Here is a 71788-nt window from a genome sequence, read left to right on the forward strand (position 1 = left end):
ATTTGTTTTAATATTCTTTTCCATTATGGGTTATCACAGGATATTGAGTATAGTTCCCTGTGCTATACAATAGGACAGTGTTTTTTTTCCATTCTATATAAACAAGTTTGCATCTGCTAATTCCAAACTCCCTATCCAACCCTCTCCCACCCCCTCCCCCTTGGCAATCACCAGTCTATTCTCTATGTCCCTGATTCTGTTTGTTTCATAGATAGTTTCATTTGTGTCATATTTTAGATTCCACATATACATGATTATCATATGGTATTTGTCTTTCTCTTCCTGACTTACTTCGCTTAGTATGATAACCTCTAGTTGCATCCGTGTTGCTTCAAAGAGCATCATTTCATTGTTTTTTATGGCTGAGAAATGTTCCGGTGTGTGTGTGTGTGTGTGTGTGTGTGTGTGTGTGTGTGTGTGTGTGTATATATATATATATATATATAACGTCTTCTTCATCCATGCATCTGTCGATGGACATTTAGGTTGTTTTCATGTCTTGGCTATTGTGAATAGTGCTGCTATGAACATTGGAGTACATGTATCTTTTCAAATTATAGTTTTGTCTGGATATATACCCAGGAGTGGGATTGCTGGATCATAGGGTAATTCTATTTTTAGTTTTCTGAGGAACCGCCGTACTGTTTTCCACAGTGACTGCACCAACTGACATTCCCACCAACAGTGTAGGAGGGTTCTGATGGTGTATTTTAATTCTGCCAACTTTTGTTCTATATATATATATTTTTATTGGAGTATAGTTGCTTTGCACTGCTGTGTCAGTTTCTGCTGTACAGCAAAGTGAATCAGCCATATGTATACATATATCCCCTCTTTTTTGGATTTCCTTCCCATTTAGGTCACCACAGAGCACCGAGTAGAGTTCCCTGTGCTATACAGTACGTTGTCATTAGTTATCTATTTTATACATACTAGTGTATATATGTCAATCACAATCTCCCAATTCATCCCACCCCTGCCCTTTCCCCCTTGGTATCCATATGTTTGTTCTCTATGTCTGTGTCTCTATTTCTGCTTTGCAAATAAGATAATCTATACCATTTTTCTAGATTCCACATATATGCGTTAATATATGATATTTGTTTTTCTCTTTCTGACTTACTTCATTCTGTATGACAGTCTCTAGGTCCATCTACGTCTCTGCAAATGACAAAAATTCGTTCCTTTTTATGGCTGAGTAATATTCCATTGTGTATATGTACCACATCTTCTTTATCCATTCCTCTGTTGATGGGCATTTAGGTTGCTTCCATGTCCTGGCTATTGTAAATAGAGCTACAATGAACATTGGGGTGCATATATCTTTTTAAATTATGGTTTTCTCTGGGTAAATGCCCAGTAGTGGAATTGCTGGGTCATATGTTAGTACTATTTCTAGTTTTCTAAGGAACCTCCATATTGTTCTCCATAGTGGCTGTATCAATTTACATTCCCACCAACAGTGCAAGAGGGTTCCCTTTTCTCCACACCCTCTCCAGCATTTATTGTTTGTAGATTTTTTGATGATGGCCATTCTGACTGGTGTGAGGTGATACCTCATTGTAGTTTTGATTTGCATTTCTCTAATAATTAGTGATGTTGAGCATCTTTTCATGTGCCTCTTGGCCATCTGTATGTCTTCTTTGGAGAAGTGTCTATTTATGTCTTCTGCCCATTTTTGGATTGGGTTGTTTTTTTTTTTTGACATTGAGCTGCATGAGCTGTTTGTGTATTTTGGAGATTAATCCCTTGTCAGTTGCTTCATTTGCAAATATTTTCTCCCATTCTGAGGGTTGTCTTTTCATCTTGTTTATGGTTTCCTTTGCTGTGCAAAAACTTTTAAGTTTCATTAGGTCCCATTTGTTTATTTTTGTTTTTATTTTCATTACTCTAGGAGGTGGGTCAAAAAAGATCTTGCTGCGATTTATGTCAAAGAGTGTTCTGCCTATGTTTTCCTCTAAGAGTTTTATAGTATCTGGCCTTATATTTAGGTCTTTAATCCATTTTGAGTTTATTTTTGTGTATGGTGTTAGGGAGTGTTCTAATTTCATTCTTTTACATGTAGCTGTCCAGTTTTCCCGTCACTATTTATTGAAGAGGCTGTCTTTTCTCCATTGTATATCCTTGCCTCCTTTGTCATAGATTAGTTGACCATAGGTGCGTGGGTTTATCTCTGGGCCTTCTATGCTGTTCCATTGATCTATATTTCTGTTTTTGTGCCAGTACCATACTGTCTTGATTACTGTAGCTTTGTAGTATAGTCTGAAGTCAGGGAGCCTGATTGCTCCAGCTCCGTTTTTCTTTCTCAAGATTGCTTTGGCTATTTACGGTGCGTGGGCTTCTCACTGTTGTGGCCTCTCCCGTTGTGGAGCACAGGCTCCGGATGCGCAGGCCTGGCGGCCATGGCGCACGGGCCAAGCCGCTCTGCGGCATGTGGGATCTTCCCAGACCGGGGCACGAACCCTTGTCTCCTGCATCGGCAGGCGGACTCTCAACCACTGCGCCACCAGGGAAGCCCCTATTCGGTGTCTTTTGTGTTTCCATACAAATTGTAAAATTTTTTATTCTTATTCTTTGAAAAATGCCATTGATAATTTGATAGGGATTGCATTGAATCTGTGGATTGCTTTGGGTAGTATAGTCATTTTCACAGTATTGATTCCTCCAATCCAAGAACATGGTGTATCTCTCCAATTCTGTGTGTCATCTTTGATTTCTGTCATCTTTGATTTCTTTTGTCAGTATCTTATAGTTTTCTGGATACAGAAAACTTTCTTTTGCCTCCGTAGGTGGGTTTATTCCTAGGTATTTTACTCTTTTTGTTGAAATGGTAAATGGGGTTGTTTCCTTAATTTCCCTTTCTGATCTTTCATTGCTAGTATATAGGAATGCAAAAGATTTCTGTGTATTAATTTTGTATACTGCAACTTTACTAAATTCATTGATTAGCTCTAGTAGTTTTCTGGTGACATCTTTAGGATTTACTATGTATAGTATCATGTCATCTGCAAACAGTGACAGTTTTACTTCCTCTTTTCCAATTTGGATTCCTTGCTCTGTATATTTTAAAGCTAAGTTGTTAGGTGCAGACAAGTTTAGAATGTTATTATGTTCTTGGTGAACTGAAAGTGTTATTATTATAAAGTGACCCACATTATCTCTAGTGAGGTTTAGTTTGTTTGTTTTGGGCCATAAAAGATTTTGTCTGATATTATCACAGCTACAGAGGGTTTATTTTATTAACCTGATTTTTTTTTTTTTGTCTCTCACTGTGGCTTATGGGATCTTAGTTCCCCAACCAGGGATTGAACCTGGGGCCACAGCAGTGAAAGCGTGGAGTCCTAACCACTGGACCACCAGGGAACTCCCTAACCTGATTTATTTTTATGTCAAAACTTAATACTTTAAAATAAGTGTAGATTCACTTTTAAGAAATACAGAATTCCCTGGTTGGAGAACTAAGATCCCACAGGGCATGAGGCACAGCCAAAAAAAAAAAAAAAAAAAGACAAAGAAATAAGAGAGATCCTATGTACCCTTTACTCAATTTCCCCCAATAGTAACATCTTATAAAACAATAGTATAGTAACACAACTAGGATAGCAACGTTCATATACTCAAGATACACAACATGCCAATCACCACAAGGATCTCTCCTGTTTCCTTATTTATTTATTTATTTTTGCGGTACGCGGGCCTCTCACTGCTGTGGCCTCTCCCATTGCAGAGCACAGGCTCCGGACACGCAGGCCCAGTGGCCATGGCTCACAGGCCCAGCCGCTCCGCGGCATGTGGGATCCTCCCAGACCGGGGCACAAATCCGTGTCCCCTGCATCGGCAGGCAGACTCTCAACCACTGTGCCACCAGGGAAGCCCTCCTGTTTCCTTTCATATTCACACCCACTTCACTCCCAACTGCACCCTCTCCTTAACCCTTGGCAATCTCTGAGCTGTTGTTCTCCATTACTGTATTTTTTTCATTTCAATAATGTTATATAAATGCAATCGTACAGCATGTTACCTATTGGAATTGGCTTTTTTCACTCAGCATAATTCTCTGGAGGTTATTCCAAGTTGTTGTGTGTATTGGTAGTTTATTCCTTTTTATTGCTAAGTATTATTCCATGATACAGGTGTACCAAAGTTTAACTATTTACCCATTGAAAGACATCTGTTTTTTTTCCAGAAGTTTCGCTATTACGAATAAGCTGCTATAAATATTCATACACAGGTTTTAGTGTGAACATAATCTTTATTTCTCTGGGATAAATGCCCAGGAGTGCAATTGCTGAGTCACATTGTTGTTATATGTTTAGCTTTATAAGAAACCGCCAACTGTTTTCTAGAGTGGCAGTACTATTTTACATTCCTGTCAGCATTTTATGAATGATCCAGTTTCTTTGACTCCTTGCCAACATTTGGTGTTGTCGCTGTTTTTTTTTTTTTTATTATAGCCGTTGTGATAGGTATGCAGTGATATTTCATTGTGGTTTTAATTTGCATTTCCCTAATGGCTAATGATGTTGAACATCTTTTCATGTGTTTATTTGTCACCTATGTATCTATCCTCTTTGGTGCAATATCTCTTTTGTCCATTTTCTAGTTGGATTGTTTTCTTACTGTTGAGTTTGAGAGTTGTATATGTACTACATATGAATCTTTTGTCAAATATGTGATTTGAAAATATTTTCTTCTGGTTTGTGGCTTGTCTTTTCTTCCTTTTAACAGGATCTTTCCTAGACAAATGTTTTTAACTTTAACAAAGTCCTATTTAGGAATTTTTTTCTCTCTTATGCATTGTGCTTTGATGTCAAGTCTAAGAACTTTTTGCTTGCCTAGTCCTACATCCCAAAGATTTTCTCTAAAAGTTCTGTTGTTTTACATTTTATGTTTAAGTCCATTATCCATTTAAAGTTAATTTTTGCATAAAGTATGAGATTTAGGTTGAGGGTTTTTTTTTGTTTTTTGACTGTGGATGTCCAGTTGCTCCAGCACCATTTGTTGAAAAGGGTATCTTTCCTCTGTTGGATTGCTTTTTTTTTTTTTTGCAGTACGCGGGCCTCTCACTGTTGTGGTTTCTCCCGTTGCGGAGCACAGGCTCCGGATGCGCAGGCTCAGCGGCCATGGCTTACGGACCCAGCTGCTCTGCGGCATGTGGGATCTTCTTGGACCGGGGCACGAACCCGTGTCCCCTGCATCGGCAGATGGACTCTCAACCACTGCACCACCAAGGAAGCCCCGATATTTCTATATATTACAAAATGATGACCATGATAAGACTAGTTACCATCTGTCACCATACAGAGTTATAATATTATTGACGCTATTATCTTTTTTCTGTTTTCTTGAGGTGGAAGCTTAGGTCATTGATTTGAGATTTTTCCTTTTTTCTAATGTATGCCTTTAGTGATATAAATTTCCCTCTTAGCAGTTCTTTTGCTATTTCCCACAAGTTTTGACATGTTGTATTTTCATTTTCATTCACTTCCATTGGTAATTTTTTTTTCCCTGAGACTTTCTCTTTTACCCATGGACTATTTAGAAATGTGCTGTGCAGTTTCCAAGTATTTGGAGATCTTCTTGTTATCTCTCTCAGAGAACTTTGGAGAGCTAAGTCTGTATGATATCAATTCTCTTAAATTTATTGAGGTTTGTTTTTATGGCCCAGGAGATGGTCTATTCTGGCACATCTTCCATAGGCATTTGAATAGCAGGTGTATTCTGCTGTTATTGGGTGGAGTGTTCTACAAATGTTGACTACATCCTCTTGTATGATGGTATCACTGAGTTGTTCTATATCTTTGCCAATTTTCTGTCTACTTGTTCTATCAATTATTGAGAGAGGGTTGTTGAAGTCTCCAGTTATAATTGTGAATTTGTTTCTTTCTCATTTCAGTTCTATCAGTTTTGCTTCACATATTTTGTAGCTCGGTTGTTTGGTGCATACACATTTAGGATTGCTAAGTGTTGTTGGTGGGTTTACCCTTTTGTCATTAGGTAAAGTCCTTCTCTGTTCCTAGGAATTTTCTTTGTTCTGAAGCCTACTTTACCTGATATTAATATAGCCCTCCTGTTTTGTTTGATTAATGTTTTTATGATATATATTTTTGATCCTTTTACTTTCAACTTGCCTATATTAGAAGTAAGTTTCTGATAGATAGCTATGTTAACTTCCTATAGCTGCTAAAACAAATTACCACAGACTTGGTGACCTAAAACACCACATATTTATTCTCTCACAGTTCTGGAGGTCAGAAGTCCAAAATCAGTTTCACTGGGCTAAAATCAAGGTGTTGGCAAGGCTAGCACCTTCTTGAGGCTCCAGGAGAGAATCTTTTCTTTGTCTCTTCCAACTTCTAGAGGTTGCTAGTATTCCTTGGCTCATGGCCATGTCATTCCGATCTCATGCTCTCGTTGTCACATCTCCTATTTCTGTGTTAAATCTCCCTCTCCCCCTCTCTTATAAGGACATTGGTGATTACATTTAGGACCTACCTGGACAATCCAGGATAATCTCCCCATTTCAAGATCCTTAACTTAATCACATTAAAGACCCTTTTGCCATAAGGTAATATTTGCAGGTTCCAGGGATTAGGACCTGGGTGTCTTTGTGGACCGTCATTCATTTTACCACAACAGCATGTAATTGGGTCCGTGCTCCCCACTTGGCCATTGTTGGTGTGGGTGTGGGTGGGTCACAGTTTTTCTGTGGTGTTTGACTGGAGTAGTTTTCTGTCTTGCTGGGCTGCCCTTTTCCTGCTTGTTTGGCTGAGGAGAGCAGGCTTTTGGGAGGCATTTTTGTCTGTGCCCTTTGGTGTTTTCAGGTTGCCAGTTTCTTCAGCTTCAAGTCTGGGATATAAGGCAAAAAGAAAATGCGTTAAAAAAAAAAGAAACAAAAAAAAAAAGAAACGAAAAAAAACAAACAAAAAAGAAATAGAAAATGCATTTTATTCACCCTTATCCTGAGTATGTATACCTTTGGAAATCCCAACTTTTGTATAGTCTCCTTGTACATTCTTAACCTAAAATAGGCCCTAGATTTTTTTTTTCTTTGGCTGCGTTGGGTCTTCGTTGCTGCGCATGGGCTTTCTCTAGTTGCAGCAAGCGGGGCTACTTTTCGTTGCGGTGTGCGGGCTTCTCATTGCGGTGGCTTCTCTTGCTGCAGAGCATGGGCTCTAGGCGCGCAGGCTCAGTAGTTGTGGCTCGTGGGCTCAGTAGTTGTGGTGCACGGGCTTAGTTCCTCTGCAGCATGTGGGATCTTCCCGGACCAGGGCTCAAACCGGAGTCCCCTGCATTGACAGGCAGATTCTTAACCACTGCACTACCAGGGAAGCCCCAGCAATGCATTTTAAAAGATATTTCATCCAGATATTTTAGTTGTTTCCATTGGAAAGTTCTTTAAGGATGTTTGGTTCTCGTTGCTGATGGAAACAGATGTTCCAGTGTTTTTTCCACCAAGATGTCTGTACCCACATCTCAAAGTGTCAATGTTACCCAGGACCTTGATCTTGATACAGTTTGTGGGCCTTTTATAGGGTCAGGGAAATCATTACTCTCACTATAATGGAAAAGATCGGAGGAACGGATTTTTATTTTATTTCATTTTCCCCCCAGCTTCATTGAGATATAATTAACATATAATTGGAGGAACAGATTTTAGAGTCCCCTTGACAAGTCCTGTCGACTTATCCTGGCAAAAGCAAGACACAAATCCCTTTATTATGCTGGTACAGCATCCCTTTCTTTTGATAACATCTTCCTGATTTTGCTTTGTGGAAATCCCCACCCTCCTTCAATGGGTGTGGTCATGATTGGACTATCTGTTGGTCAATGTACCCTGTCCCCTGCTAGCCAAGAGGGGTGTGTGATACCAGAGGGATCAGTCAGGCAGTCTCCCTGGAGTTTGAATGTGAGTTCAAATTACTGACAACCTGATTCATCCTGACAGTGACACTCAGAAAAGCTCATCTATTAGCTGCTGCCCTGAATTCTGTCCTTTTTTTAATATATATATAAATTCATTTATTTATTTATTTATTTTGGGCTGTGTTGGGTCTTCGTTTCTGTGCGAGGGTTTTCTCTAGTTGCGGCGAGCGGGGGCCACTCTTCATCGCCGTGCACGGGCCTCTCACTGTCGCGGCCTCTCTTGTTGCGGAGCACAGGCTCCAGACACGCAGGCTCAGTAGTTGTGGCTCACGGGCCCAGTTGCTCCGCGGCATGTGGGATCCTCCCAGACCAGGGCTTGAACCCGTGTCCCCTGCATCGGCAGGCAGATTCTCTACCACTGCGCCACCAGGGAAGCCCCAATTCTGTCCTTTTTAAGACCTGATTCCTCAGCTTTCCCTTCTGTTCTGTGAACCTCTCCATCTGTTTTTTCAACTGTGTTTGGACATCCCTCCAGAATGGGGAGTTTTTTATTGCCTGAGCCAGCCAGTATCACCCTTGTCTACCTCTGACTCTTTGAAGCTTCTTGCTTTTATTGACTGAAGTCTGTTGCTACACGGCATTGATGCTATCAGTGTGCCCCTCTTGCAGCATCTCTGTCCTGGAAACTACTCAGGGACTTGAAGAAAGGACATTGTGCTGCAGTCTGACTTTCTTCAGGCTACACAAGCCTAATTCTTCCAAGTGGTCCTCCCAGGACACAGGCTGCAACCCCTTCCCCATCCTGATTGTCTTCTCATGATACATTCCAGTTGATCAATGTCCCTCAAAAAATGTGAAGCTCAGGGCCAATCCAGACACCCTGAACAGGGCAAAGTCAGGCGGGGCCATCACCTCCTTGCTCTGAGCGCTCTACTTCTTTTCATACAGTCTCCAAGTTCATTATTTTGGCAGCTTCATGACACTCCTGACTCATAGTGAGCATAGTATTGGCTAAGCTGTCTTCACACATGCTGCTACCCATCCTGGATTTCCTGGCTGACCCATGTGCTGTTGGTTTGTTTTTAACTCACAGCCCTGCTTAAAAACATGGCCGATCTTGCCTAAGTTTTCCATGGCACAGTTCGAAAGATCTTGCCATGGCGTCATGTAGTTTCTGGATTCCCCTTGGAATCTAAATAATCCAGAAGAAGGGAGTGTTAGGAAACACTGCCTTTCTCTCAAACAGCACCCAGACCCAGCGTGGAACAGAAGTCATGGATGTAATTCTGAGAAAAGCCCAGCCCAGACTGGGGTTGGCTGAGGTCTCCAAAGGTAAGCCTCTCGCTTAAGGTTGTAACATGTGTTACTCATTTCCTTTTGGGAGCAATTAATTCTAATCTTAATGTCAGACTTAAAGGTCAAAAGAAAGTAGGTTGAATCTGCATTTATTGACACTGTACATATTCATTGTTCCAAAGGCTGCAGGGTGGACTCGGATATTGTGAAACTTGGCTGGGCAAGCAGGGGTCCTAAGGATAGGCCTAGGCTCCTTGGGGGCAGCTCTCCTGGTCCTCCTTCCCTTTGTCATCTCAAGGGGGCTCCCTGGTCTCTTTGCTTCCTCTGAATGTCAGGAGTGCACAAGAAAAAAAAACGGACTTCCCTGGCAGTCCAGTGGTTAAGACTCTGTGCTCCCAATGCAAGGGGGCATGAGTTTAATCCCTGGTTGGGGAACTAAAATCCCACATGCCGCATGTTGAAGCCAAAAAACAAAAAAGGAGTGCACAAGGCTGGGGGGATCCCCAGGCTTCAGAGTCCCCTCAACAAGTCTAGGCTGACCTAGCAGAAGTATTCAAATCTTCCACCCCAAGGGGAAGAGGCATTCGTATATGTGTGTGTATGTGTGTCTTCTGGTTGGGGTGGGGCAGCCTGGCTGGAGACTATAGTGGAAGTGAGAGTGCTTCCCATGTACCAGTTATCTGCTGCATAACAAATTATCCCAAAGCTTAGGGGCTTAAAATCATAACATTTCTGATCTCAGTTTCTCTGCTCCTCTGCTTCAGGGTATCTCACAAGCCTGCAGTCATCTCAAAATGTGATTGGGAAGGATTCGCTTCCTAGCTCATTCATGTAGTTTCTGGCAGGTTTAGTTCTTATAGGCTGTTGGACTAAGATCTCAGTTCCTCATGAGTCCCTTGGTTCCTTACCATCTTGGTCTCTCCGTACTGCATCTTACAACATGGCAGCCTGCTTCATTAGAGCACATAAGAGAGTGAGTGCCAGCAAGACGGAAGTCACAGTGTCTTGTAACCTAATCATGGAAGGGACATCTTATAACTTTTCCCATATCCTGTTTATTAGAAGCAAGTCACTAGACTCAGTGGGAGGGGCTTACACAGGCTGTGAATACCAGGAGGGATGATCACTGGAAGCCGTAGTGTGAGACCCTGTGGGGCAGGTGGGAGGGACAGGTGGGGTGTGAGGCACATCAGGCCTGGGATAACCGTCAGCTATCTAGAAGGTGAACCTAATAGGTTGTGGACGGAGGGCAGGGACTTGGGGACCCAGGCTATGTCTGAGAACTCTGGGTCTGAGCAGCCTGTAAGATTGGGCCCAGATCTGGGTGTGTACTAATCCTAACCCCCCTGGACCCAGGCTGAGTAACCAAGGTGGGGGTTGGCTCTCATACTTCGTACTACCAAGCCACTTTCCTAGGTCTGCATGCTGTGAGCACCCACTACTGCAGGCAAGGCACCATGCCAGGCACAGCATTAAAATGCTGCGGGAATCCATTCATTTGTAATAATTCACACAGTGTAACTGCAAGAGCACTGGGTCAGAGCCTGGTGTCCCAAGTCTAGTGTGGGCTCCATCGAAATTGCTGGTGACCCCTCTTTGGGCTTTAGCTCCCCATGCTATAAACACTATTGCAGTAAAACTTCCCCCATTTCACTTCACCCCCAATCACTTTGAGGTTGTTTTGAGAACTTCATGAGATAAAGACACGGAAGGGCTTGGAAATAAACTATCACACTACAGTTTACAGAAACTTTCATATTATGCTATTCCATTCTCATGTTTGTGTTCAGGGGAGGGGGACTCAGATTCACCAAAGGTTATGCTAAAGGGACACCAGAGTCCATCTGAAAACCCCCAGGCACACACATGTACCCAGTGTATAGATGGGACTGCCAAAGGCAAGGGACTCATTCAAGGTCACACACAAAGTTGGTGGCTGTGGAGGGGTGAGGCCCCGAATCTTCTTCTTTTTTTTAATTTTAAATATTTTATTATATAAAGTTATACCCAAAATTGTGCTTCATTTTTTCCTATACTACACTATACACTTTAACTCGAGGACATTTTAAAAAGCAATACATTTCAGAAATCCTGGAAAAAATTCTACCAGCTATAAGTTATTTAAATATTGCTTATAGAAAGTATTAGAACCATGTAAACAGCATACACCTAAAGAGATGAACGCTTAACATGAGTACAGTGTTTTTCATTCACTGATAATCTAAGGGTCAATTTCTAGATGTTTCTTTGTCTTGTATGCTTCATTTGTTTTATCAGCAAGCAAAGGCCTATAAGGGATGGCTTCACCGCCCCTCAGACTCAGATCCACCTTCATCTTGACTAATCTGGAAGTAACGAAGTTCGTAAGTCTCCTCATCAGATGCAACCCCCGAAGCTGATCACCAAGATTATTCTTTTTAAGGTATTTCTTGGTAAGATATTTCAAATACCTTTTAGAGAATCGTTCCTCAGAAACAACCATGATTTTATTCTTGAAGGCTTTAATGTGAACAACATTCCCAAGATTTCCAGTTTTTCCTGGAAAAACTTTAACTTTCTCAACGTAGAAACTGTTCAGAATTTCCAGAATCAAAAATTCCATCTTCTCCTGGATGAGTAAGATCCAAACTAAACTTCCAGGCTGACTTCTTAGGCCTCTTATCTTTCTCCGGCACCATCTTGAAGGCCGGCCGTGCAATCAGAGAGCAGCCCTGAGTCTTTTGACTTCTAGCCTAGTGCTTCTGTGAACCAGGAGCCGCATGATGCAAAGTGTTATCACCTAGAAGCTCTGGTGCCCAACTGCCTGGTTTCAAACTGCTCCTACCATTTCTTATAGTTCATGGTCACTATCTCCCAGGGGATTTTGTGGAGACTGAAAAGCACTAGGTAGTGCCTGCCCTGCCAGCTCACTGAATGTTAGCCATTGTGACTGGTATCACAGAGGGAAGGCACTGTTGCACCCATGTTATTGCTGGGGAAGTTTAGGCTGAGACTTGCCCTGGTACCAGAGCCAGGACTTGAACCAGTGCTTTTCTCACGAAGGCAGGCAGCCTCTCAGAAAATAGGAAAGTACCAAACAATGTTCAGATTTGACCATTACTGACAGTATATCAGACTCCAGGTTCATTTTGTGCATTTGTGTGTAGCCTACAGGGAGTAGTGGGGGCACAGCCCAGGTTTCCTGAGGATGGATTCAGGAGGGAATCTTCAAAATGAGACCTGAAAGCCCCTTGCTGAGAAGTGAGGTGTCTACCAGGGCACATAACTCTCCGGCCAGCCAACCTTGCAGTAGTGTTTCGGGAAAGTCGTTTATGTTCATTACAGTTTGGGATTTGGGTGGAAAGCCTGTTTCAGTTCTGGGGTTTCGCTCTCCTATCAGGCCGCTGCAGGCCCGGACGGGCCCCTGCTGGAAGGAAGTCAGCCCTCCTCCCGCCAAGGAGGAAGGGCCCTCCCGCCTGTGGTCGGTGCATTGTACTCGCTAGATTCCAGGCTGTCAGTCTCATGGAGAGCTCTGGGGATGCTTAGCCTGCAGATTGTTTTGTTAGGTTTCTCCTACAACTAATTTGGAAATTACCCAGCTACCCACAGCCTCTCCCAGGTGTTCTGCAAACTACGGGCCTGCTCCTGCAGCTTTCGCCTTGGTGGGACCAATGCTGGCTGAAGCTGGGAGGGTCAGGGTGGGGTGATAGGAGGGTGAAAAGAGGCCCACAATGGTAGAGCTCGTTTTAAGCAACAGCCAGTCCCCTTCAGCTTTGGCACTAACCATCCTGCTTGGTAGGATCTGACGCAAGCAGATCCACACACTTTGCAGACATTATCTTTAAGCCTCATACGCCCTGTGGAGGTAAGTCAGGGGCGTGTGGAGGACCCACCCTACTTAGAGGCCCAAAGAGACAGGATTTCCCCAGAGCTGCAGTCAAAACCAACACGCAAGTCTCCTGATCCCCATATCCAGGAAGGAAAAATCCTCACGTTTGATTCATTTTGCTGTGAACTTTGTTACACCTGGGTTGAATCCCTCTCAGGCAAAGGTCTGTGACCTTGAGCTTGTCCTCTTTTCTTGGACCTCATTTTCTCATCTGAAAAAAAAAATACACCTGAAACCTGCTACTTCCCAGGGCAGTTGTGAAGATCCAAAGGACAGCATATGTGGAAGCGCTTGGTACACCCTGAACACAGCCTCTCTTGGGTAATGTCAGGGTTACCTTAGTCAGCTGTGCCACGGCTGAGCCACTTGAAGCTGGGGAAGAGCAATGGTGTGGTGAGAGCCCTGGACAAGGGCCTAAGGTGTTAGCTCACTGTACAACCGTTACCTTCTCTGGTCCTTGGTTTTTCCTTCTATAAAACAAGGGTGGGACTAGATAACCTTTCAGCTGTATTCTTTTTTTTTTAATAAGAATGGCAAAGGAAATCTCAAAGGGAAAACCAAGAATCAATTTTTTCCTGCCCCATAAGGGTCACCTTTATTAGTTAGGATGCATTTGGCTGCAAGTAACACAGAGCCCAAAGAAAAGAGGCTTAAACTTAGAGGACATTTGTTATCACCCACAGGTATAAAGAAGGGTTCCAGGTTTGGTTCTTTCAGCAGCTCATTGATATCATCAGGCCCCCAGGTTATTCCCACCTTTTGGCTCTGCCATCCTCAGCAGGTTGGCTTGTTCTCTTAGGCTGGTACCCTCCGAGCCCAACATGTCTGTCACACTTCCAGGAGTCACACTCTAACAACATTAAGAGGAAGAAAATGGCTATTTCTCTCCCACTGTCTCTTTAAGAACAAAGAACTATTTCCCAGAAGCCCTGAGCAGGCTTTTCTGGACATCTCATTGGCCTGGAAAGTATCCTGTGCCTGTTTCTCAATAATCACTGGCAAGAGTGATGGAATCATCACCACGTTTACCTTAGACAAGTCCAGATTGAGCCGGTGGATACTCCAAGGGGTAAGACTTCCCCTAAAACACATGACCAACTGCAACCTGAACAAAATCAGGGTCTTGTGAGCAGAGAAGAAGGGGGGGGAAATGGCTGGGTAGACAACTAGCAGTCTGGCACAACTAGCAGTCTGGCACTTCTTCTTGAATATGCCAGAGAGGGTATTGCTTTACTTCTGTCCAGAGTTGTCCACTACATGGCTGTCCTCAAGATGCTCCATCTGAGCTCTACCATCAAGACCCCTGTGCCCAGTCCCCATGATAAGACATTGTTCTTTCTTTTGAGCACGGGTGCAGGAAAAATGCCCACTTCACACAAGGTTAACTATGAAGCTTTGATGAAATTTAGGATAAAAGGAAAGTGTTACATGGGAGGGGGACATTTTGAAAGTGCTCATATTAAGTATAATTTTCTCATAGTGTAAGAAACCCTTCACGGGGCTGCTCACGAACATGCCATGCTCCTAATCTCACTCCCTTGTCCTGAGGTCTGGACCTCTGCGAGAGAGTGACATGATCTGTTGATGTTTGAGCTGAATCACACATTGGCTGCTGTGGGGAATGACTGAGGAGAGCAGTGGAGGGAGCAGGGAGCCCCGTTAGGAGGCTGATGCTGTGATCCAGGAGAGAGATGATGGGGCCTCCTACTGGGTTGGTGGCCTTAGATGTGTAAGATGGGGTTAGGGGGTTCCTAGAGAGGTAATGGTCAGAGCAAATTCATGGTGACAGGAACACACAGGGGTGTCTGGGAACAGCAAGTGGGGTGTTGGCTGGAGCCTAGATGCGTAGGAAGGGCAACTATGGGAGATGAGGCTGGGAAGAGGGTTGGCATAAGGATAATGGAGGGTCCCAAGTGCCAGGTGAGGAGTTTGGACTTTCTGTTGCAGACAGCAGGGAGCCTGCTCCCATAGGACTGGAGCTCAGCTTCAGGAAGTGAGGCTGGCAGTGGGGGCAGAATGGAGGGAGGAGGCAGGAGCATCCATGGGGAGGGCTCGGCCAGCTGCTTGGGGTTGAGAGCAGAGGCAAGAGTTAGGCTCTATGAGGCTGTGCTTCTCACATGTTATCTCTGGTTGTTGAGTACCTCCACGCCTGAAAAAATCATAGCTGGGGCTCTGCTCTGCCCACACTCCTGGGAGATGCCGCTCCAGGTTCTCAGATAGTGAGATAAGCTGGTGCTCTGCACCAGGGCTGAGATCCACCCTGATTCCGCCTCTCAATCCCTTCCTCACCCTGGGAGGGGCTGACAGTTGATCCCCAGGGCCTCTCTGACTACATGCTTCTGCACCAGGTTAACCCTTCTGGGCTGAGCTGGAAATTTGAGCCTCAGCTGTCAGAAGAGGGGGTGTGAGGCTGGCAGAGGGGCATGGGGAGCTCCATAGGGAGCAGTCATCCTTTCCACCCCAGGAGCTCTGCAAAGGCTGGCTTTGGCCTCAGCCTGGAAAGAAGACGCTGGAAGGAGGGTAGGGACAGGCACCAAACTTGTTAAAGACCTCCTATCCTTACTGCACCCAACCTGTGGGCCCTGCTTTTCCTTTAGTTCACTGCTCAGTTTGGGCTGAAAAGCACTAGTCACACTCTTTCCCTTGGGTGGTTCTAAGCTATTTATTTAACTGATCCCAGGCTCAGTTTACCCATCCGTACAATGGAAGGCCCTCCCGCAGCTGCACTCCTTCCCCCTCCCTCAACCCCCACCTTCACCACCCGCCCCCCATCTGATTACTTCCATTTCCACGCTGCCTTTTATGAGGGTGATAATCAAATGCAGTCTCCCTTGAGGGAGGCGTAAGTTCTAGCCAGGCTTGGACACTATGCGATGTTGGGTAAATCCTGTGCCCCTTTAGCTCTATAGAAGCTCTATACGCACGCATGGTATTCCTATTTATTCCTATTATTGAAAACTCATGTGAGCACTGAGATGAGAGTCCTGGTTCTTCCACTGAGTTGCTGTGTGATCCTGGGAAGAGAGCCCAGTCTGGTACATGCTCCTTATCATCAGGGCCTTTTCCCCCCCAGTTGTCCTGTCATGCCAACCCCCACCCAGGAGTCCGCACTTCTCAGGAGCAGGGTGAGCACAGAGACCACATTCTCCAGGAAGGTGTGGACGTTTGGGGTGGGGGAGGATTCATTAGGTTGCCCAGGATCATACGAGGGGTACTTAAATGCTCTACTGGAGGATCCTTCAGCCCAGATGGACTCAGAGGTGGGGGCCTCTTCCTGCTGAGAAGAGAGCTTTATTTTTCTCCTGAACTCCAACAAGCCCAGACTTGGGGTTGAAGTTGCCAAGTTTCATCCGTACTTGGGCAAATGACTGCTGCTTACGGAGGGCACAGAGACCAGAACCCAAGGTCCCCACAGTGGCTCAGCAGGGAGTCAGGAGTTTGGGTTCCTGCTCTGGCTCTGACAGTCCAGCTTTCAAGATGGTTTCAGATACACTCTCAGTGAATGTCATTGTCATGGTCACCTATCAGACAGGGAACATGAGGTGAGATGCATTCCAAGGGTTAGGATTCCAAGACTGTAAAGCACACCCAAGGAAGGAGGTGAAGGGCTGCACCCTAGCCATCTCTTCTCTCTGCAGCCATCTCTGGTTGGGGTTCTTGCTGAGAAACAGGAGCCTTCTGGAAGTTATTCTGGGGTCTCTGATTTCAACAACATAACACATCCCCCACCCCCACCCCGCTTCTCTAAAGCTCTGCCTCTCTGCCCAGGGTATATGAATCGCTTGAGGTCTTGTTGAATTGCAGGTTCTGGTTCAGTAGATCTGGGTAGAGCCTGAGAGTCTGCATTTCTAGCAAGCTCTCAGGGGATACCCATGCAGCTAGTCTGTGGCCCACACTTAGAGCTTCAAGGCCTCAGGGCCTTAATGTCTTGTGCAAAACAGCAGGGAGGGCAAGCCTCCTGCTCTCAGCTTCTCTACTGGCGCTTGGAGAAGTGCATCCTGGATTTAAATGACCAAAAAACGGGAGTTTGTGAGGGTGAAAGGGGACCTGCCACCCAGCTTTGTAGATGGTGAAACTGAGGCCTACGCAGTGCAGGAAGAAGCTTGTTCAAGACCTCACAGCATTTTAGTGACAGAGTTGAGACTCAGGCCTCTTGCAAAGGAAAAACAAAAACGAAAACTAGAAAAGATACTCACTGAGGTGTTTGCTGTGCTTTCTCTGGGCGAACTATGAGTTCCTTTGATTCTTCTTTCTAAGTTGTATTTTTTGTTTGTTTTTACAATGAACGTGTACCAATTTTTTAATAAGAAAAAAATTAATTTTGAAAAAATTCTCACAGAGTTCCTAGTAAATGAGATTATGTTTATGAACGTGCTGGATGAACTCTAACTACGTACAGCAGCTTCAAGTCAAGGGTGTGTAATTCAGCCCAAACCCTCCTGAATTCCTTTCAGCGAGGTTACCCTCACTCTGGCGCACGAATCACCGCGATGAAGAGGAAGGCCAATGCCGTCACCAACCGCCGCAAGCCGATTCCTACTCCCACTTGGCCTCAGCTGTGGGAACTCTTCCCCCAAAGCTCTGGCCGCAGGAATCTTTCCCCTTAAACTGGGGAAGAAATTTCCCTAATCCGTTTTCGTAGTAAACGACCTCGGGCCAAGTCTGCTTTTGTTGCTGGTTTCCTAAGCTTAATTGCGAGCAAAGTTAATTTGAAAGAAAATGTTACAGCTCTGGGGCGAATTCTAACGAGCCTTGGGCAATTAGGGAGGAACGCATCTAATTACTCACAGACCTGGGGCGGCGGGGTGGGGGGGCGTGCAGGGCTCAGAGAGGGGCAAAAGATTTCTCTGGATTCAAGATAGGAAGAAAAAAAAGAGAAACGCACCTCCGGTCTCTGAACCCCTAGACGGGGAGCCGGGGAGGTTCTATTTCACAGTTCGGGGATTCGGAGAGTTGGATTGTCCCGAGACGCAGCAGTGAATGTTCTCAATGTACTAGAGCCACGCGGACTGGAGGGCCCGCCTGTGGATGAAGGGCGGCGCTCCCTCGCCTGCGCAGCGTCCTTTCTGGCTCGGCCGGGTGGCGCACTAGCTTTGGGTGTCGCCGGCCGGCAGGAGGCCGAGAAGGGCCTCTCTTCAACACCTCGAGGGTCTCGCTGTCTCTCCTGGCTCCTGCTGTATACCCAGTTCCCTCCTCGCAGCGTCCTCTCTCTCAGGGCACAGACCCTGGTCGATCTCACTTGTCGTCCCAGTTGACTAGGAGAGTTGGGGGCGAAGACGCGTGCGCTTTCCCTCCCTGTCTTTCTTGTTCCCCCGGCTTTACCGCGACGCTCCAGGAGACTTCCGGATAAGGCGGCGCTTAAATGTTAAAACCTTCTTCCCTCCTGCGCCCAGCGCTTTACAGTTTACAAAGCGTTTCTATCCCTCTTAACTCGTTTAACTTTAGGTGGACTCTGAGGGAGGGGTCACAAATTCCCATTCACAAATGAGGACACTAGGGAAAGGACTGGATTAACGTTAATGGCGCTGTCAAAGCATTGGACTTGGTAATTAAAACACGGAGAAAGCCTCAACCGCTGCATTAACTGGGCGCATAGACTGCCCTTTTCCAGCCCCAATCCCCCTGCCGGGCTTTAGGAAGACAAGGACAAAACCCCTGGGTGGAGGGCTTTCAATTTCTGGCCAGTGCCAACGAGGCAAGGCATATTGATTTCTGCCTGGGAGAGCCATACTGTCTAGCTGCACACGGAGAACCTTTGAATTTCAACCTGCAAGGATCCATACGGAGATAAGGGAGGCCTAACACCTAGATTTTTCCAAAGTCACAGGGCTGGGTCTGAAATCTGGACCCACTGGCGATAGGGTCAGTGCTGCAGCTGCCCCCTCCTCCAGGTGGTCATTTACCACCATCAAAGTCAGGAAGGACCAACATCTAGACCTGTACCGTCTAATACAGTAGCCATCAGCCACACACTGCTACTGTGCACTTGGCTGTGGCTAGTCCAAACAGATGACCTGTAAGTGTAAAATACACTCTAGATTTTAAAGACTTAGTATGAAAAAAGTAAAATATCTCAACAATTTTTATATCGATTATATGTTGAAATGATAGTTTGGACATTAAATTGGGTTAAATACAACATATTATTAGTTAATCTCACCTGTTTTTTTAAAATTAATGCAGCTACCAGAAAAATTTTAATTACACAGGCAGCTTACATTATATTTCTATTGGGCAGCACTTATTTAGACAAATACCCGTCTGGACTGAATCACATTCACATGTCTTTGTGAACAGGATAGTGCAATCCCCAGAATTAAAAATAAAAATTACCAGTGGTTTTCAGTCTTCTTTCTCACCTCCCCCCACTCTTCCCTAGCAAATTAACTCTGCAGAAAGAGGCTGCATTTCTCTTGTCAGAACTCACTTGCTCAAAGATCTTTATTAAAACAGTTCACCTGAACACTCAGGTTTATCTGAAAGCTGCACACCGAGCCTCTGAAATATTTAATGCTAGAAACTTTTGCTACAGAATCGAAACTTACAAGATTTCTCAAGAGAAAGGTGGGGAAATGGTTGGATTTTTTTTTTTTCTTTCTGATTTTGGTCAGCTTGTTGCTTGAAACAAATAAAGGATACAAAGCAAAGTTAAACACCAGTTTCTTTCTAAAGCTTACTTAACTGATGGCCCCAATTAATTTTTCTCTTTACTTTTTGCATGAGGAGGCTGCCAAGTTTCGGCAGAGGGTACCAGGGATGGAAGAGCCAGCCCAACAAAATGGAAACTGTCATCAACAGGCTCCCTCGAGTCCTGTCATCTCTTTGAATTTTAGTTCACCCATTGGGTCCCAGGCTGCTTGATGAAAAGAAAGCGTGGGCAATGGACAAATGTATTTCTACCTGCCTCGATGGAAAACCGCACTTAGCACCAGCAGTAAGAGCTGCCAAGTGATCAGCACATCGTGCTCGAAAGATTCAAGAAATTATGATATAACCGGTGCCTGGAGCTAATCCAGAGATGCTTGCCATGAGCTCTGTTTCCATTCCTTGGAATAGGGTTAGGCCCTGGGTGGCCCACCCATGCTGCCAGATATGCAACAACCATGATGGGCCCTCAAAGATCATATGGGGGACGGTTGAATTCTGCAGCCCTCTTGTATTATAGATGGGAAAACTGGGGGTGTGAGTGATGGAACTGGGTTACGCTGTGGCGCTGGGGCACCGTCCAGACTCAGAGCCAGGTCTGCAGTTCTCAGAGGCAGGGAAAAGCAGCCCCTGGTCAAGCGAAGCAGAGATCTTTCCCATTAAAAAAAATGGTTACCTCTTTTGCAAATTTGTCCTCACCTTAACTAGGAAGACACTATCGGAGCCTTTTATTTGTAATAACGTAGTCAAAGGCACAAGAGATGGAACTGTGTAAAAAGACCCGGGTTTTGGTAAGTACGGGGAAGAGTGAAGTCATGTGATTCTCCACAATTCCCTTAGGCTCTGGTGTAGACACTACGTTGTGCCTCCTTTAGAGCCAAGGACCCTCCCCGGCAGAATGTCAGAAAGGCACGACCTTTGGAGCCTCGCCTCAGTGAGGGTCCATTGTCTCAGTCCGTGGGCCGAGGATGCCTCTCCCCACTTCCTCCCATTTTCAAAGCGAACCGGTGTGTACACGGTGCACAGGGAGTATGCGCCTGAACCTCCGGCTCGGTCCCTCCCATGTGGCTTTCAACTCGATCCTCTCTCCAGTCCTGTCCTCAGGTTTCGTGAATACTTAGTTCGTAAAGACAGTCGAGGTATCTATGAATTTTCGCCTGTATGCTCGGCTCACATGGCGGACACAAACCGATCCGCTCCGCCTGGATAGGCAGCCGCATGGCGAGCGTGGTAGGCGCCTCCACTGCCCCCTCCGAGCTGCCCACCAGGATTGTAGCAGGGCCCCAGTGCTCCGAACTGGCCGGGCGATGTGCGCCCATAGAAGTCCACTGCAGTCTCGACGCCGCCACTGCTGCCACCCGCGGGGGGCGAAGCGGGCCCGGCCAACCGGCCAGCCGCTGCGAAGAGGGCGCTACCGGCCCCTTGCGAGTACGCGCCGTCTGCGCCCGCATAGGCGGCCGCATAGGCGGAAGTGTTGGCAGGTCGGGCGACGGCGCAGCCGGAGGGCTGGTAAGCGGTGGTAGTGGCAGAGGCGCCGGCCGAGGCAAAGGCGCAGGAACCGGAGGGCCCTGACGGCGCGGGGCCCAGTTCTGGGCTGAGCGGCCGCTCAGGCACCAGGCCGAAGACGCGGCATGGGCCTGGAGACGCAGCCGGGTAGTAGACCGGGGGCGGCGCGGCGAGCGACGGCGGGGCATAGCCTGCATAGACAGCGCCCGGGTAAGGCGGGCGCGCATTGGGCACCCCGCCCGGGAAGATGGCGGCAGCGGCGGCGGCGGCGGCGGCAGCAGCAGCAGCGGCGGCCGCGTCGTGCATGTAAGCCGGGTAAGTGGAGAGGTCAGAGCGCTTGAAGCGCTTGCGGCGGCGCAGGAAGCTGCCGCTCTCGAACATGTCCTCGGCGTTGGGGTCGAGTGCCCAGTAGTTGCCTTTGCCCGGGCGGCCGGCCTCGCGCGGGATCTTGAGGAAGCAGTCGTTGAGTGTGAGGTTGTGGCGGATGCTGTTCTGCCACTTTTTGGGGTTGTCGCGGTAGAAGGGGAAACGCTCGGTGATGAACTTGTAGATGCCGCCCAGCGTGAGGCGGCGCTCCGGTGCGTGCGCGATGGCCATGGCAATGAGCGCAATATAGCTGTAGGGCGGCTTCCCACGCTGCAGGGGGCGCTTCCGCCGCCGCCCGCCAGCGCCGCGACCCGCGGCCTCTGCCGGGACCCCGGCCCCCGCCTCACCGCGCTCCTCCTTCACGGCCGCCAGCGCCTCCGGCTGCGGCGGCGGCGGCGGCGGTGGCGGCCCGCTCTCCGCCGTCATGGCGCAGCCGTCCCGCGTCCCTGGGGCGTCCCCGCTGCCTGCTGCTGTCGAGGGGCTGGGAGCTGCGGGGCCCGGGACGCAGGGTAACGGGAACCGACGCTGGGGCCGTCTTTAGAAAGCTCAGGGTGTCCTCGCAGCTGGCACCGGGAGCACAGCTTTCGTGGCAGGGGCGCGCAGGAGCTTTGGCGCCCGTAGTTTCCGGGCTGGCTCAGTGCGGACAGAGGCTCAAGAGTGTCCCGCCCACCGACGGCTCTGCTCGTGTTCTGGAGCTCGAAGCCAGGCGCCAGCAGCGACGTTGGGACCCGGACGAGGCTCCTGTCGCGGGCTGAAGGGTCCTTTGCGCGCTGGTGCCAGGAGGTCACGGGGTCTGGAATTGGTCCTGGGCTGGGGCGCCTGCATCAGTTCTGGGCTTCCTGCTGATCTGAGGATAACCGTCGAGGTCCTGAGCGCAGAGGAGGCTGCGGGCACCAAGGTCTGAAACGAGAGCAGTTAGTGCAGGCGTGGGGACACTCTGGTGGGAGCCGCCTAGGCGGCGCCCCTGTGGCCGGGGCCGCCGAAGGCGCGGAGGGCAAGGAGGCGAGGCAAGGCGACGGCGGCGAGGTTGCAGCGCGGGCCAGGCGGGGTGGCCGGCGACTGTTCCTCTCCGCAGGGTTGGCCTCAAGCCGCCAAGACCGCTGGCAAGGCGCTTCCTTGCACACACCCGGACCGGCTCCTCCCTCCGCGGGTTTCTCCTCCTTAAAGGCGCCAGGAAGCTTGGGGCGGTGCCCGTTCCCCGCCCGCCCCCCGACTGCCCGCCCCCTGGGCCTCGGCGCACCTCCCCAGGTAGGAGATGCTGTGGCGGCGCGGCGGGTACACCACACGGTCTGAGCATGGAAGTCCCTTGGAGGTCTCCTGGGCCGGTCCTCTCTGCGCGCCGACGGGGAGACTGAGGTCGGGAGAGGCCAGGAACTGTCTCTGGAGACCTCGGCGCCCGAACTCAGCGCTTCGGGACTTTACCAGCCTCTATAGAAGGCTGGGACCCGCAGGTGAAAGGAAGGGCTCGCCTCACCTTTTTTGGCTGGAGAGGGTGAGAATTGGCTGAGGGGCGCTTGGTTCTTGAGGGTGGGGGACGAGGAAGGGAGAAGATGCTCCAGGTGACTGGCTTCCAAGGTCTTTCAAGGATGATTTATTTTCAAACCCCAACTCAAGGCTGCCGTGGCCATTCCCCATCCAGTCCCTCATCCTTCAGGCAGGATTCCTAGGTCCGATAGAGGAGGTGACTTGCCACGGTTCCACCGCGACTTCGCAGTTTAGCCGAACCTCACACCTGCCTGCGTCTCTGGTGGGAGTGCGTTTCCTCGACATGTACCAGAGGTAGCCACTTTCCCTCGGTGGGTTCCGGGTTCCTCCACTGTACCGAGGTTTTGTATCTTAATTGCTGATATTTAGGGAAAGGCCGCAACACGTCTCCCCCCCGCCCTCCAATCTTTTATCTTTGGGTGGCTCGGGACCCCTCTCTATATGATGTGGAGTGACTCACAGCTTAAAGAGGATGGAGGCTAGGCTTCTGCCTCTCGCAGCAACCTTCTCCTCCAGTTCGCCCAGCCAGGAAGGCTCCAAGTGGCTCCCAAGACCTCCGGGGGCAGCCGAGCAGCCCCTTCCCGCAGCGGGACGGAGGGCTTCGAGAGGTGGGGGCCGGGGTTGGCGGTGCTCTGGGTAGGCGAGTCTCCCGGGGAAGGGGCGGGCAGACGGGACCCGTCCGCTTCGCGGGTGTCCAGTTTCGGAGTTCGTTTCCCGCCAGCTCCCTAAGCCCTGATTCGGCCTCGCTCAAGACCGCCTGCGGCGGCGGCCCCGCAGGTCTGGGTTCGCAGGGACACCCTGGGCCTGTCCCTTCCCGGTCACAAGTCCTAAATTTTCTCCTCTGAGAACTGGGGGCGGGAAAGCATGTGCGGATCTCAGGGGTGGGGCGTTCTGCCCTTAGGATTTCAGGCTCCGGCCGAGACGCAGCTTTCCGCGGGGCTGCGGGTGGAGGGCTGGGCGGAGAGAGCCGCGAGAGTGCGGGCGGCGGCCTTCAGGGGCTTTAGTCGCGTTCTTCGTGGAGATGAGCTCCGGGCAGGTTCAGCCCCACCAAGCATTGGGCAACTGCCTTCGGAAGAAAGAGGCAAAGAGTTCAGATCCTCGCTCCGGCGACCCGGGTGTGGAAGCAAATTGAACGGTTTGCATGAAGACCTTCCTCGGCGGATTCATGCTCGAAAGGCGCGAGAGGCTTTTCACTCGCTCAGAAACCTCCCAGCTTCCTTCTTCCAAAGTAACGAAGCTACGAAAATCCAGGTTGCATCCTGTTACGTTTTTTCAAAGGGAAAAAAAATGTTTAACATTTTAACCAGATACATTATAGCAATCTTTTAATACTGGAGTTTGTGGTTCTCTGTATTTCCAAGATTCAGATTTCCAAATGTTAAATTTTGGACCACCATCCTAACGTGAATCCATAAATCAAATAATGTGATTCTGTAGTTCTAAGATTCCATGACCAGAAGTCTAAATTATTTGACTGTGATTATATTCCTATGACTTTAAGCTTCTGGTCAGAGTGTAAAAGAGTATTCCCCATATCTTAAGATGCTGGGAGTAAGATTTTGTGCCTGAAAATATGATGTCACTACTGGGAGTTGTAGCTTCTCTAGGTTTTAGATATTATTGCAGCTCTAAGGTACATATAACTTAATTTGAGTTCCTGTCTAGGAATGTCTGATTGGAAGATTTGGGTCCTATAAATCCACATCTCTCTTCTTATTTAATTCTAAAATATTAGTTCTAGATCCACTATTTTATAACTCAAATAATCTAATAATTCTTATATTTGTGACCATATGCTTTAATGACTTTATGATAGAGACTTTTAAGCTCAAATTACTATGGTTAGAAACCTCCATGTCTCACGATATTTTGATCCTCATTGTTCTGTGACTGTGGACCCATTCTAGAAAACTGATTCCTTTTTCTCAAACTTTGCGGCTACTGAGCTACACCTGTGCAACAGACCAAGCCTTAGCATCCTGAGATTAGATTTATTAAGATTATGATTCTAAGATTTTCATGAACAAAGGATCCTAAAACTTTTATTCCATAAATGTTTTATTCTAATAACACATTTCAAAATTCTGTACTTTGAAGATTCTATGAATCCATGATGTAAAATTTGAATTAAACGATTTGAGTGAACTGGGACAATTCACCCGTTTGGATCAAAACTATACATAAAGATCCCCTCGGTGCCAGGCCATTTCCTCTCACCCAGTCTTCCCCTCTTCTCTGGTGCAGTGCTCCTTAACGTGTTTAGGGGTAACAGACCCCACTGAGAACCATTTGAAAGCTGTGGAGTGGGTCCCAGTCCCTTGGAAATCATTCTTCTAGTCCAGCAGGGGTGGGTTGGTGTTGATGTAGGCGGGTGCTGGGTGATTTCCATCCTCTTTGTAGCCGCCTTCAGCCCTGCATGTATCCCCAGCACCTTTTGGAAAAACCTGTCCCCTCACAGGCTATTTTATGTTAAATTTTGGGGGCAGGGGAGGAGTGCTGGTGATCTGTAGAAGATACTGGTAGCTCTTCCCCTAACTTCGTTACTGAGTTTTGAAGTGCCCTCAGAGGGTTTCGTAAATATAAAGGAGGGGATCCAAGGAGTCATGGAAAATTCCTTCATATCTCTTGACCCAGATGCCCCTTCATGCAGATGCAGAGGTAACCTGCTCTTCTCCTTAAGGAAATCTTGGAAATTCAAGCTGGAAGGAAACTAGGCCCAGATTGCCGAAGGGGCTTGCTTAAAGTCTTGCAGAGGAGGTTCTACACTGAAAGGGAAACTCAGGAAATTCAGGCTTCTTACCTCCTGGCCCTGAAGCCTCTCTGTCTTTTTTTTTTTTTTTTTTTTTTAACATATTTATTGGAGTATAATTGCTTTACAATGGTGTGTTAGTTTCTGCTTTACAACAAAGTGAATCAGTTATACATATACATATGTTCCTATATCTCTTCCCTCTTGCGTCTCCCTCCCCCCCACCCTCCGTATCCCACCCCTCTAGGTGGGCACAAACCACCGAGCTGATCTCCCTGTGCCATGTGGCTGCTTCCTACTAGCTATCCACCCTACGCTTGGTAGTGTATATATGTCCATACCACTCTCTCACTTTATCACAGCTTATCCTTCCCCCTCCCCATATCCTCAAGTCCATGCTCTAGTAGGTCTGTGTCTTTAATCCTGTCCTACCCCTAGGCTCTTCATGACATTTTTTTTTTTTAGATTCCATATATATATGTTAGCATACGGTATTTGTTTTTCTCCTTCTGACTTACTTCACTCTGTATGACAGTCTCTAGGTCCATCTACCTCACTACAAATAACTCAATTTTGTTTCTTTTTATGGCTGAGTAATATTCCATTGTATATATGTGCCACATCTTCTTTATCCATTCATCTGTTGATGGACACTTAGGTTGCTTCCATGTCCTGGCTATTGTAAACAGAGCTGCAATGAACATTTTGGTACATGACTCTTTTTTTTTTTTTTTAATCTGGGATCTTCCCGGACCGGGGCACGAACCCACGTCCCCTGCATCGGCAGGCGGACTCTCAACCACTGCGCCACCAGGGAAGCCCTACATGACTCTTTTTGAATTACAGTTTTCTCAGGGTATATGCCTGGTAGTGGGATTGCTGGGTCGTATGGTAGTTCTATTTTTAGTTTTTTAAGGAACCTCCATACTGTTCTCCATAGTGGCTGTATCAATTTACATTCCCACCAACAGTGTAAGAGGGTTCCCTTTTCTCCACACCCTCTCCAGCATTTATTGTTTCTAGATTTTTTGATGATGGCCATCCTGACCGGTGTGAGATGATATCTCATTGTAGTTTTGATTTGCATTTCTCTAATGATTAATGATGTTGAGCATTCTTTCATGTGTTTGTTGGCAATCTGTATATCTTCTTTGGAGAAATGTCTATTTAGGTCTTCTGCCCATTTTTTGATTGGGTTGTTTGTTTTTTTTGTTATTGAGCTGCATGAGCTGCTTGTAAATTTTGGAGATTAATCCTTATCTTTGATAAAGGAGGCAAGAATATACAGTGGAGAAAAGACAGCCTCTTCAATAAGTGGTGCTGGAAAACTGGACAGGTACATGTAAAAGAATGAAATTAGAACACTCCCTAACCCCATACACAAAAATAAATACAAAATGGATTAAAGACCTAAATGTAAGGCCAGACACTATAAAACTCTTAGAGGAAAGCATAGGCAGAACACTCTATAACATAAAACACAGCAAGATCCTTTTTGACCCACCTCCTAGAGAAATGGAAATAAAAACAAAAATAAACAAATGGGACCTAATGAAACTTAAAAGCTTTTGCACAGCCAAGGAAACCATAAACAAGATGAAAAGACAACCCTCAGAATGGGAGAAAATATTTGCAAATGAAGCAACTGACAAAGGTTTAATCGCCTCTCTGTCTTTTCCTGAGTTCTCAGAGCCTCACTTGTGCTTAAAGTCCTCCTTACAGTGAGACAATGGAAACTCCAGGCCCAGATGCTTGCGAATCAGATCTAAGAATCTCGGCACAGCCAGAACACAGTGACCTCTGTTTGGATTACTCTGGGGCAGTCAGTCAGGGTCAGTGGGCTGTATGGCCTCAGAGTGCCAAAAAGGAGGTCGGTCCTGTGTCACACACAGCCCAGCCGCTAGTCACAGCGGTGGTACGGAGTGAGAGCTCAGATTACAGCTAGCTCATTTACTGGCTCAGTTTCCCCATCTGTGAAGTGGGGGACTCCCTACCTGTCGCCCCCCGCTTCCAGGGAGTCAAGAGGATGGAGTGGGGTGCATCACCAACCCGTCATTATCTTCTTGTCTTTTAAATTGTTTTCAGGGTGAAACTTGGTTGTGAAAAAAAGACAAGCTGCTGGGGAAAATTCAAGTCCTTCCCACTCATGTGCGGAAATGAGATGCCCCCCCTCAAAGAAGTAGTGGTTGATTAAAGTAAAATGCTTTCTGCCCGCCTAGAAGGGAGAATGTGTGTGGGGAGGGTATTCCAGTCTTCGAGTCTGCGTGGATGTGGCTTTTTTTCTGCTCCCACCGACGCGCAGGGACCCCGGAGCTTGGTCAGGGCAACACAGCTTCTAGCGCTTTCTTGCCATTGGTTCACTTAAATACTGTGAACAGAGAATTATCACCCCAGGACCAGGCAGAGAAACTGAGGCCCAGAGAGGGGATCCTTCTGCTTCCCATCACCCCGCTTAGCTTGCACCCTGCCACCAGACTCCCGGCTCACCTCAGGGAAACTCCCAATCCCTGCCTCAGAGCCCTGTCCCAACACTGTTATCTCGCCCCGGAATGGGTAGCTCAGGAAACTGCTGGGACATCCAGGAGCTCCGCGGCTGCGGCGAAAAGGGCAAGCCGACTCAGAGAGGTTGCGGACTTGTCCCACCTTGCACAGCGAGCCCGGGTCCGAGCGGGCCCTGAGCCCGGGCCTTACCCCTGCCCCCAGGTTAGCTTCTCGGCGCTTTCTCAGGCGCTCAGTGAGCGTTCCTGAGCCAAGGACTGAGGAACACAAGGTAAGATCCTAGTCCGCTCACACTGAGCGGGAGAGAGCCGGGCTGTGGCAGTGGACTCTCCTGGGAAAGCCGTGGTCCCTAGCGGAGTTGGTGAGAGCAGGACCCCGGGAATTCTCAGCGAGGCCAGCAAGTCGGTTAGATTCTAGGACCTGGGGGGCAGGAGCGGTCCTCTAGAATCATTGGGCATCCTGGTTTCTTGGGTATTCCGAGCTCTATGCCCAGCCTTAGGACTCTGAGAAGCAGGGAAGATTGTGAATGTTCATTTCGGACTGCAGAATTCATGGTCTGCAAGACAATCTCAAAAGGGCCTCTGATTACTCCCTTTTCCCTCTCAAAGGGGAAACACACTAGTACCGCGTGAGGTACAGGAAGAGACAGTGACTCGTCTCCCCTCCCCAGGCCAGGCTCCGCCCGGAGCCCCAGGCCTCTGATTCCAGTCCTTGACCCCTCCTCCTGCCCGGCACTGTGACCATCAGGGCACCTCGCCCCAAGCTCAGTCCAGGCTCCCGGGGTTGGGGCAGCGGTGCGGACAGGGGTGGTTAGAGCTTGGTACAGTGCCTCAGGCAGGTACCCAGCCCAGCTGGCTGATTGCTCAGTGCCCACAGTGCCAGGTGGGCAATAGCATGGGAGCCCGAAGACGCTTGTCCTTGGACACACACGTGCGTGGGCGGCCCAGCTCTCCTCTGGTCTCCTTCCTTCGGGCTTTTTTGGCTTTCTTTCTCTGTTTTAGCCTGAGAGCGTGTATCTTTCTTAATCTCACCGTCTGCCCTTTTGCCTCCTTGGCCTGCATGTATCCTCCCTTTCTGGGCATGTATCCCCAGAGTCACTCGAAAAGAGAGCCTGCACACTTCAGCCAGGGTTGGGCTGCCCATATCAGCCTCTTCTGTCCTGGAGGATCGTGCAGACAGTGGCAGGGCTGGGACAGACGCAGCTTCACCCAGGAGGACCCTGGAGCGTGGGGGTCCTGATCCTCAGCCTTTCTGTCCAAGCACCTCTGAAGCGCTCAGCTCCCTCAGCTCTGCTGAGCCTGGCTGGGGAAGAGGGGAGCACAAGGTTACACACGCCAGCCTTCTGGACAAGTCTAAGGCTCCAAATAGTCCTCTCCAGCAGGGCACTCCCGCTGTCTGTCTCTGCACAAACCGGGCCACTTGGCTGTTCAAAGGCTCTCAATGCCTCTGCTTCCTCCAGGGCAAGATCAAGTACACTTTGCCTGGCCTGGCAGTTCGGGGCCCTTCGGACACAGTGCAGCCCCCTCCCACCCCTACTCTCTTCCTTGGTCTTCCCTGCCCCCAGCTTCAGAGGACTGCCCCCCACACACACACACAAAGTCTTCTCCTTCTCTCACATAAGTTCTTGCCCTCAGCCTGGAAAAGCTGGAAAAGCTGGCCCACCTCAGCTCAAATGTCTCCTCTTCTGGGAAGTCCTCCTTGATCTGCCTGAGTAAGTCAAACACACCCTCTTTGGGCCTGCCCCAGCATGTTTGGATTTTGGCACTTGTCACACATTTTTGTGGTGTAGTAATTTGGTTATGTGACTGTCTCTGTTCTTCTCTGGGAGTTCCTTGGTGGCAGGAAGTATGGCTTCCTGCAACTGGACACACAGGTCCCCAGCACTCAAGGAACAATGTGGCTCTGCTATGAGAGCCAGTTACTTAGAGTCAGTCCTGGGTCAGTTCCTGTCTCTACCTCTTCCCAGCTGTGTTACCTTTGGCCACTTATTCATTTCGAACCTCAGTTTTTCGATCTATAAAATGGGGATAATATTAATGTCATAAAAGAGTTGTGATGGTTGCTTTTGTTAACTGCAAACACATGCAAAACTCTTCTATGTGCAGACACTGTTTTAAGCACTTTATGAACATTAAATGCACTAACATATCAGGAGACCTGGGGGCAAGTCTCAGGCCTGTCACTAACTGGGTGTTGGGGGTACATCCAGGAGAACAGGCAGAGTGCTGGATCTGGAAGGCATAATGACTTGATATGCCATCTAGTCAGGTGGGCAGCTGCAAAAGAGCCCAGAAGCAGGGATCTCGCAGATGATAGGGCTTAAGGGAAGGTTCAGACTCAGAACAGCATCTTCTTCCCTAGGTTCAGGTATGGAGGCCTCTGGGATGATCCTGGGGCCATCTGAGAGGCACAGTTGGGCCAGCTTGGCCCTACTGGGCTGAAGTCTGAGTGTCTCGCAGGGCAGCCTCTCTCCCTGGTGTCCTGGAAACTTAGGGCCTTGGATCTGTATGCAGCCCTGGTTTCTATCTAGGCAGATCTGGCCCAACCTTTTGGCAGGGGGGTTGGGGAAAGCTTCAACATTGAGCTGGGCATATTCAGAGACATATTCTTTAGTCCTGAAGCCATCCACTTACTTGTCACCCAGTAGGGTAGATGTCCAGGGGCCATGGGGATGATGAGGGGATCTGGGCTTACTCTCCTGATATGGATTTGGACATACTCCAGGAGAAGGAAAGAGGTGAGAGTCCCTTTAGGGGGCCTCACCCTTGGTGGGTGTTGTATATGGCTCTTTTTCTTTGAGCGCTGGCCAAGCCAAACTGGCCCCAGGTCTTGGGACCAAATGGACTACTGGAGCTTAGCTCTGGGTCAGTGGAATAATACAATAGCTTCTATCTATAGGTTTCTATTACTTTTTTTTCCTAAGTTCTAACTTTCTCATAGACAGCCTACTATTTCCTATGTGTAATTTGTGGAGCTGTCTCTGATTGTGGGGGCATTTGTTGGCCAGAGATGATTGACATTGGTTTTACCCAGTGAGTGAGTCATACAGTCCAAGCTCAGGTAAGCAGCTCCACCTTCTTCTCCACGTTCACTTTGCTTACCACCTTCTAGTACTCCTCCCTTGGGAACTGGCTTTCTGTCATTTATGGAACGGAAATAACCTAAGCAGACTAACAGTGATGGAAGAAAAGAGTGCGTCCTTCACACCACACCATAGCTCTGTTCAGCATTTTATCAATGATATACAAGAAGGCATAGAAAGCAAGCTGACTGGGCCTGTGGCTGACCACACTGAGGTGCTGATGATGGTAGCTGACAGATGCAAGACTCGGAATAATAAACGGTGGGGTGTCACTCTAGGACTCTGGGAGACTGAGCCAAAACCAACAAGAAAACATTTAAAAAACTGTTACGGAAGCATCATAACATTACAGGAGACAAAGCCAGAAGAAAAACGTCACCCACATGCCAATTACCTATCATTCATCTACTAGGCTTTTCTACGTTCTGTTTTTTTTTCTCCTTTGTGTTCTTATGCACATATATATGTTTATATAGGTGTAACCATAGTGTATGTACAATTCTGTAGTCTTTATATACAATGCATTTGCATTATTTTGTAAACATATCTACATGTTGCCCCTTACTTCCCATTTTTCATTTGTAGTTGGAGATGAAATGGTCTAGTGTTGATTTAACCCCTTTATGGTAGCTAGGCAATTAGATAATTTCCAGTATCTTTGATACAGGTGATGCTGCTATGTGTTTGTATAAAGAGCTTAGTATTTCTTTTGAATTATCCTTAAGACAAATTCCTAAGACCGAGATTTATGGAATGAGGAACATTTTTGTGTTTCTTCATATAGTGCTACCAAGTTGTCTCTAAGGACATTTTGCAACTCACCACAATCAAGATAATTAACATATCCATCACCCCTAAAAGTTTCCTGATGCCCCTTGTGATTGGTGATTGATTCATTCCCACCCCCCCATATCTGTAGGCAATCACTGATCTACTTATGTCACTATAGAATAGTTTGCATTTTATTGAACTTTATATAAATGGAATAACACAGTGTATTTATTTTGTCTGTTTTCACTCAGCATAACTATTTTGATACTCATCTATGTTGTGATATCAATAGTCAATTACTTTTTTCTTTTGCTAAGTAGTATTCCATTACATGGACCATACCATGGTTTGTTAATCCATTCACTTGTTGATGGGCATTTGGGTTGTTTCCATTTTTGACTCTTATAAACAAGCTGCTATGAATAGTTGTGTACAGGTCTTTGTGTGGCTATGTTCTCATTTCTTTTCGGTAAATACCTAGGAGAGGAATATCTGGGTCAGATGGTAGGTGTATGTTTAAATCTTTAAGAAATTGCCAAACTTTTCACAAAGTGGCTGTATTTCTTTTATTTCTTCTAGCAGTAGATGAGAGTTTTAATTGCTCCATCTCCTTACCAAAACTTGATTAGTACAGTCTTTTAAATTTTACCCATTTTAGTATATAGTGGTATCTCGTTGTAGCTTTAATTTGCATTTCCCTCATGACTAATAATATGTTTATTATCCATCGCTGTGTAACAAATTACCCCCACATTAGTGGCATAAAACAACCAACATTTATTGTCTCTCAGTTTCTATGGATCAGGAATCTGGGTGTGGCTTAGCTGGGTGTGGTTAGCAGAACTGACCCATCTGAGCTTAAAGCTGCTTTGGAGTAGTGCTGGATATGGGAAAATTGGAGAGAAGAAGAAAGAGCAAAGGGTTGGAAAAGTAGACAGAATTGTCAGGCTGGAAAAAAAAAAATCGCCAGGCTGTAGTTTTCCTGCTAGATGGAGGAGTTTGAATTTCCAGATGATTCTAGGAAATGGAACATTTGTTGAACAATGTACGTGTATCAGGCTTTGATGTTAGTTCATTTAATCGATCCTCGGAACAGTCCCATTTTAAAGATTTAGAAATTGAAATCTGAAAATTAAGTAAAACTTGGCCCAGGCCATATACTTGAGATGGATTTGAACCCCCCTCTGTTTCCTGTCAAAGCCCACTCTGCCTCACAGTGTCATTGCCTCTAGAGCCCATAAGACCTCTTTGAGTAAGTTCTAGTGGACACTAAGAAGTGCAGATCCTCTGATCACTCAGTTTTCAGCTGATAGCCTGGGCTCTCCTTAGAGACTGAGTCATGTTGCAAAACCTCCCCGCATCCCCTACCCTACAGGCTTGAGTGGCCTCTGTAAGGTCCACCTCAGTCAGCAAAAAGACAGTAGGTCTTTGCTCTGGCTACCTCCATGAATGATATCTGCCTTATAAGGGAAGAGTCACTGGTGGCCCGACTTGAGATGTCTTCTGCCCAGTCAGCACCCCCTAATCCAACACCCCTAGACACAATAAATCTTAGATGTGAAGCTGCTTCAAATTTTAGCTCCAAGTAATGAGTGCGTGTATGATCAGGCCACGCAAGATGGCTGTTCTCTTGCTCTCTGTACCTCCTCTGCTCTACCAGTCCCTGCCTCACCTATACCCTACTCACCTGACTGACCCTCCCTCTTGATCATAGAGCCTAATCAGTAGATGCCTAGGTATGTTCCTTTGGCCCCAGCTAGTGATTGTTCTAATCTTTAGATCAGAACGTCTCCACTAGGACAGTTTATCAAAGGGTAGTGAGGGGCACGTACCTCTGATGGTTTCCCTGGTAACCAATGAGCCAACCTGATGTCAGTTCCCTCTATAACTGGTAACCTCCCTCTCTCTGTGGTAGTGAAGGTGGCTGCCTGCCATCCACATCCACAGTGGGGTGTCACTCCAGGACCCTTTTGTGAGATCCTTTGTCCCATAAACCATTGTGTGTCTCTGTCACTGTCTTCGGGCTCTTTCTTCAGTCTTGAGGCTGAGCAATTATAGGGCTTGCAGATCTGCAGGCTGCAGCCCAACAGTGGGTTTCAGAAGGTCCGATCTCCTCTCCAGGTTCAGTTTCTTCAGCCATTGAATGGAGGGGGAAGATCTGCTTGGCTAGGTTAGTAGTTGTCCTTACCCCATGGAAGAGAAGACTGCAAAGTATGCTCCAGTCCACAAGAGCACTAGACATTGTCTATCGATTAAGTCATTCATAGATCTTGTATATATGTATGATTACTTTTCAAGTGTGTGTAAAGTTGCGTCATAAATAAAATGCAAATCCATTTCAAGATGTTACCGAAGTTTTGGTCATTTTTGGACCTGAAACTTATCAATCAATGTTTACTAAAAAGCATGTCTACCTTACATATATGTGTGCATGTTGTGAGAACTGTGGAATTTATAGCTGTTAAAAAACTATTCTCACACTCAAAGCAATTGAAAAGCACTAAGAGACTCCCCCCAGTCTCTCTAGCCGACTGGAGTAATAGTAAACATATTTAACAAACAGTATGTTGTTCCATGAGTATAGAGTTACAGTTATACAAGATGAATCGGTTGTAGAGATCTCCTGTAGGACATAGTGCCTATAGTTAACAATAAGGTGTTGTGTGCTTAAAAATTTGTTGAGGGTAGATCTCATGCTGCATGTTCTTATCACTCACGCACATACAAATGAAGGGACATAATGAATTTTTCTGAGGTAATAGGTATGTCTGTCACCTTGATTGTGGTGATAGTATCACAGGTATATGCATATGTCCAAACTCATCAAAATAATGCATTCAATATGTACAGTTTTTTAATATCTATTATACCTCAATAAAGCTGTTAAAAAACCAAACCAGTAAGTTGAGGGGTGCTGACCAATCAGAGTGTATGTGCTGAACCAGGACCAATCAGAATGGAGGCCTGCTAGGACAGTGGGCCCCGCCATCCCCCACTTCTGGCTGTTTCAGGCTTTAACCCTTTAGTTGCAGAATCTTGGGGCATTCCAGGGAATCCCAGGGGAGGCACTGAGACAGCCAGGACAGCTGGGGCCATGGGTAAGGGTGGGAACGGGGGCTTGGCAGTGGCTGTTTATCTGTGGGGCATCACAGTAGTTCAGTATCTCAGTGTTTAGAGATTGCGTGCAGGTCATCCTCCAGCAGCTGCGTGGAGATGGCATACAATGCCTGGATATGGGCTTGGACTCTTCCTTCCTGCACAGCTGACTCTCCATGGCCACAAGCCCACCTGGTATCAGTGCACTGCACCCTTCTGCCCCAAATTTGACTTTAAAATGCTCCATTGTGCTGGACAGTTTTCCACCCAGGTGGTAAACTTGTGACCCTCCAAATCTGGTTTTGGTTGAATGAGTTCATCTCCTGGATCTCACTATCTGTGTACAAGTGAGCTGTGTAAAGGGAAAGAAGCAGAATTTGAGGTCAGGAATTGGTTCTGCTTTCACATCCCAGCTCTACTAGTTTTCCTCCATATGCCCCTGGGGGCAAGTCAATAAATGGGGTGGTGACATATGTCCTGTCCCCCTCATAAGTCTGTGCTGAGGTTTGAATGAGAGAAAGGAGGGGAAGTGCTTTGCAAACTGTAAAGTACTGTGCACACATGAGCGAGTCTCTGTTCCATAGGATCTGCTTGTTAAGAATGTTGCTTGTCTGCTTCTGATTGAATCAGGGGTTACAGATCTGCCATTTACTTAGAATGTTTCCTGACTATCCTCAAATGTGACTATGATATAGCTTTACCTTTGAGTGGACAGGGGAAGATCACTGCAGAAAGTGTGATCTTTCTTTCCCTTTAACCCTAGAAAATCAGAGTTGACATGGGCTGCTAGAGAGTACCTAATTCATTTTATAAATGGGGTCACTGAGGTCCAGAGAGGGTCAGTGAATGGCCCAAAGCCACATAGTGAGTTAGTGGCAAAGCCAGAATCAGGTGTTCTGTTGCCCAGCTCTTTTCATCACAAAACGTGACATGTCTCATGGCAAACCATTCATGCATGTTTTCGACCATTCAACAGCATTTATTGAGTCACTAGTAAATGCTGGGCTCTGTGCAGATGATTTTGTGGGTAGACAAGTTGGGTACCATTCTGCTCTCAAGTTGCTCATGACACTGGGCGGAGAATGTTCTTCCAGAATCCTGAGGGGACCAGAGAAAGTGTTATTTATTTAGGTCTGGCAATCCCCCTTGGGAGTGGGGGTGGTTTTTGAGAACAGTCACAAAGAGTGATGAAGCTCAACAATGCTGACCCAACACCAGTGAACAACCAAGCATCCTCATCTGCCTGCCTCGTTCAGTGTTCACAAGCACCTCATACTACAGATGGGGACATTGACAGCCCTGAGAAGGGAAGGGATATGACCGGGGTCACAGGGCTAGAAAGTGCCAAAGCCACTTTGATTGAAAACAGGGTGTGATTCTAGGGTCTGTGGGTCTTAGGAACCGGCTCACTTTAGGTAGAAAGAGCATGGGTTTGGGTGCTGAGGGGATCTGGGTTCAAATCCCAGGTGTACCATTTCCCAGCTGTGTGACTTCGGGCAAGTTCCTCTTTCGGAGATTGTTTTCTCGTGTGCAAAATAGAGATAACAGGGTACTGACCTTGTAGGACTCCTGTGAGGGTGAAATCAGTGCCTGAGGGTAGAGCCCCTAGATGGTGCCTGGCATGTGGTGGGCACTCAATACCTGTTCCTTTGATTCCTCCACTAGCTCCTGGTGTGGGTGCCTTGGCCAGTAACCGGGGCACCAAGTACTCTTGGCTCTGTGCACCCAAGTCCTGTGTTCCACGACAAAGGCCTGGAAGGTTTTCCTCAGTTGAACAGTAATGAAGGCAGTGGTAAAGGTGAGGTTTGCTGAAGACTCAGGCCTGAAAGTTGCGGCTTCTGTCTCAAAGCTCTCTCTCTCTCTCTCCCTCCCTCCCTCATGGGTGGGACCTAGTCAGAGCTCCTGAAGGCCCAGTTTGGATGCCGGAGACACCTGCCATGCCTGACTTCACGGGGTGTCAGTTCTGCCTTGTTCCTGCTGCATTCCGGCTTCATATGTCAGCACCTCGTGAAAATCTTCCAGGTCCTTGCTTTGAATAGCTCCTTGGCTGCCTGGGAGTGAAGAGGCTGGCTCTGTTTTGCCTGTCAAATCATCCGCTTTGTCTGTCTATGAGCAGGTAAGCTGAGTCTCCTTACATAATACCGACTGGGCCATCACTGTCAGGACTGATTCTGCCCGGCTCAGGCTGAACAAACAGCCATTCAGCCCCACCAGCCGAGGCCGAGGCCATGCAGTGGCAGGAGCTGCTATTCTTGAGAGCAGTTCGATGACAGGCTCTGAACAGATGCCGGGCACTTCAGTGGGGAAGGAGTTGAGCTCTGACTTGCCTCTCCCAGCCAAGGCAAATCCTCCTTTCTCAGCTGAGTCAAACCTTCCAAATGACTCCCACTTTCACTCCTGCACTCGCTGGGTGTGTGATACAGCGAGTGGGCAAAATGAAGCAAGAGGGAGCCCTTCAATATATACAGAGAACCCGATAACCTGCCACATTTCTTCTTTTGCCTTAACTGCTAGGAGACTTGGAACAAATTTAGTACTGGAGGCAATAGTTAACTCATCCCAATTGCCTGGTAACATCCTCTGCTCCTTATAATTGGTTCTCGTCTTAGTCTTTTAATAAATTTATTTATTTTACTTATTTATTTTTGGCTGCGTTGAGTCTTTGTTGCTGTGCGTGGGCTTTCTCTAGTTGCGGAGAGCGGGGGCTACTCTTCGTTGAGGTGCGCGTGCTTCTCATTGCGGTGGCTTCTCTTGTTGCAGAGCTTGGGCTCTAGACATGCAGGCTTCAGTAGTTGTGGTACGCGGGCTCAGTAGCTGTGGCGCATGGGCTTAGTTGCTCCACGGCATGTGGGATCTTCCCGGACCAGGGCTGGAACCCGTGTACCCTGCATTGGCAGGCGGATTCTTAACCACTGCACCACCAGGGAAGTCCCCCATCTTAGTCTTTAATCAATCTTTCTTTAATGTATTTTTATTGTGATAAAATACACACAACAGAAAATTTACCATTAGTGCCATTTAGTACATTCACTATGCTGTACAACCATTGCCACTATCCAGTTACAGAACATTTTCATCACCCCGAGAGGAAACTGCTTACTCATTAAGCTATTCCCCATTCTTTAACTTTTAAGATATCACAGGTATCCTTGTAAAGTGAGTAGAGGGTATGTATGGATTCTAAATAAATATAATAAATAAAAGGATAGACAACTCAAATTTCATTGTATTAGCTAGACACATTCACTTTTTATTTTATTATAATTTTCCATGTTCATTTTTGTTTCATTCTCTTCTTTGTTCAATTAGGTTTTGTTTTGTTTTTTTTTCTGTACGCGGGCCTCTCACTGTGTGGCCTCTCCCGTTGCGGAGCACAGGCTCCGGACGCGCAGGGTCAGCGGCCATGGCTCACGGGCCCATCCGCTCCGCGGCATGTGGGATCCTTCCGGACCGGGGCACAAACCCGCGTCCTCTGCATTGGCAGGCGGACTCTCAACCACTGCGCCACCAGGGAAGCCCTCAATTAGGTATTGAGTTGTGGCTTATTTCTGATCTGGCTGTGTCATTCCAAATTCCCTCCTTTCTTCTCCGTCCCCTTTACCTCCTCCATCTTCCCTTCCTTCAGACTTTCAGATCTACTATCTAACCTACCTATTATCTATCTACCAATCATCTATCTCTTGATAAAAAATCTGTCTATGAAATTACCTATCTATCTATCTTTCATCTATCTTCCTACTCTCCATCCATCCGTTCTTCTCTTTGCAAATCTGGATCATTGGTTCTCAGCTGTGCATATTAGAATCACCTGGTAAGGTTTTAAAATCTACCAATGCCTGGTCCCATCTTGGACCAGCTGAAATGGAAAGTTTTGGTGTAGGACCTTGGCATCTGCACATTTTTTAAGTTCTCGTAGGTGATTCTAATGCATAGTGAAGATTAAGAATTACTTACGTAAATTAACCTCTCTTGATACTCAGCCTGCTGCAGAAACTACTTATCTCATTTCTGGTCCTCAGCTAGTCTATTTTTTTACACAAATGCCATTTACTACACATAGCGCTGTATAATCAGCCTTTTGACAACATGTATAAACAACTTTCAATGTACTTAAATTTTTTTCAAGAGCATCATTTTAAAGGCTGCCGAGTGTTTTATAAACATATATATGTTACATTTATTTAATCAGTCTCCTGGAATTTTGGTTAGGATTGTACTGAATCTATAAAGGAATTGGAGAAATTTTTGATATATATTTAATCTAATTTAAAAATTAAAAATTTTGACCGTATGCAAAAACAAATAATATGATGTACTCTCAGGTACTCATCATCATAGACACTGATACTCCAACAGCCATCAGTCCTGTTCACTTCTGTCCCATCTATATCCCCATCTTCCCCTACTATCATATTATTTTGAAACAAATCCCAGACATCTGTAAGTAATTCAGTATATACCTCTAAAAAATAAAACCCCAATATCATTGTCAAAACAAGCAAACAAACAAAAGCACCCAAAAGAGAAAAACCACAATAATTCCTTAATATCATCAAGGGCAACTTGATGGCTTCTTAAAAGTGAAGTTTCAGATTTCCAATTGTCCCATAAATGTAATTATTTACTTTTACATCTTGTTTGGGATTTAAACTTTTTTTTTTTACTGTGGTAAGAATGCTTGGGATTGGTTTTGACTGTTCTTAAGTCTCATTTAATATATAAATTCCACTCCATCTTTAATTTTTTTCCTTGGACTTTATTTGTTGAAGAAACTGGATTGTTGGTTTTATAGAGTTTTCCATGTTTTGGATTGTATTTTTATGGTGTAATTCAACATGTTTCTCTATCTTTTGTGTATCCCATACACTGGTGACTAGGGCTAAAAGTTTATATGATATTAAGCCTTCCAATTTATGAACATGTTTTACTTATCATTTTAATTTGTTTTCCTTAATGTCCATCAATAATGTTCTCTATTTTTCTTCATAAAGGTCTTGCATATTTATTAAAATTATTTCTAATACTTGTCTTTTTTTCTACATGTCACTTTTTTTTTTTTTTGGCTATGCCATGAGGCTTGTGGGATCTTAGTTCCCAGACCAAGGATTGAACCCACGCCCTGGGCAGTGCAAGCATGAAGTCCTAACCACTGGACCACCAGGGAATTCCTTCTTTTTTTGGATAAAATTGGATATCTTAGCTGTTCTTCCCCTCACTCCCAGCTTTATTGAGATATAATTGACATATAACATTGTATAAGTTTAAGGTGTACAATGTGGTGATTTGATACAAATGTGTATTGCAAAATATTTATCAGAAGAAAGTTAGTAAACACATCCTTCACCTCACATAATTACCATTTTTTGTTGTGGTGGTGGTGAGAGCATTTAAGATCTACTCTTTTAGCATCTGTTAAGAATACAACACAGTACTGTTAACTATAGTCACCATGCTATAATTAGATCCCCAGAACTTACTCTTCTTATAACTGGAAGTTTGTACCCTTTGACCAACATCTTCTCATTTCCCCCTCTCCCCAGCCCCTGGGAACCACCAGTCTACTCTGTGTTTCTAAATTTAGCTTTTCTAGATTCCACATATAAGTGAGATCATACAGTACTTTTTTTTTCTGTCTGACTTAATAAATATTAGGGACTTCCCTCGTGGCGCGGTGGTTAAGAATCTGCCTGCCAGTGCAGGGGACGCGGGTTCGATCCCTGGTCTGGGAAGATGCTGCAGAGAACTAAGCCTGTGCTCCACAACTACTGAGCCCGCGTACGTAGAGCCCGTGCTCTGCAGCAAGAGAAGCCACCGCAATGAGAAGCCCGCGCACCACAAGGAAGAGTAGCCCTTGCTTGCGGCAACTAGAGAAAGCCCACATGTAGCAACAGAGACCCAATGCAGCCAAAAATAAATTAATGAAAAAAAAAAGAAATATTAGCTGTTCTTAAACTGCATTTATCTACTTGTTCATCAGATATGATTACAACTGATTTTTTTTAAGATTGTTTTTGTATCCAGTAACTGTCGATTCTCTTAAAAATCTAATAATTTATTCTGAACTTCTTTGGGTTTTCAATTGTAGATAATCATATAATCTGTGAGTAATGACACTTTTCAGATATATATATATATATATACATATATATATATATATATACACACACATAAGTAACTTTTTCCTTTTTTTTTGCCTTATCACTTTCAATACAATGATGAATGGAAGTGATGATACATGACATCCTTGGTTTTGTTTGTTTTTTGTTTTTTGTTTTTTTGCGGTACGTGGGCCTCTCACTGTTGTGGCCTCTCCGGTTGCGGAGCACAGGCTCCGGACGCGCAGGCTCAGCGGCTATGGCTCACGGGCCCAGCCGCTCCGCGGCATGTGGGATCCTCCTGGATGGGGGTACAAACCCGTGTCCCCTGCATCAGCAGGCGGACTCTCTACCACTGCGCCAGGGAAACGCCTATTTTTTATTTTATTTATTTAATTTTTGGCTGCGTTGGGTCTTCGTTGCTGCGCGCGGGCTTTCTGTAGTTGGGGCGAGCAAGGGCTACTCTTTGTTGTGGTGCATGGACTTCTCATTGTGGTGGCTTCTGTTGTAGCGGAGCATGAGCTCTAGGCGCACAGGCTTTAGTAGTTGTGGCTCACAGGCTCAGTAGTTGTGGCGCACGGGCTTAGTTGCTCCACGGCTTGTGGGATCTTCCTGGACCAGGGATTGAACCCATGTCCCCTGCATTGGCAGACGGATTCTTAACCACTACACCACCAGGGAAGTCCCAGATGTTGATTTTTCATATGTCTTTTCTCCATCTGTTGAGGTAACTACATTCTTTAATCTGTTAATGTTAATCTGATTTTTAATCAAGCAAGAAATTGGAAAAATATTTGCAATAATAATGTAGACAACTGATTAATATTCTTAATATAAAATTGGCCATATTAATAAGAAAAACATAAAACCAAAATGGAAGAATGAATAAAAAGCCCATTTCTAGAAGAAATACAAATGTCTAATAAACATGAAAATCTGATTATTCCTGAGTAATCAAATAAATGCAAGTTAAAATAATGAAATGCTATTTGTTGCCTACAAAATTGCGTTATTTATGAAGGTTAACATTCAGTGTTGCTCACAGTATGTAAAACAGGTGTTCTCAAACACTGTCACAGAATATAAATCATTATAATCGCTACAGGAAGAAATTTAGCACAAAGGTGTAAATGGGGACTTAAATGCAAACATAGCAATGTTTCTTAAAATAGTTTTTAAAAAGTGAAAATAAGATGTTCAATAAAGAAGTGAACAAAAAAAATCTGATTTTTAAAAATGTTAAACAACCTTGCATTTGAGGGATAAGGCTTAACTGGAACATAATGTATTATCATTTTTATATATTTCTGAATTTGATTTGCTAATATTTTGATTGAAAGTTTTACATCTAGCTCATATATAAGGTTGGTCTGAGTTATCCTTTCTTTTAATGTTATTTTCAAGTTTTCATATCCATTATGATATACTTACTAAAAAATTGGGGAATAGGTCCTTATTTTCTATAGAATAATTTTTTTCTTAAATGTTTGATAGAATTTGCTATTCAAATCTTCTGGATTTGTTTTCTTTATAAAAATATTTTCAATACTTAATTCAGTATATTTGATCATAGGACTACTTGGTTTTATGTTTCTTCTTAAGTCAGTTTTTAAAAAATCAATAGATTTTATTTCTTGGAGCCATTTTAGTTTCACAGCAAATGGAATGGAAAATACAGAGAGTTCCTACCTATTCCCTGCAACGCCCCCCAACCTCCCCCACCATCTACATCCCTAGCCAGAGGTATATTTGGTACAACTGATGAACCAGTATTGACATATCAACCAAGTCCATAGTATACATGAGGGATCACAATTTGTGTTTACATTCTATGGGTTTTGACAAATGTATAAGGACAAGTATTCATCCTTATAGTACAGAATAGTTTCACTACCCTAAAAATCCCCTGTGCTCCACCTGTTCATACCTCCTTCCCACAAACCCCTGGCAACTATCTTTTTACTAGCACTATCTTTTTACTGACTCCATGGTTTTGCCTTTTCCAGAAATGTCATATAGTTGGAATCAAACAGTATGGAGTCTTTTCAGATTAGTTTCCTTCACTTAGTAATATAAAGTTAAAGTTCCTCCGTGTCTTTTCATGGCCTTATGGCTCATTTCTTTTTAGCACTGAATAATATTTCATTGTGCAGAGGTACCACAGTTATTTATCCATTCATCTAGTAAAGGATATTTTGGTTGCTTCCAAGTTTTGGCAACTATGAATAATGTTGCTGTATATATTTGTATACAGGTCTTAATGTGGACATAAGTTTTCAACTCATTTAGGTAAATACGAAGGACCATGATTGCTGGATTGTGTGTTAGGAATAAGTTTAGTTTTCTAAGAAACTACGAAACTATCTTCCAAAGTGGCTCTACCATTTCACATTCCCACTAGCATTGGGAGTTTCTGTTGTTCTACAGCCTTGCAAGTATTTGGTATTGTCAGTGTTTTGGATTTTCAGTGTTCTAATAGGTGTGTAGTGGTATCTCATGTTTTAATTTGCAATTCCCTAATGATATATGATGTCACTTGCCATCTGTATATCTTTTCTTGGTGAGGTGTCTGTTCAGATCTTTGCCCATTAAAAAAATTGGGTTGTTTTCTTATTGTTGAGGGTTTTTTTTGTTTTTTTTTTTTGCGGTACGCGGGCCTCTCACTGTTGTGGCCTACTCCCATTTCGGAACACAGGCTCCAGACACGCAGGCTCAGCGGCCATGGCTCACGGGCCCAGCCGCTCCGTGGCATGTGGGATCTTCCCGGATCGGGGCACGAACCCGTGTCCCCTGCATCGGCAGGCGGACTCTCAGCCACTGCGCCACCAGGGAAGCCCCTGCCTTTGATGTTTTATCTAAAAAGTCATTGTTAAACCCACGGTCATCTAGATTTTCTCCTGTGTTATTTTCTAGGAGTTTTATAGTTTGGCATTTCATATTTTGGTCTATGATCCATTTTGAGACAAGTTTTGTGAAGGGTGTAAGGTCTGTGTCTAGATTGTTTTTTTTCTCTCTCTCTCTCTTTTGCGTGTGGATGTCCAGTTGTTTCAGCATCATTTGTTGAAAAAAGTATTCTTTCTCCGTTGAATTGCATTTGCTCCTTTGTTAAAGATCATTTGACTCTTTGTATGGGTCTGTTTCTGGGCTTTGTATTCTATTCCATTGATCTATTTTTTATTGTTTTTGTTTTTGCTTTGTTTTGTTTGCCAGTACCACATTGTCTTGATTACTGTAGCTTTATAGTCAGTCTTGAAGTTGAATAGTGTCAGTTCTCTGACTTTGTTCTCTTTCAATATTGTGTCGGCAATTCTGGGTCTTTTGTCTCACCATATAAATTTTAGAATCAGTTTTTCAATATCCACAAAAGAAATTGCTTGGATTTTGATGGGGATTGTGTTGAATCTATAGATCAAGTTGGCAAGAACTGATATCTTAACAATCTTAAGTCATCTTAACCATGAACATAGAAAATTGCTCCAGTTGTTTAGTTCTTCTTTGATTTTTTTGGTCAGAGTTTCATAATTTTTCTTATTTAGATCTTGTACATATTTTGCTAGATTTATACCTAAGTACTTTTTCCCCTTCCTTCCTCCCTCCCTCCCTTCTTCCTTTCTTTCTGGTGCTAATATAAATAGTACTGTATTTTAATTTCAAATTCCAATTGTTCATTGCTGGTGTGTAAGAAATGAATTGATTTTTGTATATTAACCTTGTATCCTGCAACCTTGCTATATATAATTGGTATTGGTTCCAGGAGTTTTTTGTGGTTGTTGATTCTTTGAGATTTTCTACATAGGCAATCCTGTCATCTGTGAACTAAGATAGTTTTGTTTCCTCCTTCCCAATCTGTATACCTTTATTTACTTTTCTTGTCATATTGCATTAACTGGGACTTTCTGTTATTGATTTCTAGTTTAATTCTGTTGTGGTTTGAGAGCATACATTGCATGATTTCTATTTTTTAAAATTTGTTAAGATGTGTTTTATGGCCCAGAATGTGCTTTTTCTGAGAATTGTTCCATATGAGCTTGAGAAGAATATGTATTCTGCTATTGTTGGGTAAAATATTTTATAAAAACTTAGTTATCTTTATATCCTGTGCTCATATTTTCAAGACTCCTTTATTTCTTGATACATAATTATTCTGATAATTCTAATAGCTTAAGTCTGCAGTTTTTGTGGTTCTGATATGTCATCTTGTGTGTGTGTTACATTTCTGACTGTGAGCTATTAGTTGTTTTTTTTTTAACATCTTTATTGGGGTATAATTGCTTTACAATGGTGTGTTAGTTTCTGCTTTATAACAAAGTGAATCAGTTATACATATACATATATTCCCATATCTCTTCCCTCTTGCGTCTCCCTCTCTCCCACCCTCCCTATCCCACCCCTCCAGGCGGTCACAAAGCACCAAGCTGATATCCCTGTGCTATGCGGCTGCTTCCCACTAGCTATCTACCTTACGTTTGTTAGTGTGTATATGTCCATGCCTCTCTCTTGCTTTATCACAGCTCACCCTTCCCCCTCCCCATATCCTTAAGTCTGTTCTCCAGTAGGTCTGTGTCTTTATTCCTGTCTTACCCCTAGGTTCTTCATGACCTTTTTTTCCCCTTAAATTCCATATATATGTGTTAGCATACAGTATTTGTCTTTCTCTTTCTGACTTACTTCACTCTTTATGACAGACTCTAGGTCTATCCACCTCATTACAAATAGCTCAATTTCGTTTCTTTTTATGGCTGAGTAATATTCCATTGTATATATGTGCCACATCTTCTTTATCCATTCATCCGATGATGGGGTCTTAGGTTGTTTCCATCTCCGGGCTATTGTAAATAGAGCTGCAATGAACATTTTGGTACATGACTCTTTTTGAATTATGGTTTTCTCAGGGTATATACCCAGTAGTGGGATTGCTGGGTCTAGCTATTAGTTTTTATAAGAACTTTATCTTTGGAAATTCCTTGGGTGCTATATCATTTCCCTCTTTCTTTTAACAGGTGGAACTACTCTCCCAAGTTTCTTCGTTCACTTCCTATGTGAAAGTCAACTGGGTCTTATGTAAAGTTATTAGTTCACAACATTTTTAACTTTCAAAACTCTGTATATGTTACTTTATTACCTTTCACACTACTTTTGCCAATGAAGTTTGAGGCCAGTTTCAGTTTTGTTCTTCTGTGTTAACTTTTTTCTGTTGGTGGAGATTTTTCCCTTTTTATTGCTTATGATTCTGCTTTCCAGAATACATTTAAATGGAGTCTTTTTCATTGATTTTGCACAGGAAGTGCTAAAGCCTTTCAATTCTCACTAGGTCATTTTTCATGTCTAGAAAATTCTCTTTTATAGCTTTTATTATAGCTTGTTTCATTTATTCTAATCTCTTAAGGAACACCAATTACATGTTTATTGGCTTATGCTTGTTTTTCCTCTATGTCTATCATTTTGTCTTTCACTATTTAGTCTTTTTTTTCTTTTCTATTGCATTCTGAGAAAGAAGTTTCAATTTTCTTCAGCATTAAAAAGCAATTTTTTATTGGACTCTGATAATCCATCATTCACCTGTTGTTGGAAATTGTCAGTGTCCTCCCTTTATCACCTTGGCACTTACCTCTGCACATTGGAGGCTGCTTACTATAAATACCTACGATTCTCCTCTTAGTCCATATGTGCTGCAAAATGGACATTTTAGGAAGTTAATGCTCCCAGAAGCCACATCAAACAATGACAGATGGGGAGTTGGTGGGTAAATGCCCAAGCTTCCTCATTCACCAGGTGGGATAGCTCTGAGGTGTGATCTACATTGTTTCCCAGTGTTTCGCAATGGGATTGAGCTCCACTCATCCATGGTGGAAACCTGCTTAATAACTCACACTTTAGAGGCTTTCTTTCCTTCCTTGACCCATTTCCTTACTCCTCTACTGGTGCTTCCTGGAATCACTTCTAAAATAAACTACTTGCATTCACAACCTTGCCTCAGGGTCTGCTTCTGGGGAAACCCAGTCTAAAACAGACATTTAAGTTGTTTCCAAATTTTGTCATTATAAACAATGTGTTGATGAATATATTTGTACATGAGTCTTTGTCTGCATCTTTCACTATTTTTTCTAGAATAGATTCCCGGAAGTAGAATTACTAGGTCATAGATATATTATTTTATCTTTTTTTTTTTTAGGGTACAAATATTTCAAATATGTAATAGATATTGCCAAATTTCAGGTAGGTTTTAGATAGGAAATGGATAGAAACCAGTTCATAGCTGAATCCTCTGAGACCAGGGACTTTTAACTGCTTCATTTTTCCTGCTTGTCCATATCCTTATAATCGTAAAGGATGTGGGCAAGGTAGTCCTTTTTTGGAGTGAGAAGAGTGAATGCTGTCTGTGTTTGATTTTGTTCAGGTAGCCTCACATACCAATCTTATCCTTATTTTGAATTTATAAACACTTAGGTTCTATGCCATCCTGCCACAGACACTATCGCTGCCACAGACACTAGCCACAGCCCTACTCATGTGCACACTATTTATTTTATTTATGTAATTCATCCAAGATCCTTTCAGTGATATTCAATTTTATAAGCACTCTTCCTCCCAGAATCAGATATGAACAGACCAGTTTGAGCCTGGATTTTGGGTTCAAGTTTTGTAATCTTGAATTCATCTCCTCTCCTCTCTTAGCCTCAGAGTTGATAAAAATGAAGCTTAGACATAAAAAAGAATGAAATAATGCCATTTGCAGCAACATGGATGGACCTAGAGATTATCATACTAAGTGAAGTAGGTTAGACAGAGAAAGACAAATATGGTATCACTTATATGTGCAACCTAAAAAAAAATGATACAAGTGAACTTATTTACAAAACAGAAATGGACTCACAGACATAGAAAACAATCTTATGGTTACCAAGGCGGGATGTGGGGAGGAATAAATTAGGAGTTTGGGATTAACAGTTATACACTACTACTACTACTACTAATGGATAAACAGCAATGACCTACTGTATAGCACAGGGGACTATATTTAATATCTTGCAATAACCTATAATGGAAAAGAATCTGAAAAATATATATATGTATGTGTATATATATATATATTTAAATCACTGTGTTGTATACCTGAAACTAACATGACATTGTAAATGAACTATACTTCCATTTAAAAAATGAGGCTTAGAGAGACAACGCTGGTTTGCCAAAATCGAACAAGAGGTTAATATACAGCTGGGTTCAGAGTCTAGTCCCTTTGAAACCCTAGGACTAAAAACAAATCAAACAAAAACCCTCCTGGGTGGCCATGATGAATCTTCCCCAGTCCCTGTCCTTGCCCACTTTTTCTAGCTCAAGTAGATGTTTAATCTGGTACAAAGTCCCAGCGCCATCCTTTAAGATCAGGGCTCTTCCCATCTCACCGGGCTCCTCCTCCACCACATCTCCTTACTTGCCCGTTTTTTCCAAACAACTCTCTGGCTTTTCTCTTACCTTGTCCTGACCTGCCCTCACCTCTCTCTCCCAGTCATTGACTAGGTGGCTCCTCATGTGCCACCTCTTCAGGGAAGCTGTCCCTTTCCTGTACCAGGTGATTGATTTGTTTGTTTTCTGGACTAGACTAGAAGTTTCTTGGTGCCAGGAATGGGTCTGGGTTTGCCACTGTGTTCACCAGCACTTACTGCAGGGCCTGGCCAAAAGCAGCTCCTGGGTAAATGTGTGCTAAATACACAGATAGTTGGATGAATGAAGAGGAATGGAGGGCACTTGCTGATCACCTTGAATGAGGATTTGTTTGCAAATCAACAGTCAAATTATTTAAAAACCCATCCCCACAGAGAGCTAGGGAAATGAAACAAGAATGACAGGCAAAATGGCTTCTAAGGATACCAGAGCCTCAGGGTCTTATTTTCACACCAGCCTTGGTTTATTTTGTTTATTCAGAATTTTCTTATTTCCATGTAAATCACATTCCCTGATATCATATGGCTTTGACACTATGTCTTCCTGTCTTTTGGTTAAAAAAATAAATACTATGGTTAGTGAGCTCCTGGATTTAACATGCTGCTATTATTAAGAGCTACTATTTACTAGAGCTTTCTGTGTCAGGGAGTGTGTGGAGTGCCTGACATCTGATATCTAATTAAATCCTCACTGGTCAGTGCTATTTCCCTCATTTTGCAGGTGAGGAAGTAAGTCCAGAGAGGTTAACTATTCGTGGTCACCCAAGAAATGAGCAATGAAGCTGGGATTTGAACCCACGGCAGACCTTTTTGTTCTCCAATTCTTGTCTCCCCAATTTACAAAGTGGTTCCACGTTCATCATCTCAATGGCTCCTTGAAGCCGCTCATGAATGAAGGAAACAGGGTTCCCTAATCCCCTGTGGAAGGTGAGGGAGTTAATGACATACTTAGGACTTCAACCTAGTCCAGCAGACCCTGTGCTCAGCCAGGGGTGTGACTGTGGACAATATGTTTTCCCTCTCCAAGTCACAGGGTCCTCATCTGTAAAATGGGAATGAGGGTTTTTTCCTTCCCCTGACACCAGATATGTGGTGTGTTTTCCAACACCCCTTGTCCAGCTCTCTGACACCAACTAGGTGTCCTGCAATTCAGTTCAATTCTAACATCGATACCTGGAGCTACTGTCAGACTTCACAGATTAAAGGCTCAGTCCCACAAGACTGCCCTCACTTTACAAGTAGTGGGTCCCCAGGTTATGTGCCAGGCTTGGCTACACAATCAGGATTTCCCCCAACCCCTCTCCTCCAGTTCAATAATTTGCGAGAACAATTCACAGAACTTCAGAGAATGCTATACTTACTACTGCAGTTTATTATGAAGGATATAAATGAACAGCCAGATGAGGAGGTACATAGCATGAGATCCCAGAGTCCCGAGTAGAGGAGATTCTGTTCCCATGGAGTGGGAGTGCACCACGACCCAAGCACCTTGATGTGTTCCTCAACCCAGAAGCTCTCTGAACTCATCTTTTAGGGTTTTTTTTTTTAATATAATGGAGGCTTCATTACATATGATTGATTGTATACAATCATACAAAGCATTGGCCAGTGGTGACTGAACTCAATCGCCATCCTATCTCCCCACCCCCGTCCTCCCCCATTCCCTCCCAGGTCAGGGGTGGGAAGGTAGGGCTGAAAGTTTCAACCCTCTAATCAAGTCTTGATCTTTTGGGTAAGCAGCCCTCATCCTGAAGCTATTGGGAGGTCTCATGAGTGACCTCATTAGCATACACTGGGTATGGTTGAAAGAAAGTTATAGGGAGTAACAAAAGACACTCCTGTCACCTCTATCACTCAGGAAATTCCAAAGGTTTGAGGAGCTCTGTGCCAGGGACTAGAGGCAAAGACCAAATATATATATTTATGATTATACTTCAGGGAATAATCATGGAACCTACCTGCAGGGTTGCTGGAGGAATGGAATGAGATAATGGAGATAAAGCAGAGAGCAACACAATTTGTCTGCAGGAAGCCCAAACCTTTCAGGCAAAGGGAGAGCAGACTGAAGCTGAGGCTGGAATGGGTGGAACTGAGGTGGAGCCAGAGTGGGTGGGAGTAGGGCAGCCAGGATGGATGGCTGAACCTCCACAGGCTTCTTGGTGATCTCAGGCTGAGATCCATACCGTTAGCCGAGAGAGGTTAGAGCTGAGAGAATGACTACATCCAAGCTGCTTGGATCCCAGCCTCTCAAAGGCTCCTGCCTCTTCCTCCTGCTTTCCCAGTCCCATCTACACACGTGTGCACGTGTACACAGCCCCACATACACATGTACACACATTCCTGGGACTCATACACTCTGTCCCAGGAACCAGCCCATTACTTCTCCCAACAGTTAGCACCAGTAGCCTCCTAAGCAGCTCTCAGGGTCACTCACCCATTCATTCACTCATTCCTTCCTTCCTTCAGTCATTCACCAAGCATTTCCCAAGGTTTTGGTGCCCTGTGCTGGCCTCACTGAACTGAACAAATCATGCTTCCCTTCCCAGTAAAGGAGCTCCCCCATCAATCTAGCCAGCTCTCAGATGCTTTTTCAGGGGCATACCCTGTCTCTAGATATCCTTCCACCTTGCTGCCCTCATGAAATTCTATCATTGGCATCCTGTTTCTTATCCCTAAAATACTTTAAAATTACTATTCAAATGATGTTGAATAATATTATTAATATGATACTCATCACCTATTGCCTGAAGTTTCAGCTTTCATTTCTCTGAGAATACCACTATACTTATAGAGTTGGTTTTGCTGGAAGACAGTGTAACAAAGTGGTTAAGGGCTTGGACTTTGGGGCTGGCATAGACCATCTGGGTCTGGGTCATGCCTGTATGTCTCATCAACTGTGAGACCTGAAGCGTGGTACTTAACCTCTACAAACCTCCATTTTCTTATCTGGAAAAGGGGGATTATAATACCTAATCCAAAGAGTCGTAAGAAGTAAGTGGGAAAATGTTTATAAAGTGCTTAGCATTTAATGTATGTTGATAATTATAGCGGTAGTCAGATTGTGTACACATCTCCATGACTTACTTTCTCTGCTTTACTTCATTTCATAAACCTTTTCTATCTTGTTACTCATTGTTCATACTTATTATTTTTAATGGCTACAGAATGTCTCATCAAGCTTCATTATAATTAACTTAGTCATTTTCTTTTTTTTTATTAATTAATTTATTTTTTCTGTGTTGGGTCTTTGTTTCTGTGCAAGGGCTTTCTCTAGTTGTGGCAAGCGGGGGCCACTCTTCATCGTGGTGCGCGGGCCTCTCACTCTCGCGGCCTCTCTTGTTGCGGAGCACAGGCTCCAGACGCGCAGGCTCAGTAGTTGTGGCTCACGGGCCTAGTTCCTCCGCGGCATGTGGGATCCTCCCAGACCAGGGCTCGAACCCGTGTCCCCTGCATTAGCAGGCAGACTCTCAACCACTGCGCCACCAGGGAAGCCCAGTCATTTTCTTATTGCTGGATATTTAGGTTATTTTCAGTTTTTTCCTAGTATAAATAATGCTGTGGTTAATATTTTGGAACATAAAATCTTTTTTAAAAATAGTAAAACGAATTTAGTTCAACATATTTTCATCTCAACCCTGAGTAAAATTTTGTGAGAAATACCCTGGATACAAAGATGGCTCAGCCCTGGTCCCTTCCTTTAGGGAGCTCATGATCTTGAGTGGAGAGAAGCCTTGGGCATACCTCCTGTCAGTTATATAAGGCAGGGAGTGCTGAGTGCTTTCAGAGAGAGGAATAGAATGCAAATGCGTGAAGTGAAAGGGATCCATTACTGTGCAGGAAGTATTTGTGGACCTGGAAGCTCCATGAAAGTTCAACTCATCCATTCAGATGTGCATCCAACAGGCTAAGCACCTCTGCTTGCGGGTTTGCATCCTGCCCTCACACACTGTTGGACTGTAGAACCAGGACGCTAATCCTAGGTAGAAAGGCCCCAGAGAGATTGTCAGCTATTCTCAGAAGCAGGAGAACTGGAGGCAGCCTGCCAGGAGGTGGAGGAAGGCTTCTGAGGTCGGGGCTTTGGCCTAAGCTCTGAAGGAAGGAAGATGGAGTCTTGGAGGAGTTACAGCTAGCAGAAGCCTCAGATGGGAGCCCTCTGGAATGGAGCATGCTGGGAGTGATGACAACTTGCTTCACTGCTGGGTAGCAATTGTTATGTTAGAGTTCAAGTCCTGGTAGAGAAGGAGGAACTTCTATATTAGGACATTTTGCCTCCAGGGAACCTAAAGCAGCTACTAAGGGTGAGTGTCTGCGGTCACTTTCGCTCATCACACCATGACAAAACTGGATAGTAAGTGACTGCAGCTCTCCCCGAGTGCCAGGAATACATAAAAAACCCCACATAACATAAATTTACCATCTTAACTTAGGTGTACAGTTCAGTAGTGTTAAGTACAAGGTATTCACATTATCGTGCAGAACTCTTTTTCATCTTGCAGCACTGAAACTCTGAACCCATTAAACAACAACTCATCATTCCCCTCTTGTCCCAGACCCTGGCAACCACCATTCTGCTTTCTGTTTCTATGAAATTGACTTCTCTAGGCATCTCATATAAGTGGAATCACACAATATTTGTCTTTTTGTGACTGGTTTATTTTGGTTAGCATAATGTCCTCGAGGTTCATCCGTGGTGTAGCCTGTGTCCGAATTTCCTTCCTTTTTTACCAGGCAACTTTGAGGCAAGTTATGTACCTTACTTTATGCATGTTAAATCATGTAATCCTCACAACGACCTTGTGAGGGAGGTACTAGTCTCACCTTCGCTGTATTGAAGATGAGGATGTCGGAGGACAGTGAGATTCAGTTAACTGTCTCAAGGACTCCCAGCTGGTGGTGGAGCCAGGACTTAAACCCAGGCAGCCTGGCTCTAGGATCCATGCTCTTAACTACTCCTCCACGTTTCCTCTCTCACTGTCACGAGGAGCACAGAGGTGATCAGAGATCCGTGCATCTAAACAAACAAGATGCCTATGTCATCAATTTCCAATGTTAAAGGGAAAAGAGCCTTAGGTTGGAATCAGAAGCCTGGGGTGTGCATCTGGTTCCTGCTCTTGATGTTCTGTGACTATGAGTGAGTTCTTCCCCATCCCCGTAGGGTGTCATTTTCCTCATCAGTAAAATGAGACGGTTGGGCAAGATCATTTGTAAGGTGTCCCATGGGCAGTTGAATCTGGGAAATCTGCTAAGGTTAAATATGTTTCCCTTTAAAAGAAACAAGCGTGGTTTTGGCAATGGTAAATACATAATTATTGCAATTTTCTTTGAGAAAATCTTCCGGAGTGTGGAGCGGGGAAGAAGAGAAGAGGAATTAATTAAGGCAATTTTAAAGGAGCAGGAAGACAAAGACAACACCCTTTTTCATTCTGTGAAAGAGCATCTTGAGCATCTTGGGTGCACGGGCAATTCATCTCTGAATCTTCAATAGTCTTGCAGCTTCCTCCGTGTAGCTGGTACCCAGGAAATATTTGAATGTGCCTGAGCGACTGTGGCCAGCTAATCTGAATGCGTCCCTAATTTACACACCTTTGTGTCTAGGTGGGGCCGTTGTAATGGACCCCTGTCAGAGTATTCACAGGACGGTGGAACTGCGGGGAGGGTAACTCCGGAGTATTGAGGAACTTCTATGAGCTGGGTGCAGTGCTACACGTTTACTTTTTAAATAACAGCTTTATTGAGATATAATTCACACACCATACCATTCACCCACTTAAGGCACACTTCAGTGTTTTTTCATATATTCGCAGAGGTGTGCAAGCATCACTGCAGTCAACATTAGAGCATTTTTATCACTTTCCTTAAACCCCCGTGCCTATTACTAGTCTCTCCCCATTCCTCCTCAACTCCATCCTCTTCTTCCACATCCCCACGCCTAAGCTTAGGCAACCACTAGTCTAACTAATAGATTTTTCTATTCTGGACATTTCATATAAATGGCATCATACAATATATGGCCCTTTGTGGATGGCTTCTTTCACTCAGCATACTGGAATGTTTTCAAGATGCATCCATGCTGTAGCATGAGTCAGCACTTAATTTCTTTTTATTGCTGAACAATATCCTATTGTACGGATATACCACGTTTTATTGATCCATTCATCAGTTGATGGACATTTGGATTCTTTCTACTTTTTGGCTCATATGAATAATGCTGCTATGAACGTTCATGTACAGGTTTTTGTGTGGACACGGCTTCATTTCTCTGGGGTATATACCTAGGAGTGAAATCATTGGATCACATGGTAACTCTAGGTTACCGTTTTTGAGAAAGTGCCAGACTATTTCCAAAGTGGCTGTACCATCTTACATTCACATCAGCAGTATAGGAGTGTTCTAATTTTTCCACATTCTTGCCAACAGGTGTGGAGTGGATTGAAAGGGAGCCCCCCAAAGATATGTCCATGTCCTAATCCCTGGAACTTGTGAATGTGACCTTATTTGGAAAAAGAGTCTTTGCAGATTTAATTAACTCCAAGATTTTGAGATCTGCCCTAAATCCAATGACAAATGCCCTTATGAAAGACACACAGAGGAGAGACACAAAGAGAAGAGGAGAAGCCCATGTGAAGAAGGAGGCAGAGACTGGAGTGAGTAGCCACAAGCCAAGGAACACCAACAGCCAGCAGAAGAGGCAACAAATGGATTCAGATTTCCCTAAAGCCTCTGGAGGGAGAATGACCTTGCCAACACCTTGATTTTGGACTTCTAACTTCCAGAATTGTAACCATCTTCTTACAGGCCTCCTATCTCCAGCTTCTGCCCCCTCCAGCCCGCCCCCGACACCAGCAGCCAGAGGAACTTTCCTAAAGCACAGCTCTGATTATGATACGTCCCACCTCAAAAACATGCAATGACAACTTACTGCCCACATGACAAAGTTTAAACTGTAAGCCTGGCATTCAAAGCCATCCCTGATCTGGCTCCTTTATCTCTCCCCAAGCTCATTTCCTTCTTCCACCCTTCACACATCTTTTGCTCCAACCAAACAGAACTACTCACACTTCGCTCTTCCACAGATGTACACCTTGTCTTTGCTCTTTTTTTTTTTTTTTTTGGCCATGCTGTGCGGCTTGTGGGATCTCAGTTCTCCAACCAGGGATCAAACCCATGCCCCCTGCAGTGGAAGCATGGAGTCCTAACCACTGGACCACCAGGGAATTCCCTACCTTTGCTCTTATTATCCCTTCTGCCTGGATTGCCCTTCTCACAGCATCTTTGTGGACTGAAGTCTTTCTGCTCTTCATGACTTGGCTCAGATGTCATCCCTCCATAAAGTCATCTCTTTTCTCCCAATTGGAAGTGATCTTTATTGCATTGTGTGTCTATCCTTGACTTCCTCACCTGCAGGGCCAGGGCTGCAGCAGTACACATCTCTGGGGATGGGGGCATTCACTTCATAGTCTATGAGATTGGTTTTCCTTAGAGTTGTACAGTAAAATCCACCTGTGCAGCCTTACATGGTCACTCTGGTTAGGTTTATGTTATCCACGGGAGTCTAGAGGGATGGTCTTATGAGCTTTTCAAGCACTTTTGCAAAATTTATTAGCTCCCAAACATGAAAAGAAAACTGCAAATCTGAAATTAAGTATAAGTTTTAAAGAAAAATTACTTACTTTACAGTAAAACATTTTTACACTAAAATGTAAAATGTTTACACTAAAAATTGTTTTTACAGTACAAAATTTTAAAATTTAACTGGTGGGATACAGCTTCCAAAGAAAAAGTAATTAAAGTTGGTGATGATGATGATGATTGATGATAGGTAACATTTATTGAGTGCTTACATGTACTAGACACTATTCTAAATACTTTACACATTTTAAACTAATTTACCCCTTACAGCATTTTTATGAAGTTGTACTATTATCACCATTTCAAAGATATGGAAACTTAGGTATAGCCTATGAATGTCTTAAAATGGCCCTGCTTGCCTGCATCATCCTCTAAGTTCTAGAGCACAGGGGCCATGAATGCCTCAGTGCTGTGTTCAGCTCAGGCCGTGGCATAGAATAAGTGCTCAGGGGCTGTAAAATGAAGGTACGAATGAATCATTGAGTTGAAGGTCTTCCACAGCATCTTAGATGTGTGATGTACATCTTTATGGGATACATTGCCTTACCTTATAGTTGTTTTTTTTGTTCTTATCTGTATTACTAGGCTCCATGGAGACCTGGAGCATCATTCTGGATACGGGTCTATCGGTTATCCTGCAGAAGCGGGCATCTGCTGTTTTTAACATAGATATTCTATGCAAATAATGAGCAAAAGAGAACAGGGGTGACTACATTACTATTGGGCAAAATAGATTAAATTACAATTATACATGTGAAATAATTATCCCAGTCAAACTAACATATCTATCACCTCCCATAGTTACCATTTTATGTGGGTGGTGAGAACACTTGGCATTTACTTTCTTAGCAAAATTCAAGTATATAATATGTTATTATTAACTACAGACACCATACTGTACATTAGGTTTCCAGAACTTATTCATCTTATAACTGAAAGTTTGTACCCTTTGATGGATATCTCTCCACCATTCTACTCTCTGTTGCTATGAGTTCTACTTGTTTTTGTTTGTTTGTTTTTCGGATTCCACATGTAAATAAGATCATGTGATGTTTGTCTTTCTGTGTCTGGCTTATTTTACTCAGCATAATGTTCTTCAGGTTTATCCATGTTATTGCAAGTGGCAGGATTTTCTTTCTTTTTTTTCAAGGCTGAATAATATGCCATAGTATGTATGTACAACATTTCTTTACCAATTTATCTGTTGATGGACTCAGGTTGTTTCCATACCTTGGCTATTGTGAATAATGCTTCAGTGAACACCAGAGTGCAGATATCTCTATGAGGTAGTGATTCTATTCGCTTCAGATATGTATCCAGAAGTGGGATTGCTGGGTCATATGATAGTTCTATTTTTATTTATTTATTTTTTAAATTTTGTGAGGAACCTTCACACTGTTCTCCATAGTGGCTGCGCCAATTTGCATTCCCACCAACAGGGCACAAGAGTTAGGTTTCCTCCACATCCTCTCCAACACTTGTTATCTCTTGACTTTTAGATAATAGCCATCCTACAGGTGTGGTTTTGATTTGCATTTCCCTGATGGTTAGTGATGTTGAGCATCTTTCCATGTACCTATTGGCCATCGGTATGTCTTTTTTGGAGAAATGTCTATTGAGGTCCTTTGCTCATTTTAAAAATCAGGTTATTTGCTCTTTTGCTGTTGAGTTGTATGAATTCTTTTTTTTTTTAACTTTTAAAATCATGTTTATTTAGCTTATTTTAAAAATATATAAATTCTAAAAATATATCATACCAAGAGTATCCAATAAGGACTTTTTATACCTTCCAGTTCTGCCTACATTCTCAAAACACATCCCTGACAATAATGATATCACTGAGCATAGGGGTAGGGGGTTTGGGGCAGCCTCTGAGACAGTCACTGAGGAGGGGCCACACCTCAGTGTAAGTCAAGTTACAGTTAGAACTTAGTCATAGAATAATATGTCTAACACAGGCGTCTTTCCTTACATTTAAATTATTCTTCCCTTTTTTCCCTAAAGCCTTTCTTTCCTCTATAAGCCCTCATCCTAAGCACTCATTTATTTTGCTTTTTTTTCTCTCTTTTGTTCCACTGGTGTAACATAAAAGATTATGTTCAGTAAACAATCTTCTGGAGAAGAAAAATCAAAACATGATCAAAGATAAGAATTTACCAAGTTTAAATTTTAGGACTCTAAAAACCTAAGTGGTTTAATCATCACTTGCCCAAAAGCATTCTTTGTTTCTTTTCCAAGATGATGATGATTCTTCATACATTTCCTTTTTCCACATGGGTACCTTGGCTTTTAAAGTATCAATGGCATAGCTCACAGCTTCGAGGGATGCAGCCCTATGGGCTGAGGACACAGCATAATGATTGCTTCTGACACTGGAACTAAGCCAAGTCGATGGAACACTGCTATGTGTTTGGCCATTTCTGCCTAATGTCACTACAAATTTTTCTGACTTCATTTTCTGCCATTGGTAGATATGCTTCATATTCTAAGCTAATGACTCTTTTCCCTTCGAAGTTATTCCTTGTAGTTCCTGCAAATAGGGATATTGCACCACAGAGTGGAGAAATCACCAGCTGTGAGACTTCATCTACTGAAAGTTTCTCAGATGTGAATTTTATTATACCTTTAGATTTTGCTTCAACTTCATTTATATCTTTCTCAGGTGGCTCCAAAGCACTATCCTCCACTAACCGGGGGCGGGGGGGTGGGGGGGATAATGGCAATTTCGTCTCCTGATTGAAGCAGGAGGAGCTGATCTCCAAGCTTGACATATTCTTGAGGAACAGCAAATATCACCTGATTTCTGACATCAGTCGATCCAGAATGTTGCGTTTCTATCTCATTCCACAGCTGCAATGCTTTTATTTCTTGTGGCACAGAAATGGTCTCCGAACGAATTCCTGTTATTTCAGCACTTTTTGCAAAATACAACACTTCCACCTGGCACTGTGGCACCATCCCGCCAGGGAACCCTAGCCCGGTATCCCCGAATTCTTTATATATTTGGGGTATTAACTCTTTATCAGATATATGGTTTGCAAATATTTTCTCCCATTCCATAGGCTGCCTTTTCATTTTGTTGATTGTTTCCTTTGCTGTGCAGAAACTTATTAGTCTGATGTAGTCTCATTTGTTGTTTTTGTTGCCTGTGCTTTTGGAGATAAAATAGATTTTAAGCAAAAAGTTTACAAGAGACAAAGAAGGACAATATATGTTGATAAAAATTTAATCCGTCAATAAGTGTTAAATTAGGTAACAACTATAAACATATATACACCTGAAAACAGAGTCCCAAAATATATGAAGCAAAAATGGATAGACTTGAGGGGAGAAAGAGACAATTCTACAGTAATAGTTGGAGACTAGTTGTATTTGGAATATCATTCTTCTCCAACTAGTTCAGGCAATTCAAGTTTGAAGAAAGAGAGTTAATTGCAGAGCAATGAGTCACCATGGCTTTCAGAGACAGGATGAGTGGGGAATAAAGGCAAATTCAGAATAAGTGGATCGATGTTGCAGCACACCTCTGAAGTTGAGAGCATGACAGTTCAACTGGTGTACAATCACGAGTTTGAAAACAAATTGCTATATTCACATCACTGGTAGCGGCCACGGGGAATAGCGCCTCATCCGTAGCAGCTTGGGGACTGACTGGAATTTCTTTGGCTGGTAGCTGCTCTCATTTTGGAAGGGCCTCTGGTCCCCGTGTGAGATTCCTCAGCCCCTTTCTGAATACCTACTATGTGCCGGGCACTGGTAGGGTACCAGGGATATGAAATGAATCAGATAAGGAATGAAGTACTGACACATGCCACAGCATGGATGAATTTCAAAAAACATTATGCTAAGTGAAAGAAGCCAGACACAAAAGACCACATATCATCTGATTCCCTTTACATGAAAGGTCCAGGAAAAGCAAATCCATAGAAACAGAAGGCAGATTAGTGGTTGCCTGGGGCTGGGGATGGGAATGGGGAGTGATGGGCACGAGGGAAATTAGGGGGATGATGGAAATGTTCTCAAACTGGACTATGGTGGAGGTTGTGCAGCTCTGTAAATTTATGTTATAAATCATTGAATTGTACGCTTAAAATAGTGAATTTAATGGTGTATAAATTATACTTCAATTAAGTTTAAAATAAATCATGAGGTCCCTGTCTCTTCTTCTGCAATGTGGACCTTCCTCAGGAAGAGGAACTTGCAGGACACACGTTGGACACATTGGGGTGGAGCCAGCATGTATGGGACACAGTGCTAGGCACTTGCGAGGAGGAGGGGGAAGGGCAGGGAGATGTGTGCTTGACCCATTTTCACTTTGGGAAACACGTGCTGCACACGCTGTACATTTTATTCCTCCCCCAAAAGCAAAAGATTCATGCCTAGCCCAGGAGAGGACCACCAGGACCCTGCCAGTGTCTGCAGTGATTGGTCTGTGCTATCCTGGTGGTGTTTTTGTTTTTTTGGCGGTACGCGGGCCTCTCACTGTTGTGGCCTCTCCCGCTACGGAGCACAGGTCCCGGACACGCAGGCTCAGCGGCCATGGCTCATGGGCCCAGCCGCTCCAAGGCATGCGGGATCCTCCCGGACCGGGGCACGAACCCGCGCCCCCTGCATCGGCAGGCGGACCCCCAACCACTGCGCAGCCAGGGAAGCCCCCTGGTGTTTTTTTGATAGTCAGCCACTGGTGGGAATTTCAGCCCACCCGAGCCAGTCTCAGAACATGGAGGCCTAGAAGGGGAAAGGGCTGTGACCCTGGTTCAGACAGCAACTGGGTGGATTTAAACCCAGGTCTCCAGCACCCCATGCTCCTGCTTCTTCCCAACAGGTCTCTCTGGGCTCCTGCATAGCAGGCTCTTTAGGACAAGGCCGGGAGGACCTGGGCTGACTCAGAGGCATGGTGTTTCTCTTCTGAGATGGTGGAAATCTGGGCTTGAGGTCAAGCTCTGACACTGGGGGAAAGAAATCATGTTCTTTCTCTTGGGGATCAAGGGTCTGTGTTTGCACAATGGGGATGTGAGATGAGGTGAGCTCTCCTGAGCACTGATCTCTTCTGAATAAAGGCCTTACTCTAGGGAGCTTGGTAGTTCCAACCTGCCTAGGAGCCTGGAACATCCCAACCTCTGGGCCAGCCCTTGAAGGTGAGTCACAGGGAAGAAGATAATTCCATTATGGAAGGGGGCCACCCACTGGGGCTTTATTATCCAACATAATAGTAAAGTAATTGCCTCCATTTATCCAGAGCCTAGTATGAACCAGACACTGCGGTAGGTGCTTCCCTGGCTTTATCCCACTTAATCCTCAAAGTAGCAGGCAAAAGGTAAGTGGTATTATTTGTATTTTACAAAAGAGGAAACTGAGGCTTAGAGAGGTGAGGCAACCTAGTATACATTCCCTACCCACATCTGCCTCTCGAAATCTTACTCACGGCTCTAGCGAGACCCAACCCTGGTGCCGTAGCTCTCCTTGGAGCCACCTCAATGCCTCTGCTGTATCTGTCTCCCATGGCACTTAGGCTGTGGACTGTGGTTGTCTGAACTTGTGTCAGTTGCCGCATGAAGCTGGGAGCTCCTGGAGGGCAGGAAGCTGGCCCAACTGGCCTCTGCCTCCCCAGAGTCTGGCCAGGCCTTCTGGGAATGTGGGTTGGATTGCCTCCCAATATGCAAATTGGGTCAAGACTCACAGATAACAATAGGAAGGAAGATGACAAGGTCAGGCATGGTGAAAGGAAGTTGTAATCCTCATATCCACCCTATGAAGTAGGAATAATGATTCGCATTAAAAAACAATGAGGGGGCTTCCCTGGTGGCGCAAGTGGTTGAGAGTCCGCCTGCCGATGCAGGGGACACGGGTTCGTGCCCCGGTCTGGGAAGATCCCACATGCCGCGGAGCGGCTGGGCCCGTGAGCCATGGCCGCTGGGCCTGCGCGTCCGGAGCCTGTGCTCCGCAACGGGAGAGGCCACAACAGTGAGAGGCCCGCATAAGGCAAAAAAAAAACAAAAAACAATGAGGAAATCACCCCGGAGAGCCTGAGTTAGTTTACTGAGGTCACACTGCCAGCAAGTGGAGGAACTAGATTCAAGCCCTGGCCTGTCTGATTCCAAAGCCCATGTTTTGGGACTCCCCTGGTGGTCCAGTGGGCAAGACTCCACGCTCCCAATGCAGGGGGGTCGGGTTCAATCCCTGGTCGGGGAACTAGATCCCACATGCATGCTGCAACTGAGTCCACATGCTGCAACTAAAGATCCCGCATGCTGCAAGGAAGATCCCGTGTGCCGCAACTAAGACCTGGCGCAGCCAAAATGAAGGAGGGAAGGAAGGAAGGAAGGAAGGGAGGAAGGAAAAAATTGTGGCTTCAAAGCCCATGTTCTTTTCATTGTTCTAGGGAAGTTGCTGGATTTTCTATCTTTCAGGATAGCAGTTTGTCATGATTAATTTCTTTTATTGGAATTCAAGCTCCCTGAGGGCAGCAACTGGGGTGGATTCACCTTCCTCTCTATAGAGTTGGGCACATACAAATAACAAAGAATTGTGGAAGTGATTAAATTGAGTGCACTAAAATTTTCAGAAACAGCTGTGGGGAAGGAGAAGCCAGTAAATAGTGGTACCCCAATTAACCACCTTTTTGAGGGTGAAGAGAGGGTGACCAGCTGTCTCCCAGGGCTCACTGCTGCTTTGCCCTGTGCCACTGCCTCACGCCTGCAGGTTGAGGAGGTGAGAGCCAAGGGGGATGTTGGCTGTCTTCTCACTAATGCCTTTGACTCACTGACTTATTCAGCAAATGTTTACTGACTATCTCTACACATTAGTAATATCTTCAGCTGAGACAGTCGAGGCCGTAGGAGTCTCTTTTTGGTGCCATGTGGAAGGACCTTTGAGTCACACCTTTATGTGCTGTGGGCAAATTGCCAGTCGATGAGGTGGGCTAGAAAGAGGCTCAGGATAGCTGGGCTCAAGTCCTAATTTTGCTGCTCCCTTGGACAAGTCACATTCACTCTCAGTGTCCACACTAATCTATGTTATTGCATTTACCACATTATTACATTGTAATTATATATGGTTTCTGCAGTCTCTTTCCATACCATGAATTCCCTGAGGGGAGGACAGTGGCTATGTCATCTTTGTTTTCCCACTCACTGTCTTGTGTATCATACCTGGTACATCATAAACTCTTAGTAGTAGTAATAATAGTATAGTACTGATGATGGTAAAATTTCTCCATTTATGGAGAGCTAACCATGTGCCAAGCACTGTTTTATGTGCTTTTGTGTTGTAACTCATTTAATTCTTGTAACAAGTCTGTTAATTAAACAGTGTTATTATCTCTGCAGATGAGAAATCTGAGGCACAGAGAGGTTAAGTAACTCGCCCAAAGTCACACAGTAAGTGGCAGAGGCAGGGTTTATGTTCAGTTCCTCTGTCCACAGTTCATGGTATAAACCACTTGTACAACATGGTCTGTTTGAAGAAAGGAACAAGTTGTGAAATGAGGCCCTCCAAGGTCTCTTTAGCTCTGATTTCCTGTGAGTCTCAAAAATGCCTCTCAGCAGACTGCAGAAAGGGACATCTGCTCTGGCATGGCCGTGTAGACCAGGGAAACAGGTCCACACTGGTAAACAGTGGGGTCTGCTGAGGGTAGGAGTTTGAAAGCTGACTGTGGCACTTATGGCTGTGACCTTGAGAAAGTTATTTAACCTCCTTGAACTTCAGTTTCCTCACAGGGCAAAGGACAGTAATAGCTACATTGTAGCACTGTTGGAAGAATAAAATAAAAATACAAAAAACCAAAAAGAGAATATCTTATGGAAAGTGCTTAACACAGAGGAAGCTCTCTACAGAAAACTGTGGAGTTTGGAATGTAATTGTTACAGAGTTGGAGATGCTTTATTTTTTTTAATTTTTAAAAAATTTATTTATTTATGGCTGTGTTGGATCTTCGTTGCTGCACATGGGTCCTTTCTAGTTGCAGCAAGGGGGGGCTACTCTTCATTGCAGTGCGCGGGCCTCTCATTGCAGTGGTCTCTCTTGTTGCAGAGCATGGGCTGTAGGTGCACAGGCTTCAGTAGTTGTGGCACGTGGGCTCAGTAGTTGTGGTTCAGGGGCTGTAGAGCGCAGGCTCAGCAGTTGTGGCACACAGGCTTAGTTGCTCCATGGCATGTGGGATCTTCCCGGACCAGGGCTTGAACCCGTGTCCCCTGCATTGGCATGCGGATTCTTAACCACTGCCCCACCAGGGAGGTCCCTGGAGATGCTTTAGAACAGAGCTTGGTGGGGGATTCAGGTGGGTCAACTTCTCAAAGATTAGTATGAGAGATCGTAAAAAATTAAGTGAATCCGAGGGTGGTCTGCTTTCTGGATGTATGGACTTTGGATGGAAATCTAGGAGGTTGCCTTTGTGTGGTGAGTGTGTGTGTGTCTACGTAGGGAGACTTGGGGTCAGTTGCTGGGGATAGGGTGGGAACATATGTTGGACCGAGCAGAGACCAGGGAGTGAGGAAACATATTCAAATTCCAGCTCTGCCACTACCTTCCTGTGTGATGGAACAGGTTTGGCAAGTCACCAATCATCTTTGGGTTTCCAGTTCCCCAGTTCCAAGTTTAGGGGGTTGAATCTGAAGAGCTCCAAAATCTCAGTGAATACTACCAGTTTAGAAATTCCCAAGCCAAATTCCTCGATGAATGAAAATTCCTCTAGTATCCATTTCTACTGAAAGAGCAACAGGTTTTTCTTCCCGCTGGCATTGCTGTGTATTTGAATCGGATACAGGTGAGAGGCGTTTTGTTCTGGCATTTAGACCCCTCCTCTCTCAAGTTGGTGAAGAGCTCCAAGAGACCCAACTCTCCCAGCCAGGTTGACTCAGGCCTCTGGATAAAAATATCCAATCAGTCAACCAGCGTTTACTTTATTTAAAAAAAAAAAAAAAAATCATGAGAATTCCCTGGTGGTCCAGTGGTTAGGAGTCTGCGCTTTCACTGCTGAGGGCTCAGGTTTGATCCCTGGTGGGGGAACTAAGATCCTGTAAGCCTCGAGGCGTGGCCAAAAATCACATAATTAGAGAGTAAGTACAGGATTATGGGAGAAAACACGGATAAGCAAAATGAACTAAATTAGAATCTCCCATCATCCCATGACATGATCATTAGTAACATTTTGGCATATATATATTTTCTGATGCTTTTTTCTGTGTAAAATTTATTTTAAAAATTAGATCCTTACAGTGCATACCTAGCATTTTGCAACCTGCTTTTCCCCACCTAACATTATATTGTGAACGATTTTCCCCTATATTACATATACTCCTATATATATATATATTTTTTTTAAGAAGATGTTGGGGGTAGGAGTTTATTAATTAGTTAATTTATTTTTGGCTGTGTTGGGTCTTCGTTTCTGTGTGAGGGCTTTCTCTAGTTGTGGCAAGCGGGGGCCACTCTTCATCGCGGCGCGCGGGCCTCTCACTATGGTGGCCTCTCTTGTTGCGGAGCACAGGCTCCAGACGCGCAGGCTCAGTAGTTGTGGCTCACGGACCTAGTTGCTCCGCGGCATGTGGGATCCTCCCAGACCAGGGCTCGAACCCGTGTCCCCTGCATTAGCAGGCAGATTCTCAACCACTGTGGCACCAGGGAAGCCCCTACTATATTTTTAATGGCTCAAAAGTATTCCATTGTATGGAGGTAATATTTATCTAACCAATCCCTTACTGGACCTTTTGGTTGTTTCCATCTTTCACTCTGATGAATATGTGTCTTTAAATATTTGGGTACATCTTTCAGGTTTTCTTAAATTTCTCAAAAAAGGAATTGCTGGGTTGAACAATATGGACATTTTAAAGGCTTTTGATACATGTTTCCTTTTGCTTTCTAGAAAGTTTGTATCAAAACGAATTCACCATGAGATAAGAGTTCATGTATTCCTACTTTGAGAGCAAATAGGAGGGGTCCCTAAGGTAGTTAGGGATTGGGGGTCAGGGGAAGCTATGCAAAAGAATTGTCCAGGGGGAGATCCGTAGAACAAGTAGGACTGAGCCAAACAAAGAGGGAATGTATTGATAAGTGTTCTCGACAGAGGGAACAGCATGTGACAAGGCCCAGGGGCATGGCACTCTGAGAACAGAAATAAATTCCATGTGGTTAGAGTCTGGAGAGCAAGCAAGTAACATGTGGCATGACATGATAAGATTTGTATTTAGTAAGGGCACTTTGGCTTCAGTGTACAGGACTGATTGGGGGCAAGACTGGAGATGGAGTGACAAGTTAGGAGGCTGTTGCAGTCCTCCAAGTGAGCAATGTAGCAGTGGCCAAGACTGGGGTAGTGACAGTGGGAATGGAAAATAGACTGAAGGGACATTAAAGAGGTGGGAAGGACAGGACATAGTGATTGCCTGGACAGTAGGAGGATGAGAGAGAGGGAAGCCTTAAGGATGGCTCTCAGGTTTCTCCCTGACCTGGGAAGAATGGAGAGCCTAGACAACGCCCTCTGAGTTTGGGTTAGGAAGATGACGTGTTCAGCTTGGAACATATTGAATGTGAGGTTCCTGTGGCACCCATCCGAGTGGAGGTGTCCTGTAAATATCTGGATCCAGAGAAGAGAGGTCTGGACTGCATGTAGCTGCTGGGACCTGAAGTCTTGGAGAGGATTCGGTCACCAAGTCATCCCTCACCAAGGAACAGAGGGATGCCTAAGAGAGAACCCCAAGGCACACCAACTCCTAAGGGATGAGTGAGGGAGGAGGAATCTGCAACGAGACTGGGAAGGAGTAGCCAGAGAAGTGGGAAGAAAACCTGGAGTGCCTGTTGTCATGGAAGCCAAGGGAAAAGAATTTTTCAAGGACAGTGGCTGGCAGGATCTGATATAGGTATGACCCTCACACCTTTTCAAGGGCCACCTCATTTAATCCTCCCAACAGATTGTCGAAGTGGATACCTTCATCACGCCATTTCGAAAGAGGAAACTGAAGACCAGAGAGGGTAGGCAAATTTTCCAAGGTCATTCAGCAAGTCAGTGGCAGACAAAACTTGAACCCAGGTCTTGATAGGCTGTGTGTGGGCCAGGTGGGAGAGGGTAGCATACAGAATTTTAGCGTGAGCTCCTGGAGTAGGTGATAAGAGAAATAATTAATGGCCACCACTCACCGTGTACCCAGTGTGTGCTTGGCACTGCTCCAGGCCTCACCTGCACTATTTCTGAGCCTCAAAACCACAAGGAGAGGCTGTGATTTTACTCCTTGTGCACAGAGGAGCCTGGGGACCGGAAGCGAAGTGACATCCGAGATCACACACCATGGCAGGTGGCAGGACCGGGTTGGGAACCCAGGCCTTCCCCATTCCCAGCAACGATCGCGGCGGCCCTTTCCCTAGAAGCGGCGCGTTGTCTCCAGTGGGAACGCCCGGAGGCGCCCCCTGAGACCCCCGCCCGCCCCTCGGCCCCGCGCGCATGCCTGGCCGCTGAGGCGTGAGAGCAGCCGCCCGGAGCCATCCCTCCCGCGCTCCTTGCACAACCGGCCCGGATAAGTGCTGCGTCTCTGGACAATTATCGCCCTCCCGCCGCCGCCGCCGCAGGGGACGGCCGGCAGAAGGCCAAAGGCCAAGGGACTCCCAGCCACCCAAGAAGAGCGGTACCCACCGGTGGGACCAGCCACCAGCTCTATGCGCGACTGCACAACGCCAGGCCGCGGGGAGCGGAAGGCGGGGAGGCGGCGCGGGCGATGACGTCACGGGCAGCGGCCCAGAACCCAAGGCTTCTGCCTGGCGGGCCACCCCCCGGTCGCGGACCTTCGGGAGAGAGCCGGGCTTGGCCGTGCGTGCGCTGCCAGGTAGTCTGAAAAGCATTCTTTTACTTCTTTTCATCTCCATTTCTTCCCTTTATTTCCTTCTTCCTCTCTTCTTTGCCTCTTCATCCCTGTGATTCCTCCCTCTTCCTCCCATTACTTACTCCTCCCTTCCTCTTTCCTTCTTCCTTCCTTTTCCCCTTCTGTCCTTCCTCCCTCCATCCTTTCTCTCTTTCCTTCTCCTATCTCTTCCTCCCTAACTCCTTCCCTACTCCCTTCTCCTTACTTCCTCCCTCTCTCCTTTCCTTCTTCTCCTCCCTCCTTTCTTTCTCCCTGCCTCTCCTTCCTCCCTTTTTCATTTCTTCACCTTTGAAAATAATTTTTAATTTCTAACTATGGTAAGAAGCACATAATATAAAATTTACAGTCAGTAGTGTTAAGTACATTCACATTGTGGTGCAACAAGTCTCCAGAACTACTTCATCTTGCAAAACTGAAACTATATACCCACCCATTGAAAAACAACGCCCCATTTCCCCCTCCCCCCAGCCCGTGGTAATCACATTCTACTTTCTTTTTCTTCATTTCTTCCCTTTGCTTTTTTGTGACCTTCTTTCTTTTCCTTTACCTCTCTTTTTTCTTCCCCTCCCTCTTTCCATCTTTCTCTCTTTCTTTTCTTAAAAACCTGTTGGCCCCGCTGCATTCTTGCCAGCCCTCTACAGCCTCTGCCAGGGGGTGGACCAAGAGGCCTGTAAGTGAGGCTGTTAGAGGGCTGGTGAATCATCATTCCTCTTCCGTGTGTTAGGGCCAGTGGGCGGCCCCTGGCAGCCTCACCTGGCGATTGGATGGTAGGCAAACATGTCCAGCAAGGAACTTTTGCCAGGAAGAGTTAATTAGAGAGAGGCCCTAACTCCACAGTCAGGCTGGGAGCCCCTGTGTCCTCTGGGCCTTCCCCAATCCTGGGGCTCCCCTTCCGGACAGTGCAAGACGGCGTGATGATGGTGATGGTGGTGATAAGTTGGACTGACACAAAACTTTATAGTTTACAAAGCAATTCCATAGACATGATCTCATTCTTGTTCTCACAACAATCCTGGGAGGTAAGCCTTACTATTCCCTTTTTATGGGTGAGGAAACTGAGCCTCGGAAAGGTGAAGGGTTTTGTGTATGGCCGTGGAGCAGTATTGGCAAGGTGGGGTCCCAGATTTGTATCACAAAAGCAGGAAAAGAAGGGGCTGGGTCAGTGTTTAAAACATCTTTTAAAAAGTCATTGCTCCCTCTTCTATGTTCCCATAGCACCTTGTTTAGACCTCTTGAGTGTAGGCCCCACCAGATGGGTTTCTTCAACACCTGGGCCTAATGGGCAGATACTGAACGAGTGAGTGGTGGAGGTATTTGATGGTATGCATAACAAGTGTAAAAAAGTTGATATGTAGGCCACTTAAGAGACTTTTAAAAGTCAAGTAGAGTTGCCACCCAGCTGTCCCTGGGTTATCTGGAATAGTGGCTCTCCATTTAGGGAACATATTGAGAGAATAGAGGACTTCTAAGTGTGGATGGAGTTGCAGTTTTCCCACCTTTTCTGGGTAGAACCTCTGGCTCCCGGACAGTTCACATTCTTTGAGTACGTTCTGTTTCAATCCTTTTGTCATTTGTTGGTGCGGAAATAATTTTATGCATGGGTAATTGTGGTAGATTATTAATGTTCACCAATATCTACTTCTTCCCTACATCATGCAATCTCCAGTCCCCTTGAAGTAAAGCATGGTCACATGACTATTTTTGGCCAATAAATATGATTACAAGTGGTGTTTGTCACCTGTGGACTGGAACTTTGAGTCGCAGGTGCTTGACTCTTTAGTTCTCTCTTCTCCGGCTGCATTGACTAAGGAGGCCACATTCCAGGATGTTGGAGCTTTATTGGCCTGGGTCTCAGGGAGACTACCATGGACATGACCCCCATCAACTGTTATGGATGTGCAGGGTAAGTGAGAAATAAACCTTGGTGGTATTAAGCTGCTCAGATTTGGGCTGTTTGTTACTGTAGTTTATTCTAGCCTATTCTGTCCAATACAGTCATTGATAGAGCAATCAGTATAATACATTGAGTGCTTAGTCAAGTTTTAAAATTTATTTGCTTTATTTTTGGCTGTGTTGGGTCTTCATCGCTGTGCATGGGCTTTCTGCAGCTGTGACAAGAGGGGGCCACTCTTCGTTGCGGTGTGTGGACTTCTCATTGCGGTGGCTTCTCTCGTTGCGGAGCATGGGCTCTAGGGCGCACGGGCCCCAGTAGTTGTGGAGCATGGGCCCAGCAGTTGTGGCTTGTGGGTTCCAGAGCACAGGCTCAGTAGTTGTTGTGCGTGGCCCTAGTTGCTCCGCGGCATGTGGAATCTTCCCGGACCAGGGATCAAACCTGTGTACCCTGCACTGGCAAGCGATTCTTAACCAATGCGCCACCAGGGAGGTCCCTGGAACAAGATTTAAATTTTTTAAAGACAAATTTATAACTGCACAATCTAGTAGAAAATAAAAGCATGATTTAGATTTTCTTCCTTAAACATTCCTTATCACATACACTTTAGAAAATGTTTTTAAGAGCATCATTGAGATATAATTGAAATATGATAAACTCCACATATTTAAAGTGTATAATTTGAAAAGTATTGACATATGTATGTACCTGTGAAACCATTACTCCAATCATTATAGTGAATATGTCCCTTACCCGCAAAAGGTTTCTTGTGTCCTTTTGAAACCCCTCTGTCCTATCCCTAGTCACCAGGCAACCACAGATCTGCTTTTGTCACTATAGCTTAATTTGCATTTCCTAGAATTTTATATAAAGGGTATCATTCAGTAGTGCTCATTTTTGCCTGTCTTCTTATACCTTAGTATAATTCTTTTGAGATTCTTCCGGATTGCTGAATATGTCAATAACTCATTCTTTTTATATTGCTGAATATGATTCCATTGTAAGGATAGACCACAATTTGTTTATCTATCCTCTATTGATGGACTTTGGTTATTTCCAGTTTGGGGCTATTAGAGTAAAATTGTTATGAACATTTGTGTATAAGTCTTTGTGTGGACATATGCTTCCATTTCTCTTGGGATACCTAGGAAAGGAATGGCTGGATCATATGGTAGTTGATGTATGCTGAATTTTCTAAGAAAGATTAGTCCTTTGGTCTTTTTAACCTTAATCATTTTAATAGGTGTGCAGTGTATCTCACTGTGGTTTTTAAAATTGGGATAAAATACAGAAAAACATAAAATTCGCCATTTAAAGCATTTTAAAGTGTGCAGTCCAGTGGCATTTAGTATATTCACAATACTGTGAACCATCACCACTGTGGTTGCAGAATATTTTCATCACCCCCAAAGGAAACTCCATATCCATTAAGAAGTCACTCCCTATTCCCCACTCCCCCAGTCCCAGGCAACTACTCATCTGTTTATTGTCTTTATAGATTTGCCTATTCTGGATATGTCATAATGGAATATGAAATAAATGGAATGATGCAACATATATTCCTTTATGACTAGCTTCTTCCACTTAGCTTGTTTTTGTGGTTCATGTTTGTAGCACGTATCAGTGCTTCATTCTCTTTTGTGTCTGGATAAT

At 44.9% G+C, this 71788-nt stretch overlaps 2 protein-coding genes and 1 pseudogene across 2 annotated transcripts; all 3 read right to left on the reverse strand.

Annotated features, from left to right (window-relative positions):
• Positions 1-10368: 10368 nt before the first annotated feature.
• Positions 10369-13638, reverse strand: LOC113619926 (60S ribosomal protein L22-like 1 pseudogene; annotated as a pseudogene).
• A 5815-nt stretch (positions 13639-19453) lies between these two features.
• Positions 19454-22664, reverse strand: FOXE1 (forkhead box E1). Its single transcript, XM_027105422.1, has one exon. It carries the CDS (start codon positions 21971-21973, stop codon positions 20846-20848), a length of 1128 nt encoding a protein of 375 aa, XP_026961223.1. The 5' UTR covers positions 21974-22664; the 3' UTR covers positions 19454-20845.
• A 36306-nt stretch (positions 22665-58970) lies between these two features.
• On the reverse strand, positions 58971-59472 carry LOC113619925 (molybdopterin synthase sulfur carrier subunit-like). Its single transcript, XM_027105429.1, has one exon. It carries the CDS (start codon positions 59456-59458, stop codon positions 59075-59077), a length of 384 nt encoding a protein of 127 aa, XP_026961230.1. The 5' UTR covers positions 59459-59472; the 3' UTR covers positions 58971-59074.
• Positions 59473-71788: the final 12316 nt, after the last annotated feature.

Source organism: Aethalodelphis obliquidens, unplaced genomic scaffold (genome assembly GCF_003676395.1).
Source record: "Aethalodelphis obliquidens isolate GAN/ISIS:26980383/991018 unplaced genomic scaffold, ASM367639v1 scaffold7, whole genome shotgun sequence".
Classification (NCBI taxonomy): Eukaryota; Metazoa; Chordata; class Mammalia; order Artiodactyla; family Delphinidae; genus Aethalodelphis; species Aethalodelphis obliquidens.

What these genes read in the sequence shown, in the direction of transcription:
- FOXE1 (XM_027105422.1), bottom strand. Translation starts at nt 21,973, where the DNA reads ATGACGGCGGAGAGCGGGCCGCCACCGCCGCCGCCGCCGCCGCAGCCG.
- LOC113619925 (XM_027105429.1), bottom strand. Translation starts at nt 59,458, where the DNA reads ATGGAATGGGAGAAAATATTTGCAAACCATATATCTGATAAAGAGTTA.